Source organism: Ambystoma mexicanum, chromosome 1q (genome assembly GCF_040938575.1).
Source record: "Ambystoma mexicanum isolate Mex_15411 chromosome 1q, UKY_AmexF1_1, whole genome shotgun sequence".
Lineage (NCBI taxonomy): Eukaryota > Metazoa > Chordata > Amphibia > Caudata > Ambystomatidae > Ambystoma > Ambystoma mexicanum.
The window spans coordinates 1,046,734,100-1,046,806,188 of NC_090922.1; positions in this window are offsets into that span (position 1 = coordinate 1,046,734,100).

Genomic DNA, 72,089 nt, shown 5'->3' on the forward strand with positions numbered 1-72,089 from the left:
TAACCAGCTATTAAGTTCTGATAGAATTATATATCAGTAGATCTTGCATTCGATGTGTATAAGAATATTTGGTCCGTATGAAAATACTTCATGTCTTAGTCCTTTCTTATAAAGGAGTATGATGATATAGTGAGACCATGATGTGGAGTACACCCCACTGCTCACAAAGAGTAGAGACACTGCTTTAAGCAGCTAGACCCACCATTCACTTGCAAACTTAAACACTTCAGCTTGGATCATATCCATTCCAGGGGCCTTACCTCTAGCTAGATGATTGATGGCTTTGCGGAGCGTGTATTCTGAGACAAATATTAACCACATTCTTTCTCTATGCATACCAACTGCACATCTGCAGGGCTTAAGACATCCACAGTTGCTGCCCTGAAAATCCATGATAAGTGATTTACCTACTCCTCCTTACAAATGTTAGCATCAACACAGGATTTATAATGTCCAAGGCCCTGTGCCACATCCCTCCAAAAGGATTTTTTAGTAGATATGGCATTCACGGTGTTGATTTTCTTTTAAACTCTGGGACCTTTGTGCCTTTTTTGAGGGGCCAGAGCAGGGCAGAGACGAGGGGAGGATGAAGAGGGAGAGTGATGGTAGCGGTGAGGGTAGGACTGGCTTGAGTTGTTGCATTGAGGATGCAGAGTTCATGTACATGGGCACACATCTGACCATGGTCTTACCATAAGAAAAGCAAAGATGTTTGGGAAAAAGGGCAGGGAGCAGGAGGTCAAAGGCTAGGCTATTCTTCTGGTTGCTCTGAGCGATAACTGCTCAATTTTGGTAGATTAATATTTAGCTTCATGTTCTGGGTGTGGCTAATGAAAATGCCCTTTCTGGTACCTCCATTGAGTCCCTGGTGCTTGAGATTTTGGATAGCATGAATGCTTGCCAGGTAGTCTGGTCATAATTAAACAGCAGAATGCCTGTCATTTAGTCCGTAGCAGTGAACATGATGTAGGTGTCCACAATAGGCAGTCTACAGTTAAATGTTTTCATAACTTTTTCCATTTTTAATGGACTGTTTAGTCATGTAATTTTGGGGGTAAACAATAGTACATCAGTTAATACAGATTGGTGAGACAGAGGAAGCCATGGCAGTCTAAAGTGCAGCATGTAAGGGTGTTTTGGATTCAGAATTACAAATAGGTCAAAACCCCATTTGCAGGAGGGCCACCTCAGGCACACCTAATCAGTGGCCTGGTAGCAGCTTGGTAACATCACAGAGCAAAGAACTACAGAAGATACAAAAGTGTCACACAGAACAGTCTGCTTAGGGACCAGTTATATCTACTATAACAAAATAAAGAGGTACCGGGTTTATCATCTGACGTGAAATGGGTTGTGCCTGGTTGTAACAACAGAGCAGTAGAAGAAACTAAATGTCAACACATGACCACGGGAGGCTAAGGTTGGGGGTGGTTCAGAGAAGTAATAGACAGTTCAGAGCAAATTATCTAATTGGTCATACAGGTCAAAATCCTGGTACAGTGCAAGAGTGTTCCCATGAAAGATATAGACAAGTAGCCTCAAAATGAGTTAGCATGCGCTTGCTTGCAGGTGCTAGTTATTAGTTACAAAATCTGACTTGCCTCATTGTGAACCTAAAGCAGCAGTATAGTAGAAATGCCAACACATGAGACCAGGGGAATAGGCAGAATGGAACACATTCTCGACAGGGTCAGTACAGTCAATACCATGATAAAATGCAAGGAATAGTTTCATTGCATGGTTTCACCTCAAAAGTATTGATAGATCCCTCAAAAGGAATGAACAGGGCCCTGGTAGCTAGCAAAGCCAATAGTGCAGCTGGGCAGGCTACATGGCTCACTGAGGATGTGTGCATAAGGTAGCGAGAAATACGAAGAGCTTGCAATTCCGCAAACAGGCAGCCAAGAGAAAAGGGTATGGTAAATAAAAGAGAGACCTAATAAGTGGTCAAAGTGAGGCACTCAGCAGTGAATCTGGTATATAAATCTTACCTCTAGTTATTTAGAGATGATGCTGTGCACACAGAAACAAAGGAAACAGAGCACGGCAGCCAACGGTCACAGAGTCACAGGCTGTGATAAATATAAATAATATATAAATAGTGTAAAAAATACGCAAGTGCATTAAAGGTCACTCCGCTGGAATTAGCTCCATATCTCATTTATTTGCAGGTGGGCATAATGTAGTTGGATGAATGACAAGTACTGCACCATTCCTCCTGGTGGAGGAAAGGAATTCTGAGAAGAAAAATATTTTAAAAATATCCAAATGGGGCTATCTAGAGTGAAACAGGGCCAGTTAACTGTTGTGTGTGACATCTACCCACTCTTCATTCAGGAGGTGTTTAGTGCCTTTCATTCACAGAACGCAAACTAAGCCACCAGATCTACAGGTCCAGGCAATGTCATAGCAAGTTTGTTGAAACTCCTTTCAGACATGCTTTCCTGATTCGCCACTAGGTGTAAAATATGTTCCTTGCTATGGCAGTTGTTCTCAATTCATGGTAGCAAGCAACTATAGAACCATCATTAAAATTGAATCCAGACAAGACCCCTCATACGACCACCTGATGTTTGTCTTCAAAGTCTGCCACGGGAACCATACAAAGGTCTTGTTGCACTGACTCATTGAGTGGGTGGAGGGGAGTTCAACTGTCATTCAGGGGAACTGTTAGGTCCTTGATGCATGAGCGCCTGCTCAAGCTAATAATGGGGAGATTATACCATACCCAAAAACGTCCCCTTTTTCTCAAGACCCATGTGTAGGCCCACCATCATCAATGTCTGAGTTAAGGGGGATTGGAGGAAAACAATAGGCCTGTGAGAGGAGCAAGTGATATGGCTGATTGCATTTGACTGAAGGGGTTAGGTCGGAACGCCATTTGCTTGTTGGGTGATAGCAACGATAGGGGATGTTCTAGAAAGTCATGGCAGCCATCTTGGTTGTGTTAAAGAACTCCACATAGCTTGCTTTTAGCTGATCCCAATTTATGTCTACTGATGCAGCAATATCCCTGAACCTACTGTTTGTGTGAAATAAATTATTCAAACATGTTTGCTGCTAATGGACATTCTTGCTAATCTTCCCTGTTGTTCTCAATGGGAGATGTTTTTACAGCTACCGGCACAGTTAAAAAATAAAAGTAGATCTTCATTACACAAATCTAAGCCCACTTTCCGCCCATGTGTGAAACATCTTTGTTTTAGTGACACGCATTCGACATCTCTATCTTTGATCCTACCAACAGATAAAACGATTGTGTATTACTGCATTACTCTAGCAAGAGCTCTCATTATGTCTAAGCTAGATTACTGCAATATACTACTACTAGGCACCACCAAGAAAAACCTCACCAAAATGCAACTGCTGCAGAACAAAGCCCTAAGAGCAGCACATCACCAAAAGGGAACACATATCGCAATATACGAGAGAGGCACATTGGCTTCCCATTCAAGCCAGAATTCTCCACAAACACTCACATAAATGTGTCACACTAAATGCCCCCACCTACCTCAATCAATGCCTGAAGCGCAAAATAGCAACCAGAGCCCTCCGATCCAACACACACCTACTCATCCCCCTCCCCAAGCACTCAAGAACGGGTAACTCTAGCCTCCCAGTTGCAGCACCCAGAATCTGGAATTCTCTACTCTTCAACATAAGCAACAAGCCCTCCCACGCACATTTTGAGAAATCATTAAAAACTTGTCTCTTTAATAAATACTAACCCTTCAACAGAGCGTTATTAGGTACCTTGCCTAGCCTCATGACCCTCGGTCTCCAGCCACTGTATTACATTGTCAAGCTATCATAATGTGCATCTTCTAACCATGCATTCTTTGCAACCAGTAAGTCAAAATAGTCTTGCAACCGCTGTCCTGTTCCTCTGCATTATATTGTCATCATGTTCATCTTCCACCCATGTGTTTATTTTCTCTTTGTATCCAGTGAGTCTAAAGTATTCTTGTAACCTACGCCATGATACCCCCGGGTTTGGGTGTATTATCAAATACAATAAAATAAATACATTAATTAATTGATAGCAAAATATGCTTAATAATAGTTGTTTCTTAGTGGCATAACAAAAGTTTGTACATTTTTGAGTAATGAGTTCATATGAGTAGATATTATGTTGTTGTGCGGTAATTGCTGCTGAAAATCCAGAAAGCATAATATTCCCTTTACTATCCATTTTTCGACTTCCTTTTCCTCATTTTTTTATCTACCCCAGTATTTGCAAACATTCAAACCCGTCCCACTAAAACCATCCTGGATCTCTTGCACTCGATAGGCCACTGCAGTCTGGCTCTACATATTTAGGTACCATCAGGAATTGGAAATTCGTGGTCGGATGCTTGTTGCCTCTGTTAGAGGAGGTGGGGTATCGTGATACACTTTTTCCTTCACAGACCAACTGATGGGATTTGATTTGTTTCCATCAACTGAGCAATTTGGGCCCAGCTGGATTTTGCAGTTGTATTATTAAGCTCACCTCATGTGCGCTTCGAGTGCCTTGGATGTCCCTATGGTGAATGTTCAGAATCTCCTCCTGCTGTTTTTTTATTTTTATTTTATTGACTCCTAGCTATTTAAGAGCGAGCAAAGCGTATTATTGTGGACCAGGAGGTTCCTTTGCACACCTGAATACCCTGTAATGTATTCATCAACGTCCAAGTGTATGGTGCTTGGGACAAAGGCCACTGTACAAAGGATCTTCATTCTTAGAAGCTTTAGGCTGTCTGGTGTGCGTATGTATTCAATCTCATTAACATGTTATGGTGAAATCAATGGCGAGAATATTATAGTTATTTCACAAAATTACAGGTAACCGCCTCGGTGGAAAAGCTAATTAAGTTAATTGGTCATGCGAAGGTGTAACACATGTGCAATGTAAACCAGATTATTTAAGAGATCTAAAACGAATAGGAATCATCTCAAAAGAAATATTGGAATTAAGCAAATACAAAATCACTGTACGATTTATCAACCTATTATATTATTTCATAATTTAGCACCTAGGGGACCACTCTTCAAGTTATGACAGAAAAGTAAGAATAACAAATCGGGGAGTCGGGAAGAATGCGAGAAGAGCAGGGAAAATGCAGAGGATGCAGGACTCACGCAAGTGAGGATGGGGGAAGGAGAAGCATTAGGGAAGGATTGAAAGAGAGAGAGAGAGAGAGAGCGAGAGAGAGCCCAGAGCAATAGAGAAGATGAAGAAGAGAAAGATACAGAAGAGGCATGCAGCTTATGTACATTATTTAATTAAAGATAATAGCTCATTGGGTTTCCAACACACGCATACACATGCACACAGGATATGTATACAGGTACTGTTATTCCACAGTAAATGAATTATGCGCCTTGAAACACCTTTTGCTGTATCGGCGCATTATAAATACCCAATAAATAAAAATAAATACAATTATTCTATGCAAAATTTGCTGTTAGTAAATGTTGCCCCGTTCGAAGCATATGAACGCATTTGCTTTGACAATCATGGTTGACCTTGTCTAATGAACATCTTTTCAATTTAGTGGAAATATCTATTTGAGGTGATCTTATGGTTGACTCAGTCGACTTATGCATCCACTACAGCGGTCTGTGTTTGTCCTCATGATCAGGGGTCCGAATACCTGCAGTTCCGCTCAGCCCGTCATCCTTCCGAGGTCAATAAAATGAGTACCATTGAGTTGGGTAACAATAAACATCTGTTATCTGTCAATAGCGCCAAGATACCTTTCTGGGGGTGATCGTAAGCTCTACAATTACACCGGTTATGTAAACATTTTGTTATAAAAACCTCTGAAACTCATTACAAAATTTTAAGTTTAAGTTAAAATTACGATATGGTTGAAATGCACAACCTAACAGCCACTGATATTCGACAGTTATGATCAGCAAAGCAACTATAACTAACCACCTTCAGTGTAATGCTCATGACTCTACACATTACAGATGACATCACAATTGGCATATTTACTTTGAAATCATGTTTTATTCAATTTCATGCAGCCTTGTTGCCAAAGTTATTAGCATCTCATAATGTACTCTTCCCATGGAAAGTCCAACTTATCCATAACTAAAGATTCACTATCACGGAACACCATATTTGGGGCCTGTAAAAGTGTTTTACAATGGCATAATCCCATTGGAAAACGTGTTTATAAATCAACCCCTTTGTCTCTTTGATGTGCTTGGAGCATGGCCAAGGGTTTTACAGTAGTCACTGGGCCTCATTACGAGTCCGCTGGTCCGGACTTAACGTTGCTGGTATATCCATACCGGCACCGTTTACCGGATCGGTGAATTCTAACCACGAACCCAGAAATACCACCACCAGAAACCGCCACTGCAGAGTCAATGCAGCCGAAAACTGCGTCGGCACAGAAACCCCCAGTTACCGGCAATACGTAACACCATGTGCTATACAAGTAGCACAGACATGGAAACTCTGCCATAAAAATGGCAGAAATTCTGTGGACACGGTGGCGGTATCAGCGCCACCGCGGACATGACATTAAACAGTGCCTGGTGAGCTGAATCAGTCCACAGGTGCACCAAATGAGCCCAGCTGGACCCAGCAGGCCACTGGGAGCCTACAAACGGGCCACACCCACACGTAGGCAAACTCCAAACGCAACTATGTAGGCAGCTGCAGTAGCAGCATTGGGACTGGGGCTATTGAACCTACAGGCAGCATTGCACATGTTGGCAGTAATGGTGCAGAGGAGGAGGAGGCGAAGGCGGAAGAGGTGCAGGCGGCGTTAGCAAACTCTGCACCCATGCCAAGCCCAATTGTGCAGGCGGCAATACCCCGCATCAGGGCCTCACCCTGGAACCTGACTCCAGGAGAGATCCACACATTATACCGGCTTGACCGTCCAACAATCATGTACATCACCACCATGATTGAGGACATCAGCAGCCGCATTGGCATTTCGAACGCAATCCCAACCCCTTCTGAAGGTGGTGTCAGTACTGCATTTTCGTGGCACTGGAACGTATCAGCACACTTTTGGTGAGCTGCACATGCTCTCACAACCCTGTTTTTCAAGAATACTGTGCCAGGCACTGGATGCCCTGCTGCACCATGTGCCGGAACACATCGCCCTACCCCGTACCCTTGCCCAGGTCATTGCCACCAAGTTGGCATTCCATGACATTGCCGCCATTCCCAATTGCATTAGTGGAGTAGACTGCACCCACATAGAGCTCACAGTACCACGTGCAATGGAGATGGTGTACCGCAATAGGAAACTGTACCACTCACTGAATGTACAGATGGTATGTGACACTGGACAAGTGATAACAAATTGCTGCGCACGTTTCCCGGGGTCAACACATGACTCAATGGTCCTGCGGAATTCGACATTGACACGGTGCATGGAACGCTATGCTGGACAAAGCACATGGCTATTGGGTGAATACAAGGGGGGGCTGTCCAGGGGGCCTGATACAACTGCAAATGCATCACCCCCTGTTCCATGTACTGGACAGTCACCACAACCCACAAGTCACAAAGCTACACATGACAGGTGGCCACAGTGTGCCAATACACACCCTGGGAAGGAGATGCAGAACCAAGACTAGTACAACCTCATACAACTTGAGCCACTTGATAAAGCCACCCACACTATGCACCACTGCCCCCCCAATGCACATAATGTGTACACTTGAGACATACTGCATCTACCACTTCATCATAGTCTATTGAGTGACTCTTCCATGTGTGTACAGCACTGCACAATGCCATACTCGCCACCCACTACTGGCCGCAAGGGCAACTCCATATGGACAGCAAGTTGTTGGGAAAGTCCAAAAGCCAATGTCAACAATAATGAACCAAGAATGGTAATCACCCACTGGTCAGACCCCTGCCACATGATTGCACTGCATCTGATGAAGACATGTATACTACAAACACTGACATGTCACCTCCATTTACATCCCATGTAGGTGATGCAGGATATGCACTCACGCCATGGCTGATGACGCCTGTACGGAGGCCAAGGAACAGGCATGAGGAGGCGTACAACAGGGCACATGTCCGCACATGCGGCATGATCGAGAGGACATTTGGCCTACTGAAGGCCAGACTCCGCTGCTTGAGCAGATCTGGCAGATCACTGCTGTACAACCCAGTGAAGACAGGTAAAATAGTGCTTGTGTGTGCCATGCTGCACAATCTGTGCATGCGCAGGAACATTCCGCCGTCCCCAGACACAGAGGATGATGATGGACTTGATGATGAAGATGGGGATGTCGATGGAGATGGCGATGGGGATGGGATTGCTGCACTCCCTCGCGGGGGGGGGCACAAGATGGACAACATGCACGGGATACATTCATTCTCATTTACTTTTGAGAGACTGCACATGAACAGCATTGCATGTATATGAAGATGCAAGTAAATAAATGGATTGATTGCAAATGAAATTACGGATGTCCGCTCGTGAAAGAATTTTCAAAGGTGATTTATTTTTAACAAATCAGGAAAGAAGATTTATTGATAGGAAAGCTGCACACCCATGCCCACCCACCACCCAAACACCCCCACCCCTAATCAGGCCCCAAAACACTAACCCTATAATGGACCTCTCCCACCACCCAAACGTACCCACCCCCAACCAAGACCCAAAACACTAACCACATAATGGACCTCCCCCACCACCTAAACGTACCCACCCCCATACACCCATTGTGTCCCTGAATGTCTTCTGGACAGCCATTCCCACATGGCACTATTTCCGGGGGCGCTTGTGCGCATGAGCATCCTTGCCGGAGGGTCCAGTCAGCCGACTAGAACGCCTCCGTGGGCTGGCAGTGGTGGAGCTTGATGGGGTGGTGCTGGTGGATGGCACAGCTTGTGTTACTGTTGGCACACGTCCAAGATTCGCCTGCTGGGTAACCAACATGGACTCTGCAATGGTGGATGTGACACTGTTGCCTTCCCGGACATGGCGTGCCATGGTGACGATGGTGGTGGCAAAACTTCCAATGGCTCTGGAGAGCCGACGCACCAATGTGGCATTGCTCTCCCGCTGCAGCCTGGCCTCCTCCTGCTGCAGCCTCGCCTCCTCCCTCTGCTGCCTGGCCTCCTCCCGCTGCAGCCTGGCCTCCTCCCGCTGCAGCCTGGCCTCCTCCAGCTTCCTTTCCACAAACTGCGTTAGGGTGGCATGCTGATCCTCCATCCCCTGCATGCGGGTATTCAGCTCTGCCATGGAGGGCGTTGGTGACCTCATGGGACTATGCATTGAGGGGGGAGCTGAACAGTAGGTTGTGGAGAGATGACAGGTCATCCATGTTGTCCCCCTCCCCCTGTCCTAGTTTAGCCTGCATGGCTGGGGCACTGTCGTCACCTCCTCGACAGTGCAGATGGTCTCCAGGATGGGATCTGTGGCCATGGTGGGTGTGTGTGCCACTTGTGTGGCAGCTGGCAGCATGGAGATGGTGGCATCAGCTGGTGCATCCGTGCCAGATACAACTGGTGCCTGTGTTCCAGAGCAGCTTGCCTTGTCCTCCTGGGCAGGGGTGCTGCGTTGGCTAGGTGCAGGTGGACGTTGCCTCGCCTGTTGGGCATTGTCGCTGTCACTTGACATGACTGTGGGGATACAGAGGGCATGTTGTTAGTTTTCTGCTGGTACTTGATGGGTCCATCACATGCATCAAACTGGACGATCAGGGAGCACTTGCATGCACACACATATGACTGTTGATGCACTCAGGTGTATGTGTCTCTGCTTGCACTCATTCATGCACTGTGTGCATGTCCAGGGGCCATGTATTGGGGGTGTGCTGCTTCTCATCTGGGTTATCAGTGGGTCCTTTGGGTCACTCGTGCCCTGACCGGGGGCAGGGGGGTTATCAGTGGGTCCATTGGGTCACTCCTGCCCTGACTGGGACTGGGGGGGGTATCAGTGGGTCCTTTGGGTCACTCCTTCCCTGACCTGGGGGGGTTATCAGTGGGTCCATTGGATCACTCCTGGCATCCATTCACACTCATGGCTTTGTACTATGTGCACTTACCGGCATCTACAGGTGGGCTCACTCCTCCCTCTGCGTCGCCAATGCCATGTATGCCCTCAAGGTGGAGGACACTGCTGCAGCGCTGCTCCCACGACTTCAGCTTCAGTGGGGATGCAGGGCCTCCACCAGTGCCAGTGCTGTGGCCAGTGCTGTGCTGCCAATGTGCAGCAATGAGGTTGTGCACTCTGAGCCTGAGGTCATCCCACCTCTTGTGGCAGTCCTTTATGCTGTGTGTTGTCAACCCGACTGCTGTCCACTTTTGTGCTGCTTCAGCCCACACCTCCTTACGGCGTCTCTGGGTGGCACGCCGCTGGTTTGCGCTGAAAAGCATTTCCGCATGCTGCACTATATGGTCCACAAGCACTGTCAGCTCTGCCTCACTGAAGCCCTGCTTTCGCTGTCTTCGTGCTGGGATCCTGGATGCCATGGTGGTGGATGGTTTTTGCTGCTCAGTGAGGTGATCTGGCCTGTGGTGTCTGAGGATGGCAGTGAAGTGTGCTTTAAATAATGGGCGCCTCTCTGTTTCTGGTTTTCGCGGTCATGGTATTTCCGCTTCCAGTGATTCTGTGTCTGTGACGGCGGGGGCGGCCACGGGTTGTGCGCTGCTTTTTGTGGCAGAATGTCCATTTGCGTGGGTGTTTACGTGGCGATGGTGACACCGTTTCTGCGTTGGTGTGGTGTGCGCGACCGACAAGCCGTAATCGGCCGCTCATACCGCAACCTTGCAGACGCGGAAACTGTGTCACCGTCGTCACTGAATCACTGCATTCCGGACCGGCGGACTCGTAATGAGGTCCACTGTGTTCATTGAGGTTGACCCCAGCCTGCAGGCCAAGTACAGTCATTACATTTCTTCTTTTTGACCACAGGCTCTTGAAAGTGCCCTGGGCAAGGATGAGGGTCATGCCATAAGCACAGGGTACACTGGGCATGGCCACAGGCCATGTCTAGTGGTCAATTTCGATCTCATTCAGGAGCCCCAGAAACAGTGCTCAGTGGGTTCATTGAGTGTCTTTGACATGCGCGAAGCAATGCCCCAGGTAGGGTGTCCACAGAAAGGTCTCACTGGTGGCTTTGAGCTTTTAGGCATAGTGTCCATGTCCCAGCCACAATATCCACTAGGCATGGCTTTATGCCATGCACAGTGCACACACTAGATCTCATTGAGGTGCCTGTATGCTATGCCAAAGACTAAGTGTCGACTGTATCTGCCCAGTGAGCACTTTTAGTCTTCATTGTGTGACCGCGGCCTGGCGCCCAAACATGTTGCTGATGCCATGCCTAAAGAGCACTTGTTGCAGGTTCAAGGGCATGCCCCAGGCTTTGTCCACAGGACATAGCTGCAGATCATGCCCAGTCGACATTGCAGGTATGTTAGTGTATATCATAAAAAATCCCCAGAGCAAATTTAAAAAGAAAATGTTGGAACGTATTAATAGTAACAACCATAGAATAAAAGTCTCAAGAATGTGGTGCAAAATGTTTAATTTAAAGGACATTATGGTTGCAGAATAAAACAATAAAAAATACAAAAGCTCAGCAGTTCTGATTTCCACACCAATGCTACCCATTACATCACTGATAACATACAAGTGCCAAGAGTTCCCTCAAGACTTAAGGAACAAAAACTGTTAAGGAAAAGCAGTAGCCCAGAAAACCTTATGCAGAGTTTTACTTTTGTTTGAACATAAAACATAGCCCAATCGGATCAGCGGCTCATAAGATTGGCTAGGTACGGTGGGTCAAGCCCAGGGATGGATTTGAAGATATCGATAAATGAGTGCTGTTGCATGTGTTGCATTTTAGCCAGCCAGTGTGGTGGTGATCAGAACTAAAGGAGCTGTGCAGGATGTGTTGCAGGGTAAGAGTACTCGTTTTAAGGACTTTGTTCATGGAGTGAAAGCCTACAAAGGGAGAGCTAAGGGAGGCTTAAACAACAGCCAACATAACTAAGTACAAAGGTCAAGGTCAGTGATTAATCAGAATGACATGTAAGACGGGAATGGATTTTCCAATATAGCGTATCACACCTAGCAGCAGGCGCAACAGGGAGGAAGCTCTGTTAAAGTACTCCAAGGTTGCTGATAAAAGTACTCCAAGGTTGCGGGCAAGGGGAGTTGGTGTGTGGAGGTGAAGGGGGAAGGAAATGGCTGAGGGAAGCAACAGTGGAACATTTGGAATAGGGAAGAAGATAACATCAGTCTCATAGGAGTTTTGCTTGAGGTACCAAAGGAATCAAGATCTCGGTCCAAGGACCAAGACTTGGGAGACTCCAGTAGGAAGATGGACATGCTCAGATGTGTTCATATTACATGAGTTGGAAAAAGAAAAGAGCTGGTTGGGGGGATGGAATGCAATGTGTAGTGATGTTCAAAGGACGAGTAGATTGATGAGTTGAATTTCACGGTCTTGATCAATGCAGGAGACTAAGGGTGTGGAGGCAGATGGGTAAAAATACCCACACCTGCTAGCTAAAGTGCCATGGTGCTGAATTTACCTCTATATTGCAGGCAGATGGGTTAAGGGAGGGTGGAGAAGTTACAGTCATAGCGAAGTGCATGAAGGGATAAACAGATGGAGAGAGTTCAATAAAGAGAATGTATTTGGTGAGCCTTAGTGGAAGGATAACATCCACTAAGAGGGAGCCGAAGTCGGAAAAGATTAAACATGAATGTCAAGATCCATGAAGAAGGAGTTGTACAGGCTAGGAGACCTGTAGAGAAGAAGCAAAATGAGGTAATTGGGGCAAGGATTAAGCAGAGAGAGATAAAATAATAGGCAGGAAGACACAAGCACAATCAGGTAACGGTGTAAGGTTTAATCAGAGAGAGGTAAGGTGATAGGAAGGAAGACGAATGAGAAGGGTAGAACAGTTGTCAAGTCGGGTAAGAACCAGTGTAGAGGTAAATAATTTGTCACATGGAAAGACAGGCAAGCAGGGCTTTTCATAGGTTATAATTAAGGTTGATAGTGACAGCAACATGCTGTATTGGAGAGATCAGGAGTCAGAGAAGTCAAATTAGATGCCTGTATGGCGAGCAGAGGTGGAGAGGAGGAGGTTGGATGATGGAAAGAAAATTGATGGGGTTATAGTAGAGGAGCGGAAGAAAAGAATCACAGTCTTAGAGGGATTAAGATGCAGGAAATGATCATGCACTCAGGGAAGAGAAAGAAACATAGATTTGTCAATCATGAGAATATAAGTGAGAAGAGGGGCCAGCCTAATGATGAAATGATGGAGGATAGCATAGAGTTGAACATTGAAAATAGTAGAGGGCCTAAGACCTGGGATGCTGTAGAGTAGGGGGAAGGTGGAGTGAAGTATACCTGCTCTGGAGACAGAGAATGAGCAGTCGGCTAGATTGGATTGAAACCATTGTAAAACTGTTCCTGAAATCCCCAGAGACGAAAGACTATGAAGAAGAGTTGGGTGATCAACAATTTCAAAAAGGGCAGAAAGATCCACGACAATGTGAATAGAGGAAGGTTTTGAATGTTAAATGTCAAGAAAACAAGAGTGAACTAGAGACTGAGAGAAGGGGTGTTTTGGCAGAAAGGACGAGATACCTAGTAGATTGGTGCTTGGGGAGTAGGGAGTGATGTTCGAGATATGAAGTAATCGGTGAGTAAACAACACACTCCATCAAAATAAAGGTAGAAGAGAGGTGGGATGCAAGTCCACGTGTCAGTCTAGAAATCTAATTTGAGACCGCAAACGCATTTTGGTGGCCGTGGGCCAACCGTCTCATGCACGATATGACAGAATATAGGTTTTTGAGTTTTCTAATGAACAGCCATTTTGATTTAACAAGAATCGCCATTTTGTTTTCTAACCATTGCTCATTGCTTTCTGTTCCTATTGCTTCGCAGTATATTTTCCGCTTACACTGCTCGACTGTGGAACATTGTTGTCTGTATATGAAAAGGACAAGGCCACAGGGCCGAGAGGATAACAAGAGTTTCGCTGAAACACAAACGTAGGCAGCGCCAGGAAGAATGCCCGGCTCCCTCCTTAATGTAGCCTTGAAGCAGAGCCGCAGGGCATTTAATCATTTCACAGCTGCCAGCCAGTCTCGTTATATGGTAGAATATGTTAGAATAATACTTCTAAAGGCTTGAATTATACTTTTCTAATTGCCCCCCTTTCCGAGCCCGCTAGAGCATGTCGGCTCCCAGGACGCGAATAGCACCTGATAGATAGCAAGGTCCGGAATGCAACACCCTCTGTATGTAGTTCACTTCCAAGAACAGAAGCGCCATGTTCTATTCAATAACCGAAAGATGCCTACGCACTCACAAATTGCAAATTGTTACTAGAATAGATGTTTGAAGGTGTCATAGTGGTCGGAGATGTCCAAGTTCAAAGAAACCCAATGAACAGGGATGTTAACCATGTCATAGCTGATTGTTTGATATGCATTTTGTATATATGTAACTGATGTACGTAATTCGCTCTTTTGCGTCCCTCGAGGTCTAGAGATACACGTCGCGGGGCGTGAGACCGAGTTGGCCAACTGAGACTTTTGCTTTGCAATAAAACCCTAGCTTTGGGAATACAACCTTGTGCCTGGCGTCTCTATCGTGTGTGGTGACCCGCCTTGTTTCCATAGATGTCAGGGTCCCCTAGGGGCCCCTTTCAAGATGGCGCCTGAATAGGGACTCTCCCCCACTTGTTCCTTCGCGTAACGTTGTAATTGAGAAAGGCAGAGAACGGCGAGGACGGGACGATCTAGCCGGGATCAAGAGGTGTTCGGGGCGCCCTGTAAAAGTGAGGAGAGACTCTTTTGCAGATCTGCACACATCTGATCCCTGATCGACGTACTGGCTAGAGAACGAGGAAGCAAAGGTCCCGAAACGAGGCGGAAGCCAAGAAACGCAGACACGACGACCTTTGGTGCGTCAGTATACAGACGACTTGATTTATCAGGTGAGTCATTCCCCGATTCAAAGCATCCTGATATTGGTTGAGAGTTGACTTTGCAAAATCAAACGCCCTAGGTAAGGTTGATTAACCAAGGGGAAGGTTGAAACATGCCTGGGGTATTGTCCACCTTAGCGGGGATTTTCCGCTGCGGTAGACAATCTTTGGAAAATGGCCAAATTGTACCACCTGGGGTAACGCCGGCATATGAGATGTATGTGAGGTATGGAGTTGGTGCGATAATATTCTGTGAGACTTGGCATAGGCAAACCAGAAAGCAACAAGACCATCAGTGGCTGATTAATGGTAGTTTTGAGATGGCGAGGATAGATAACTTGGAAAGGGTGTTGTTAAGAAAGAGCAAAGCATGCTTGCAGGCATAACTCAAAAGGTGAGGTAGCAGAAGAAAAAGAAGAGGAGGAGTGGACTGAGAGTCTAAGAAGGGCAGGTAGGCGTGACTAGTTGAATATAGAAAAGATATACCCACAACGAGAATTACACATGACAGATGAATTGATAGAAAATATATTGACCCATACAAAACAAGGCCCAAGATCAGAAGTAAAACCAAATACGTCAGTAACTATTGCCCAGACCCCGCCCGTAGCTCAAGCTCCCCTCCGGTAGCTCAAGCCCTCCCACAGCCACAAACCGCGCACGTAACACTTCCTACTAGCCAACCAGGCCCACAACAGACACTCGCTGTTCCCATTGTCCCATCCGCACCTCCCGCCTTAGACACAGACTCGGTACCGTCCGTTCCTCACGGGGTTGAAGTTGAAACCACGGGGGCAGGAGGCGGGACTGACCAACGGCAGTGCACGAGGGTAACCCGCAGCACAATCAGCAAGGAAAGGAAGGTGGAATTGCAGCAACAGGCAGAGATGTATATAGACGGGAATTTTGGGACGGCAACATTGGCTTCGATATATGACTTTCGTAGAAGCAACGAAAGACAGGTAGTGTTGGAATGCATGGGTGAATATTTGGTGGAGAGATGAAAACAGCTAATTGGGAAATTACACTGCAGCGATTGTTAGATTTGAATGCATTAGCACGCTGTAGGGAGAGGGATGAAGAAGTAAGAGAACATGTGTATAGACTTTTTGAGTTTATAGATGAATTAGAAATGATTATGTCGAAATGTTTACTGCACCTGCCAAAATGTTTACTACACCTACGTACAGGAGTAGGGATATCGGGAGACCTTGGAAGGGGGACAAGGAGTTGCATAATAAACGACGGCAGTTACCATCGCCGGGGCAGAAGGAGATGGTGAACTAAGTATCGTTGCTAAAACAGGTGGGGGCAGACTTGTAGGAATGTCTAATTAGAACACGGGTATTAATGCAGCAAGTAGTAGGACATAAAAAAGGGCGAGGGAACGTACAAGTAAGGAGTAGTTCGAATATGCATGGGGGAACAGTGGGGCCGAATCAGTGTGCATATTGTAAAGAGGAAGGACATTGGCGAGCGCAATGCCTGCATCTACAGAACAGAAATGGGTCTGGTCAGAGGAGACAGCATAGAGGACACCCCGGAGCGAATGGACCAAATAGGAATAGTATGCAGAAGCATCATAATAATGGAGGTAATAAAAACCGAGCCCAAAACCAAAAATGCCCCAAACCAGAGTCAGGGACAGCAAATCAACAATATGGAAATCAGAGTGGGGGAAATAGAGGGAAGAGTGGAAATGTTTTCGATACACAGCCAAACACGTATTACAGTAATAGTAATGGTTACACATCGGACGATGTGTTATTTCCCCAATAGGACAGCCCAGGACAGGGGTCGGAAGCAGTGTCTATTCCCGTGAATCAGAGAGGACCCTACGTAGAAATGAGAGTCGGGAATGAGGAACACTGCTTTCTTGTAGATACAGGAGCACAGAAGTGTTCAATAGACCATCACTTGGTTCCGAATATACCACTGTCAGGGCAAAAGAATATTTCCGTAGGGTTCGCAGGTACACCAGTCATAAACCCAGTGTCCAAACCAGTCCCAGTTACCATAAAACCATTCACCGAACATTGTCCTTTCCTTCTAACAGGAAATTGTGGAGAAAATGTGTTGGGATTGAATTTGTTGAAAAAAACTAGGTTCTGTTATACATTGCACAGCAGACGGAGTGTTTCTAACGATATGGCCACACGATGCCCCTGTGTCAGAATTCATGTCCAAAGCGTTACCAGGGGAACTAAGTAAAGTACCAACCTGTATATGGACAATGCATGACAACGATGTGGGATGTTTAAAGATAGAGCCAGTAAAGATTATTTTAAAAGAAGGTGTTACCCTACCGCAAATACCCCAATACAAAATTTCGGTTGAAGATGAGAAAGGATTGAAGAGTATTGTTACCGATTTGGTGAAATTAGGGGTAATAGAGGAAATCACAGGCAGTACATGTAACAGCCAGATCCTTCTGGTTTATAAAAAAAGTAGGTAATGAGGTACCATACCGTTTCATAATTGATCTACGCGCATTAAATAAGGTAGTACATCCGCAATTTCCTTTAATGCCAGACGTCACTACAATATTGACAATGATACCTGTTTCAGCAGAATATTTTAGTGTAATAGATTTGAAGAACGCATTCTTAGTATTCCAGTCGACAAGGACAGTAGATACTTGTTCGCGTTCACATTAGGAGGACGATCATTTACATTTACACGGATTCTGCAAGGTTACACGGAAAGTCCAAGTATTTAAAGTAGAGCATTAAAAGAGCAGCTAGACATACTGGAATTACCCTTGGGTTGTGTACTTTTGCACTACATAGACGATTTATTGCTAGCTGCAGACACAGAGGAGATTTGTAAAGAAAGAACTGTATTACTACTGTCACACCTAGCGGCACATGGCCATAAAGCTAGTTTGAAGAAATGTCAGTATAATCGAAAGGAGGTAGTTTACTTGGGCTACCTACTTTCGAAAGGAGGGAGAAGACTAACGCCAGAATGCATAGAAAGTATTTCTTGTATGCCTATTCCAAAGACACAAAAAGGAGTCAGAGCCATAATAGTCATGGCTTCATATTGCCGATAATGGATTGGTAATTTTGCGTTGATTGTGAAACCATTAGTGAATTTGACTAGAAAAGATGCGGTTATGCCTTTGCAGTGGGATGATGTCAAGGATTTTGATCCCTGTTGAATTATTAGGCGACAACAAAAACTAAATCAATAGACTGGGTAGATGTGGGGGTGAGCTGTCGCCGCCCATCATTCTATCCCAGAACAAAACTAAATCAATAGACTGGGTAGATGTGGGGATTGAGCTGTCGCCGCCCATCATTCTATCCCAGAACCAGGATAACTGCGCAGTTTTGCGCACACCAAAATGGTCGCCTAACCTGCCACCCACCAGTGCAAGCGTGATGGACCGGAAGCGCCAGGGTTGAAAGGTGGTGCCAAAGGAAAAATAGCAGTGCCTGTTAGATCAAAAGCACCTTGAAATCACTGCTGTTTCTCTGAAGTGCATGCTCAAAATGTCCATTTCAATGTGTTCAAAATCTGTTTTTAATTGATATCAACAAGTTGCTAAAATCAGGGGCACAAGACCACTCTAAAGATTCAACCTTCTTGTGGGGGGTTCCACATCACCACTCTACTGTAAGGATGCCATCAAAACAATGGCAGCAAGGATTAGAGCTGTGAAGCAAAATCCTCCTGTCAAATTCAGGACAACTCCTAAAAAAATAGGTGCAGTACCAGCTTTGGACACAAGCCGGTGCTAGCGGTCTAAACTCTGACAGTAGAACTGTACTTCAGGAGTTGCCAGCCTCCTGAGACAGCTGGAAACTTCAAAGCCTTTTTGGTTAATTAGAAATTTAAACACCGGCTGTTCCCTGAAGACAGGCTGATTCAATTAAAATTGCAAGAGGCTGGGAAACCTTCTCACCTCAGAACTACACACAAGAAGCCAGGAGATCACATGGACATGCTAACCAAATGCAGAGTGGCCCCCTGGCCTGCTGACCTCAGCCGTGTTTACAACAAAGCAAAGTCCTGGTGTATCTAAGGTTGGCCCGTATGGGGTGTGAATAAATTAAAGTTATTCATCCGGTCCCAAAACCTTTATATCTAGTATAATTCATAGATATTGCATGCAGTCAGAAATTAAAGTCATTCCTTCAAAATGAGACATAAACATTATGGAAATTGCAAATTAAAAGCTTTATATCAAAGAAACAGAAAATGATATACAAAAGTAAGGTCTAACATGTAACAGCATGTAAAAACAATGGTTTAAATGGTACATACACGAATTAGGTGTAGAATCATTAAAAAAATTGAGAATACGTAATGAAAAAAACTTTTTTAACATAAGTTAGTTAACAGTCACAGTTGGTTGACAAATGAACTCTTAACAAGTGAAAGTATGAAATTGAAGAAAATGAAATAAAGAAACAGTAATATTCATCGTAAGCTGTAACCTTATTGAGGAAAACACGTGCCCCTTGTTGTGGGGCAATTGTGAAGAAACAAATAAGTTAATTATTTTTCGTATCCCAAAATCGAAAATTATTATGTATTGGGATTGGGTCTGCCTACGCATCAGGGGGACAAAGTAAAGGAGACAATGCAAAAAAAGGGGAGAAAGCTAATTGGTAAGGTGTCCTTGTCCTTTGATTAATTGTTTCAGAAAGGAAGGGATCCTAAATGTTGCACTGTGAGGTGATGAACCTTGTGTCCCCTCTGGTTAGCACTGCGTTTCGGCGGTACAGACTCCAAAGAATAATGATCTTCGTATCTGAAAAGAATACTCCGCCTTCATCAGGGCAATAAGTAGCAGGACCCTGTAATTGTGAAAAAAAGGGGGAGAACCAGTTAGGTGGAAAAAGAGAAATAAACTCTAGTAGTGTTATGCAAAGTTCTAAGGGTAAATGAAGGGTGACAATTATATATCAAAAATCTGCATGCAAACTAGAGTGTCATGCTAGGATATGGGCAGATCAGAGGACATTAGTCTTGTCTGCCTGGGGTCTCATATTACCAAGTCTACATGTTTGTAGGGGTGAGGAGCCTTCAGATCGTGCTGATAGTACACACCCTCCCCGGAAACATAAAAAAGATAGTGGTATTGGGTCCCCTTCGGAAGCGCAAATACAAGGGTCTCTGTCTGCCCTGTCGGTCCGGCGGTCCACATGTGGGGGGAAGAGAAGGAAGACAGAGAAACGAAAATAAACAGTTCGAAACTCACCACACGAGGCTGCCATCGAGTGAGAGTGAAGCCAAGGTGGCTATTTAGTATGATGCAGTATCTTTGTAGAGTCCGTGAAGATAGTTATATGTTTTGAATCACGAGGAAAGGTGTTATTGGAGAAATTCGCGATGTTCGTAGGTTCTCGTCATCGGACCGGTGAACCGGCTGAGACCTAGAATGAAAGTATGCCTGGATTAGAAACCGGGGCCCAGGGGGTGTGGAAAAACGGGAAAACCGGAAGGCATCAGATGTCATAAGTATTTTCCTACATATAGGAGCATAGAAGGCACATAACCGGTTACCTATGTAAGTATCTAGTCTCGCAAAAAAGATTTTGTAAAGAAAAGTGGCCATAGAGGAGCCATGTGGTGAAACCCACGTAGTTACCTGTATAGGGTAAACAGGAAAGGTCAAATCCAGATGGCATTCATGCTGAGTGAGGGCGAGCGAAGTCGTCCCTGAATGTCTGTCCTCACTGACATCGGCAACACAAATGCGGGCTGAAGCTATAAATTAGAGGCAAGTAATTGGTTGTCAAAGCAACCGAACTGAGCGTCAAGCCTCGACGTGGAGGGAAAAGTTCCCACAGGAAGTAGGATGTCCAATAGAGAGCGCCGATCACAGTGAGTGACGGCTGCGTCCGGCCAATGGTATGGTTAGAGGCCGGGGGAGTATCAAAGGGCGGAGCCACAGTGGGTTGTCAAATATGCTCTTATGCCAAGAAACAAGTGATTGTTGGTGTGTTCCAGTTGTCTGCAGTCCCCGCGGGTGCCCAGAAATGATTCTGTCCCGTGTTCGAGGACCAAAAATGGGGCCGGCTATTGGACGCGTGAGTGTTCATGGGTAACACCGTGTGTCCCTGTAAAATACATGGAAAATGGATGTCTGTGCCTGTAAGCCCGATTTCTGGGAAATGAAGGGAGAATGTGGGGGTGGGGGGTGGTGGGGCGGGAAGGAAGGGGAGTGCAACCAGTGCATCTCAGAAAGTGATGTGAAAGTGAAGCGGAGTTATAGTGTGGCCCACGGTGTGTGGTAGTAGGAAGAAAGAATAGAGGGGGGGAGGGGGGGTTAGTTTGTTGTATTTAGAATGGAGATTGTTCATTCAATCCGTGTTCCAAAGAATCCAATCTATAGATCCATCTTTTTTCAAGTTCCAACAGTCTGGTCTGTATGTTCTGACCTGTATTGATCCGGTCCAAAACCCACCAAAGGATGTCATCCGGTGTATGGTGGTTGGCCAGAAAGTGAGAGACTAGTGGGGGATTCTCGATCGATGTTCAGAGATGCGGGTACCCACGCTACGTGTGGTTTGTCCCACATATCGAAGCAACACAATAGACTCTTGCCATTGAATGGGGTATGTTAATTTGGGTGTGGACTATAAACAGAGCTCTGCCTGGCAGAAGAGACATGTGATCCCTGACTCCCAAGTTTCTGGGGGCGGACCCAAACACTGAAGTGAATTGAATTGAAGGCAAATATATGTTTTATAAAAATACTGATAACTAATTGTAACCAGATGACAGGAATGTACAATTTCGAGATCCTTAAAATGGACTTTGTACCTACAATTTGGAGTCCAAACTCAATTCCGTACGATGTTCTGAGGCAAAACTCCATGAATTATGGAGATTGCAGACACGGGGTGCACGCTAGAAAAATGAAAATGTACTGGAATATGGGTAGAAAGGCGGTGTACATGTGTGCCATTTTAGGTAAACGTCCGATATTGGTAAATCAACTAAAAACGAAAATAAGTTGTCATTTTTTAATGCAAGCCCCCAGGAAGATCAGAGTTGGGCCAGAATGTACCTTAAGTAATCTGTAATATGTACATGTAATGTCAAACAACTGTGTATCTGGGAAATATGTGTAGTTATGAAAAATGATTTCTAAGGTAAAAGCAAAGGGGCGTTTCTTCAATAGATCGCAAATGGCTGACATCACTCTGACACACTATCCGTTCTCAAATCAGGGACCAAAGAATCCTTTGGCCTATCAAATCTTGAGAGGGTTGGGCATGCAGAATTAGCCGACCCACCCATTTTCAAAACACATAAAAAGAGCCACTGGAAGCCAGACAGGGACATGCAATTTCCATTTCCTTGCGGAGCACGCTGACAGACGACTTCACATCCAGAGATCCAGACTTCAAAATCATCAATCTCCAGAGACCGGTGCCTGACAGACCCAGAGAGCAGAGCTGACCCAGATCGCTGTGACTTCAGAACCACCCGCCAGAAGTCCAGTCCAACCTGTTGACCAGATCCGTAACGAGGCCCAGTCCTTCCCAAAATTAGTGAGTATCCTGAGGCCTGAGGCCTGTGCAAAACCAATCTCTTAGTTTAAAATAATCTAATTCAAACTATTTTAACCTATTAGAACTGCATCATCAGAAATCGTGTCCATCCTTTTGATTCAAAACCTTCCAAAGCGCATCTGTCATTCTGAAACTGTAATTTCAATTCTGAAAATCTACCTCGACTAAATCGTCCGTATCTCCGTTGGTGCTAGGAGCGGGTTTTAACTGTCATTTTAAAGCTAAGATTCTAAGCTTTCCAACGAACCTCAAACCGACTTGCTACTCCTTATAGTTTTTCCGTAATCGCGCTCGACGCACTCGGAAAAATTGCCGCGATTTGCGATTTGGCTCAATTTCTTTACTTGTCAAAATAGCAGCGTCTTGCTTTCCTTTGCTGAAATTCGTTTGCCACCTGATAATCATTCATAGAGCATTGCTAAAGTGATCCTGAACTAATACAAAGTAGCTGTAACCCACCCTGAACCTCTAGAGGGAATTAAAATCATTTTAGCATATTTTTCACTTCATTGCATACCACATTTAAAAGGATTTTGCCTGTGTTTAAAATCATACCTGTTTTCCTCTAAGCTCGCTGGGGGAACTGGAACTTTGTATTGCATTAGTGTGTATTCCTGAGAATTGTGCGTGCTACTTCCATCTCCTTACATTGCATAGGGTGGGAGTGAATTGTCAAAGAAAAAGTGATCACGTTGGGCCTCATTACACGGTAGGCAGAGAACCATGGCGCAATTAGCGCCATGGTTCATGCCGGTAAAATACTGGCACCGCCTTGGTGGAAAGGGGAATTACCGCCCCATTCCAAAGTTGGCGGGGCGGTAATTCCCCCGTCCACCATTGCCCTTCCCCATTCCCATTTTTGCCCCATAGGGCATAAATGGGAATGGGGAAGGCGCTAATTACGGCACCGCAAATTGCGGTACCGTAATTAGCTCCCTGGGTCCTTTTGCGGGTTGGTTTTTAACGCCTGCAAAAAGCAGGCGTTAAAATCCCCAACCCGCAAAGGGACCTCGTAGTAAGGTGGTAAGGATTTACCGGGAACCGGTAAAATACCGGTACCGGTAAACCCTTACCGCCTACCGTGTAATGAGGCCCATTATCTTTTGCTGAAATCATATCAAGTTTATTTCTGTACTGCCTTTTATTCATCTTTGCATCTCCTTGAAACCATAAAGCATTCTCTGATACCTTATTCCCCTGTTCCTAGTCATAAGTCAACAGAACTGTGCTATTGTAGGATTACCTATTGCTGATTACTGCTCATATTCACAAGTGCGATATCAATTATGAATTTATTATAAAAGTGCGATATATATATATATTGTTTAATTCTCAAATAAACCTTTTAAATTTGCAAAACAAACTTACTTTTTGGCTCAGTGGGGTCAGGGGGATTCTCAGAGAGGGGTGTTATATAAGGGTTGTCATCCAGAGTACACGAACTGGACATAAAAATATATAAATAAGGGCTTCCCTTGGGCATCCCAGACCAGGCACTGACTTAGTGGGATTGCTTGATTGGAGTCTTTAACAATGAGGAATGTCAGAGAGCATTTGATGGATTGAAAACTGCATTATGCTCGGCTCCAGTTTTGGGTACCCCGAACTATAAGAACATTTTCAGACTATTTGTGTGTGAAAGTGAAGGCTGGCGGTTTTGACACAGGAACAAGGTGGAAGAAATAGGCCGTGCGGCTATTTTTCATCTGCGCTGGACCCTGTAGCACGCGCACTACCACGATGTTTGCGATCTGTCTCGGCGGCTGCTGCCTCAGTGAAACAAACGGAAGGGATGGTATTGGGGCACACTTTACTTCTGATGGTGCCACATGCCATAGACGTTCTATTAAATAGGACACAGACGCAACACCTCACCTCTGCTAGATTGACAAGATATGAGATTATCTTGTTCGCGCCCCATATCCAAATTATGAGGTGTAACGCTTTGAATCCTGCAGAATTAATGCCATTAACTATAAAAGAAATTGGGAAGAATGAATCACCCCCCCCCCACGATTGCTTAATTGTCATTGAGGAAGAAACCAAGGGGAGAGTTGATTTAAGTGATATTCCACAGAAAGAGCCGGATGGAGAGTTATTTTGTGACGGCTCATGTTTTAAATTACCAGATGGCACGACAACTGCTGCATATGCTATCACTACCCTAGAGAGTGTTGTCGAAAGTAAAAGAATCCCCTATAATTCAGCACAAGCCGCGGAAATAATAGCAGTAACCAGAGCCTGCAAGATTTCTGAAAATTTGAATGTGAATATATATACTGATAGTCAGTACACTTTTGGAGTGGTTCATAACTTTGGACGACTCTGGGCTGAGAGAGGGTTTCTGACATCACATGGTGCCAGAATTCAACAAGGCCCTTTGACTGTACGATTGCTGTCTGCACTCACGTTTCCAAAGCGCCAAGCAATAGTGAAATGCGAGGCACATAAAAATGTAACATGCAAAATAGGAGAGGGAAACGTGTTTGCAGACAGGATTGCGAAACAAACTGCCACTGGTTTGAATACCAAGATGATGACGGTTCAGACAGAGGAAGTACCCTGTATGATAGAAGATGGATTTTGCGACTGTCAAAGAAATGCAGGCCGAGGCTACGGCCAATGAAATACAGGGATGGGCAGAGGGATCTGCTGAGTTGGGTTTGGAGGGTTGTTGGGTGGACAAGGGAACTAGAAACTGGATGTTGCCAAATTCATATGTGACTGCAATGGTCACAATGGCCCAAATCCCTACGCACATCTGTGCCAAGAAAATAATACTGCACCTTTCTACAGTATGGCAGAATGCAAACATAAAAAATAATGCAGAAAGGTTGGTGCAGAACTGTATCACGTGTTTACAACACAATGTAGGAAAGGGAACAGTGACACCAACAGGAAGTTTTGGCCCGCCATCCATGCCGTTTGAGGTAGTTCATTTTGATTTCATAGAGATGGAAAGGTGCCAAAACTTAAAATACGTCTTGGTGGTAATCTGTGCATTCAGTAAGTGGGTGGTGGCATATCCTTTAAAAGACTGCACAGCGATGACTACGGCAAAAGTAATGTTGAAGGAGTATTTTTCCAGATTTGGCTTGCCCCGTGTCCTATGGTCCGATATTGGACCACATTTTGTGGGTGCAGTGGTGTTACAGATATGTGCAGGTCTCCAGATTGATAAGAGATTCCACAGTTCAAGGCACCCGAGTTCTGCCGGTCTTGTGGAGAGGCACAACGGGATACTTAAATCAAAGATTAGCAAGATTTGTGCGGGAAGCAAGTTTAGTTGGGTGGAAAAAAGGCATCATAAACAATCAGGCTTCACGGCACATTACAGCATGGAGAAGGCCCTGTTAGACCTACAGACAAACATGTTAGAACTAGCAGATGAGGAGAAGAATGGACTATTGGTCCTTCTCGACCTATCTTCATCATTTGATCTGCTAGATCACTAACCTCCTCACAGATAGACTTCGAAAAGTAGAGAAATGTGAGTCCCTTGCCAGAAATTGGTTCAGATGCTTCTTATCCAATAGGCAATACTCCATCTCTTGGGATGGTGTCTCCTCTCAGTTGGCCTCCATTTGGGGTGGAGTCCCGCAGGGGGTGTCTGTCTCGCCAACCCTATTTAATCTGTACATCAGACCACTGTGTGACTTGCTTGAGTCACTCAGTGTTACGTTTACCAACTACACTGACGGCAGACATCTGATTTTGGAAATTGTTGGCAACTATGAGAAGGATAGCAAGAACTTGACTACCATTCTTGAAGTAATAGAGAATTGGATGACAGAGCATTGGCTTTGCCTTAGTGAAACTAAAACCGAATTGCTACTGTTGGGGAGTACTGGGGCAAGAGCTCAGCTTGGTCATGAATAGTGACAGTTTAGCATTAAAGATTCTGCAGACATTAATGCAGAGGCAACAACCTCTTACACTGTGAAAAATTGCAACTACTATTTGAAATTGGAATATTAAACCACTCATCTTGTGCGTCTATTGGCAGAGCCATCATTTTATCATGTATTGACTACTGAAATTCCCTGCTGATAGGGGCTAAGAAGAAATGTACCCAGCGGTTGCAAGCTCTCCAAAACGATGCAGTTAGAATCGTTAAGGGCAACCCCAGAAGAGAACAAATCTCCACAGGGAGAGAATCACTACACTGGCTGCCTATTGTGGCCCGCATCCACTTCAAAACAGCCAATATCGTCAATACGTGTCTTTGTGGTCAAGCCCCAAAGTATCTAAAGACTTTCATGTTCCCTTACGTCCACAACTAGGTGCTAAGAATGGCCAATTTGGGAATAATTAAATCGCTCAGATACAGAAAGGCCGGAGAAACTGGTTGAGCTTTCCCCACTAGGGCAACACAGATCTGGAGTAGGCTTCCAAGCAAACCCTAGCTGGAAAGAAATATCAACAGCTTCCGCGCCAAATTGAAAATGTTACTGTTTAAAAGGGTTAACTAGCACCACTGAGCAATCCCCGGAGACTACCACATAAATATTCAGTCCTGTCTAATTAATGTCCATCGTGTTTATGTGCGCCCTGATGCCCAAGGGAGAAGTGGATGAGGTCTGAGAAAAGAAAGAATAGTAGGAGATGGTCAGAGGAGAAAAAGAGAATGTCAGTGACCTTAGACTTAGGAGGGAAGAAAGAAAAGGTGGGATCTGGGTAGGGTAGAAGGGTGGGAGGGGGAGAAGGGCATTAAACAAAATGGTAGGGGTCAAGCAGTGGGAAAAGGGAGAGGAAGCATGCAGAGTAAGAAGGTGGAGATTGTAATCAGCAATAACAAAGAAGATGGAAGGATATGGAAGTATGAAAGCAAGAAGGGGCTCAAGGTTTTCATCATTCATGAAAAGAAGAGAGTGGTCCAGGTGGGAGATATTGTAGGAGAGACTCAAAGAGAAATGGAAACTGACTAGATAGTGAGAAATTACAGAATAGTTAGTGTCTTTCTCTTTCAATGATCACCATAAAAATCTTTGCCTGTAAAATGTTGATACCTATGTTCTTGCCCAAGAAACAAACCCCAACAAATGATGCTAAATTCCACATGAAGTTTGAATCAATATTGAAACTGCTTATGTGAAAATGCGAGGAGGCCCAAGGACTGGGTCTTGACTATATTTAAACTGACATCAAGAATGCTGAAGTGTACCTTCCCAAGATAACCTTCTACTACTTCTAAAAATATATCCTTACATCACTGAAACAAGGTACTATACAGACCTCTACACATAAGAAATATGGGGTTTGTGCAATTCACTGAAGTACTTCGAATAGAACAATATGTATGAAACCATCCTCTGCAAACAACGAAGCACGAAAGTGGAAGAAAGTTCTTAGATTTCCAGGAAAGGTGCAATTTCTTAGATTTCCAGAAAAAAACACTGGCAAGCTTTTGAAGAGAGCTTAATGGATTCACCCGCAACTTTATAAAGCAAACATGTAATTTATTTTTTAATGAAACATCATATTGTACAACGCAAGCTAATTTGCATTACATTTTATTCAGAATATGTGAAACAAAGTTAAATATAAAAGCAATGCATTTATAAATGCAATTAGAAACATACTGTACATTTATTAAGGGCCTGATTCATGGAAATTGTTTGCACGGTTCAAAGTGACTTTGTACTGCTGAAAAGTGACCTTTTCACTGCTGAAAAGCGACTTTACACTGCAGACACAAATCCTGATTCAGGATTTATGTTGGGAGTGCAAAGACACTTTTCAGCAGTGCAAAGTCACTTTGAACGATGCAAATAATTCCATGAATTAGGCCCCAAGTGTTATAGTTATATATGAGGCTTTATACAGGGAATACATTACTTTTTAAATCTGAAAGGCCAGATTTGTGTTCTAATGTTGCTTTGTCAATGCTAGTTTTTCATATTCATCCAAGGAACCTGAAAACAAAATAATTCATCTTTAGCCCTGCATATGTTTTTGATGAGGGAAGAGGGGCCTTACAGTTCCAGGGGATGAGCTTGTCCATATGGAGACAAACAGATGTGTTTATCTTGCATCAAACAAACACAGTTTGTCTTGCACTACAACATTCCCAAACTCCAGGCTTCTTGGTAATGGGATGCATCACCCCTACATGGGCTCACCTCAAGATAAATCAATCAAACCTTCATTTTCGACCCTTGTGGATCATCAGTCACATACAAAGACAATATCATCGGCACAGCACAGGTAACATTTGTTCATGCACAAATAGTAAAATTCAATCTAAAAGGTAGAAACATTAAAATGTAAATATAAATATAAATGTAAAAGGTCCTGTTAGTCTCTAGATGGTCTCTTGCTGGTAAAGCTAAGAATCCAGATCTCCTTTTCCAAGCCAGCAACAAAAAAGTCCCAATAAAATACAAAGACATTTCACTTTCTCCCGTCATTCAAAGTCATTGGGCCATTTTTACTGTTCTCACATGCAATTGCCTAAATAGTGGTAACAGCTATTTTCTCCTGATGCTGGCATAGGCTGGGCAGAACAGGATAAAGTGCACAGTGCTCTCTTCTTCGTTATGACAAAAGGGACAAATTGCTGGATCACTTGCGATCCAGGCGTGCTTTAGACTAGCCTTGGGCAATATACCAATACACAATTTCATATAGAGTGCCTTCATTAACTTCCCCTGCATGCTATTCAGATAGCCTTCGGGCCCCAGGGTAATTTTCCTTAATGGATAGGGGGCCAAACTAGCTGAGTGTGTCAGCTTTGCTCTTGACTGTTTCTCCCATCAAGCTGCATTAACCTTTTTAAATAACGCTTTGTAATTTGCCGGAATAGATTCAGGGTGCAGCCAGTATCCTTCCAACCCCATTTCAACCAGCTCCTTTCTTATGGTGCAAGCCCAGTATAGATCATGCCCTGCCGGGTGAGTCAAAACATCCCAAATGGCCCTTATATAGTAATCCAAATTACCATTTGACCATTCTCTGGGCCATACGGATACCAGCTTAAAGCCAATGCCCTGTAAGCCCAGTTCCCACAAAACCGGGATGTTTGGTGCATTTGTAGGCTGCCCTATTATGGACTTGAAAAATGTCAACTCTGCCACCTGTTACATGCCTAAGTTGCTCAGGTCCCAGAGCTCGGCCCCATAGAAGGCTGCCTGCCATACCTGGCTCATATAGATCTGTAAGATCACACTAATCAGGCCTGCTCCATGGGCCTGCATGAGTCTAATTACAACCCCACCACTCTTGGTCAGTTTTAGGCACGATCGTTTTACCTGGTTAGTCCAGGCACAGTTGGCCATTTCTCTGACCCCTATGCAGTCATAGACTGTTACCTGCTCTATGGTACCACCACTCAGACAAACTTTGAGCCTGGGGACTTTCCCGGCCCTTTCCTTTTGCTGAATGCCATTGACTGTATTGTTTACATATTTATTGAGAGCCCATTTTCCTCAGAAAAACTTTTGAAGGTTGTCAATTGTCTTTGGAGACCCCGACGGGGTACATGAGAAGAGAACCCGATGGGGTCCATGAGAGGAGAACCCGCATCATCCGCAAATAAGAGCATGGGTATTGGCTTGCATGTAAGGGATGGGGCATCGTTCTGCTTACCCACTAGGTGGTCAATTACCCCATTAATGAATAAAGAAAACAGGATGGGCACAAGGGCACAACCCTGTCTAAAACCCACCTCAATATCAATTCTTGCAGATGTTTTGGCATCTGGTGAGTACCTAATTGTCGCTCCATTATTGCTATAGAGTGACTGTATACCTGTTATATGTTCATTGATTTTAGTGCCACATACTTATCCAAGATCAACTAGACCCTCAGTACTTGATCTACTTTGCTAATACCATGCTGGAAGCAGGTCTTCAGATGATGAAAGGCCCCCATCTCTGCACTCCCTGCCATTAAGTGCCCAAGGACCGCATTGGCAAACACTTTGCACCCTGCATCCAGAAGGGAGATGGGTCTGTAATTGGATGGACAGGCCCCATCCCCCTACTTAAAGATGGGGACCAAGATTGCTTGAGTCCACGGACAAGGGACCCTATTAGCTACGAGTAAGGCATTGTAGAACTTGTGCAAGTATGGGATCCATATGGCCACCTCCTGCCTGTACCACTCTGCCGGGGACATATGGCCTGGTGCTTTCCCTCGTTTCTGTGATAATAGGGCAGCCTCGATATCACATACGGTCAGCACGAAGGGGGCAGTATTCCCCTCCCTTGACCCTCTAGATGTGGCACCATAATCAAGACAAGAGGCCTGGCTTGCTATCTTGTAAAGGCTGCCAAAATACTTCAGAGAGAGAAATGTTTTAGAACCATATTAGAATACATTCCAGTGGGCCCAAATAAATGGTCTTCAGAAGAGATACAATTTGAACTGACTATTTAACATAGGTCTCTGTTTTACAGGTCCAATGCTTCAAACACAGCCAAGTGCCTGCCCCTTTGCCATCATTTCCCATACAAATTCTCTGAACATGAAATAAGTGCACTCAGGACCCAGTCCCAATATCACCAGCTTCATGGGTAAGAACAGGGCAAACGTGCAATAACAATGGGAGTATTGGTGCTGGCCATTTTAGTGCTGGACATTGGATGGTAACACATTGTCTGATCAATTTCTCAGACCATTGCTTTGCAGCAAATGGTGTCCTGAATAGAGCTCAGGAGGACAGAATTTGTAATGTGGGTATGCTTGGAGGCAGTAGCAGAGCAGTTACTGGGTGCAGTCTGACAGGGCTGAATTCACTGGCAAGATGTTTTAATTAAGTATAATTATAGCCAATAAGGATTTTTTATACATATATTCCAGATTGGCCAAAGGAAGGGATCCAAAAAACAATAACATCAGTTAAAATAAGGCAAAAACATGGTTATGTAGTTGAGAGACCGTGTAGTTAAGAGAGGTTGTCCAAAGTTTACTTAAATGATAAATTAGGCTGAATCCATTGCTATGGAAGAGTAGCTCCCATGTCTGTTCACTGTAACTGGTGAGGAATTTGAGATTATCATATGCTAATGGTGTGTTTGTGTGTGTGCTAGGCTCTCACAGTCCAGCACTAGATGTTTAAGTGTTTAAACCACAGCAAACCCACATAGTCTGCATTTGCAGTTCTTTCTGGGGACATTCCGCCTTGCCGCCAGCTCCTTGTATGTTTCTACGGCATTGAAGTTCATTTGTTGAGGTATTAATGTAGGACCCAGTTGTCTGTGAAGGCATTTATATAGAGTGGTACGGTTTTGCGTGTGCTTGGGGATAGCAAATATTCTCAGCTCAAGGATTGACAACGTATTTATCTGCCACTGATTGTTCATGCTAGAGATTGCGTCAGTTTTTTAAGGGGTTTTTGAAAGTGGGTCTGCTGACAACAAGGGGTTCAAGATTGTGTTGTTCACGCCATCTTTCAGATCGAAGATTTAGCACATTGAGAGACAATGATTGGGCTCCAATAAACAAAGTGAGGTTACAGGTTTTAATCATATTTATAAGAGTATTAGGAGTGGAGTTTGTTAGTGACCAGTGTAGAATTAGTGAACTGTTTTAGTGTTTCTATTGACCACTTAATTGAAAGGAGTTCCTTCTCAATGGTCATATAATTAGCTTCAGCACCCTTGAGAAGCTGCGAGGCACATGCTATGATGTATTCTTTGTCTACTTCCACTTGCACCATAACAACTCCTAAACCTGTGTTGCTGGCATCTGTTGATATGTCTGGTCTAGAGCAGCCTTGATTGTTTCAAACTCTGTGGTGCTTTCTGCATTCCATTCAGATTTGGATCGATCCTTCAGCAGAGATCTCATGTTTACTGTTTTGTCTGCAAAGTTTGATATGAATTTTGAATAGTCTCCAGCTATTCCTAAAAAGGAACATAGTTTTTCTTTATCCCTTAGTTCAGGTGTTCCCTTAATCTTATTCACCAATCCTTGTTTCACATGAATGTCTGCGGCTGATATTGTGTGCCCAAAATATTAAATGTCCTTTCAATTGAATTTACATTTTCTCATTGTTTAATGTGAGGCCCTTCTTTAAAAACGCTTTTATTACCCTGCTCAACTTTCCTCTCCATCAAACACTAGTACATCATCCTCAAAGCATATAACACATTGTTACTTTCTGAATACTTCATACATACTTCTTTGGAACACTGAAGCTGCCAACACAAGGCCAAATGGCATACACATGAATTGGAAGAGGCCTTTTTGGGTGTGCTGAATGCATTCAGTTCCTTAGATCGTGGCTGAAGTCTTATCTGGTGACACACTGAGGTGATATGTAATGATGAAAATACACATGCATCCCCTAATGTTAACAGCATTTCTGTTATGTTTGGCAGAAGATGCTGATACGGTATTACACATTTGTAGAGGGATCTGAGGTCCACACAGTCTCAACATCCTGTTTGGTTTAGCTACAGCAACCAAAGGTGAGACCTATTCAGATGTTTCTATTCTCACAATGATCCCATGACTTTTTAGTTTGAGCAACTCTTCCTTTACCTTTTCTCTTTGGGTCATCGGAACATTCCTATATTTGTGCACAACAGGCTTAGAACCTTGAATCTGATCTGATTTGGTGGCTGGAGCCGGCTTAGCAATGTCATGGGTCTTCTCTCCATAATTTACACTTTACCTGTGGCTACTCTTCCTTTAAACTCAAAACATCCCATTAGCCAACCTTTCATGCTTATCTCTGCACCACTGTAAGGTACTAGCCTAATGTCCACAGCCCAAAAATTATTTTCCCGAAAATAGTCGACAGAAAATTGTTTTCGGGAGCAGGGTGTACTTTTCACCTTATCAATCATCATTTCACCAAGTTGTCCATTGATATTGACCATGTCTCTGGGCCCATCCATCTCTTCTTCCTGATAATCTAATGCAAATACTGCCTCTTCAGCTAATTCAAACATTTCTTCAATGAGGTTGATTGTTGGTGACTTGCAACATTTTGCCAAATGCCTTTTGTCAAATTCCTGCCACATTTGTCTAACAGAGCTGGGCCTGTTGAGAAATGACCCAAAAAGTCACATCTAAAACAACTTTTTTGCAAGGGCATTGTAGTACACACCGGAATATGTTTACTAGCTTGGTTTCCAGGTCTCTGCTTGGCAGCACATGTAGTTTTGCTGCTGGTAGAAATGGCCATTTCAGTTGTCTTGCCTCCCTTTTCTTTTGATAATTTATGTTGTAAGACTTTCCTTTCCCATGTTTTGACACATGTGTTAGTATGTTCAACATCTTTCACTATTTGCTGGATTTCATCTAAAAGAGAGTCACCTTTAGACCACAGTTGCTCTCTAATTTTACTGTCTCTGCACTGGAGCATGAATTGGTCTCTCAGTCTTTCATCTGTTTGCTGCCCAAAGTTGCACGTTTTTGACAGGCCCCTAAAAGTGGTGATGAATTGTTCCATAGACTCATCTTCTCTTTGAATTATTTTTCCAAATGTGTCTCTTTCTAATATGACACTCCTTTTAGTCTGATAGTGCTTATCCATTTTGGCAATGCACTTTTCATATTCATTTAGATTCACTGATTCTTCGATCAGGGAGATCGTCAAATTTCTCTTGGTCAGGAATTCCAAGACAGTGCATAAAAAGGCATTTCTTCCTCTACATCCCGTAGTTAGTGCCACACTTGGCCGCACCATAATGTTCAAAGGATGTATTGCAGCATTTCCATGGCACAGGGGCTCTACTGGATTTGGAAGAAAAATAATAGGAGGAGATATGGTTTGTAGCATCATTATCCTATGTTATCTTATTGGGACCTATGCCTGCACCACTACTTTTGTGGTCTCTTGGCTCCCTGGCGGATCTGAAAAGGAAAGAGGGCTAGGAGGGCTTGTTAGTGGGATTGCGAGGGAAAAGCGCAAGAGAGCTTTGATGTGCTGTTGGTAGCTTCAGTTTGGAAAAACCAGTCACTGTCTGCTGGTTTGTTTTGATTGGTAGTTGCTATGTGGTGCTTGGTGTGTGAGTGTGTGTGCAGAGATTTGCGTGTGACTGGCTTAGTTTGTTTTTTGGTGTTGTGTGGTGTGTACAGTTTGTTGTAGTTTGTGGTGTTTTTATGTTCTTCTGTGGAAGAGGTATGGTGCGTTTTGTTCTGTGTTTTAGGGTGAGTAAGCACAAAATATGACAATTACTAGTGGGTTTGCGGACAGTTGCATCACATTCCACTAAGTTTAATTTGTTGGCTACACTAAAAATTCATTTGTACTCAGTACACTGGCTACTCTTAAAATTAATTGAGATTGAATACATTGGCTACTCTCAAGATTCATCTGAATTCAATACATTGGCTACCCTCAAAACTCATCTAGTTTCAATACATTGGCAGACTTAAACATCTAAATTCAATACACTGGCTGCCCCGAAAATGCATCTAAATTCAATACATTGGCTACCCTTAAAATTCATCTAGATTCAATACATTAGTTTCCCTCAAAGGATCATCTAAAATCAATACGTTGACTACCCTCAATATTTATCTAAATTGAGTAGATTGGCTACAAATGCATGGAAATGAGCTCTATCGTAATGAAATGCATATATGACATATACACGAGGTTTTATGCGTTTTGTTCATGGTAGTGCAAGGTCAAAATAAACACCAATGTACTTTACCTACGGAGCAACATTTCAGATAAATCATAATAACATAATTTCCTGTATATAGTGTGAAGCAAAATGCAAGAAAGCCAAAGAATGGGTGCTTTTTTTCATCTCGAAAAATGCTTCCAAGTATATAAAGAGAGTCTAGTTTGTAAATCAAAGAAGACACTCCATGTATTCTAAAATGAAACACAACATTGTACATGACTTGACTTTAATTCTGCAATTAATGTCTTTTTTCTTTATTTTGTTTTAAAGCACATTTCATTAAAATACATAATACAACACTCAAGACATATTAAACATATTAGACGTATTATACATAGAGATATTCAATGAGTCACAGATCAATCAAAACATTTCATAATATTTCATAGTAAGTATTAATAATACATACCTATGCAAATAAAATAGAGTTCATATTTAAAATGTGAGTTAAACTCATAGATTATTTCCATAACAATTATTTAGCAAAATAAAACAATATTCAATTCATCCATTTAAAAGAACTGGTAAGAGAAAGTGTAAACACATTTGTGAGCAGTTCCCACCATAACCTTCAACATCACCTGCCAGATATTGAACGCTGCACAGGCAATCACTAATGAAGTGCCGCCATGCAGGGTACTCCAGAATTAACCTTTTTGGATGTCCAAAATATGGGAGACAAATCTCTGGTAACCCTTTAGATATTGCAAATCTAGATGAGGGCACTACGTCAATACATGTCACAGTGTCTCAATATTAGTTCTGCATATTCTGCAAGTCCTCTCTGCATACAGTACATTTATCCATCGCTAGTGTATTCATACGTAGGCAATATATTAAAATGCATGCAGCAGACAAACCTCCTCAGATCATTTGTGCATATTTTTATTATGTAGGAACAGGGTTTGCTATGGCAAAAGCTTTGTTTACTATATTCATTATATCTCTACTTTCCATTCACATGGGCAATCGAAATAGATCTGTCCCAGAAGTTTTAGCCTTCAATTTTTTCCAGATGTTAGGATCTGTCAGATCTATAGCTATGATGGCGCTAGTGTCTACATTAAGGTCGATATTGGAAAAATGTTTGTAAGCCATTTTCTTTAAACCAACTAGAAAAGGATTGAGGCAAGAACTTTGATAACTGCTAGACAGAAGTGCAGCAAAAGTCTTTCCGTTCATTAGAGAAGTAATCAAGGAAAGATATAATTTGCTGTGTTTTATACACCAGCTGCCCAATAATGATTGGAGGCCCAACTTACAACACAAGGCCTCCACATGGCAGCTTTGGGTGTCCCCAAAATGGATCTTAAGATTTTCCCTTTGAATTTCTCAAGCCAGCCAATGTGTTTTTCTGAAAAGCAGTTCTAATCCATAGGTTATTCCAGGAACTATGCTGGAATATAGATGGCTAGTAAACCTTCTATGTTATCTTCTCCTCCTCTCTTAGTCCTAAAACACTTGATTACTGACCATTTCTTCAGGACTTTAGTTGTTATGTAGTCCTCATACAGGGATGAGGTTGGAACTGCTCAGATCAAGAAGCCTATACATATATATTTACTATTTCCAGTAGTGTGTTTATTTTCCATTTACTGTAGGTTTTTCTTCTAGTTTTCCCATCCAATATCATTATCTTAGTCTTGCTTATATTAATAGCATGTTTATTCTCAATGGCATATGCTTGCAGTGTGTCTATAGATCGCTGCAATCCAACTGGTGTGCAGTCTACCAGGATGGTGTCGTCTGCATACATTATCCACAGAACTGGCTCTGCTCCTATCTGGGGAGGCAGTGGGATTTCGAATTGTAACCATTGTCTTGTTCACATCGGAGACATACACATTGTATAACAGGGCGGCCAGTATGCACCCCTGTTTAAGTCTGATGTTAGTAATCAGTTTGAATGAAACTTCACCCTATTGATTTAGTCTTATCGCTACTCAAGTGTTTTGATAAAGTGCATTATAAAATAAAGAAGCAAGGGATCCAGTCCCCATATCTGTAGGTTTGCCCAGACTAGTGGTCGGGAGACAGTATCAAAAGCCTTTGTATAAACGACACAGCATGCGTATAGGCTGCGCTTAGAGGTAGACATCTCTGTGACCATATATTCTAATGTGCAAGCACTAGACACAGTGCTATGCTATTTTCTAAATACCATTTGGAATTTCTTAAATCTCCCACTAATCCCAGCCCACTTACTTAATCTCTTCAATTAGAGTGAGGCAAATATCTCTGCACTGGTATCTTGCATTGCCAAAAGCCTGTAATTGGCTGGTTCGGTTACATCTCCTCTCTTGTGAATGGGTATTAATATAGACTCCTGCCAACTAAGGCAATAAGACTCTCTGTTATTATTTTTTTGTACCAGTGCTCCAATATCTTAGCCCAGAATGCAGGATTGGACCTATAGACTATGTTAGGTATAGCATCAGGCCCCGGAGCTCTCTAACTGCATAATTTCATTATTATTCCATGGAGATCATCACGGTCAAAATCCATGGCCAAGAGGACTTCATGTCTAGGGGCTTGTGCAATATTAGGCACATGTTTATCATAATACAGTATTGCTATATAATTGAGTTAAACTGACTCCATAATGGGGTTTAATTCCTTAGTTGTGCCATCAGTCAGATTGCACATGTGAAATGACTCCATTCAAAGCATGTGAAATAATGTCAAATGTAAAAAGAGTGTATTTTTCCAACCGTAATAAGATGTTCCCAGAGTACTATCATTTTGAGAATATATGTCAAAGAGGTGGTTGTGATGCAACTATTAATGAAGAGAGGCATATTTTAAATATATCAAATTCCATAATTGCATGTTAGATGCACAGAATGTTTAGGGAATGGTTTACGGTTTAATCTGTATTGCCAGGTAGCAGTTCTAATTTTGATTTTGCCAACACTTGTTTTGCTGGTTCTTGAATGATCTGATACAAGTTGAACTTATATTCAACCGACAAGAGAACACATTACTGAAAGGGGGAAGACTATGACCCCAGGAGATTAGCTCAGCCATCTGGAGAAAACAAATCCATTATCTTTCATGAAAGGAACACATTCAATGACATACAACTGAAACATAATGTGTTTAGGGCTTAGAAAAATAGCTTATATATACAACTTTTCATATCAAAAGAGCCAAATCCATGATCCTCTAGCTGATAAAGATCTGAGTTGGTCACATAATGAACAGGCCTGCGGATTCAAAGGAAATGTATCACCCTTAAGAATTTCAACTATGATCTCAGCCTCCCCATAAAATTCACTATCTGGTGTTAAGGGAATGATTCACGAAGTGACCTGTCCACCATATGAATTGTTAGCTTTACAAAATGCCTCTGAGAGCTGCTCACATGATTCATTAGCCTGACACAAGCCTAAACCTACAAGTTCAATAGGAATACATTTAACTCTTTAAATTTCAGCTATATATTTGCAACACAGAAGTTTGGAATCAAAGAAACAAGTGTTCTGAAACCATGGGGGCATCTCCTGCAAATCGAGGCTAAGCATGGTCAATTATATAAAATATTAACAATTCAGTCAAACCTCATCTTAGAAATGAAAGTCACATATACCTGCATTAAGCTTGAACATGGAAATCTAAAAATCTAAAAATCAATTTACATTAATCAGAATATCCCTACCAGAAAATATGATTATGAGTCCAAATTGCCCGGCTCCACCCTTGTAATGTATGCAAAAATATGATAAACCTATACAATTAATGGGTGTATTTTCTGGGAGTGTCGACCTGTTAGGCCAGTCAATGCTAAGATTTCCCCAGTCAGCAATTCTAAGGTAATTATAACATAGTGTGGGAAAATGATAGAATATTTAACTTGTAAACCACATGAAGTGGGAAAGAGCTATGGGATGTTGAATATTCCAGAAAGAGGTACGTCTTGCCAACTGGAGGAGTGCTGAGCTAGGCTAATATGTGGAGATAAGAGTGACCATGGACCTTATCAAAGAATCAGACTTTATCTGAGGCAGACCTAATTCTCAGAGGTAGATACAGTGGAGAGCAGAGGGGTGTGGCTGACTGGAGTGATTACCTGAAATATATGAGGGTCCTTGCTGGCTCTGTACTTTAAAATAATAATTAAAAGTTAGCATAAAAAAGTCCATTGCAATTATATAAATGCTCTCCAGAAACATTTCTCAGCTACATCCCTGGTGTAAATGGAACGGGGGAGGAATGCAACTAGAGGGAACTGATTGTATATGGAATGCTTTAGTATTGTATTGTGAAATGCATTCAAACCCATGTCAGATCTGATTTAGTATAGATCTTCCGTGTTTTATTCATTGCTCCCTATTCTTTTTAGGAGATTGTACACACCTACGCTCAAAAGCCAAGTCATCCATGAGTAAAGGGTGTAGATGGTTATCATAAAACCATACCCTTACATAAACTACAAAGGTGTTAGTCACGGGGTAGGGATGGTGACTTAAATCTCTATCAAGGGTCATATCCGCTAATGGGGAGTCACCTCCAGAGAAAACCAACTTTCCCTGCCCCTACGAGGTGTTAAGTAGAGTAGGCTAGTCCCAAAGGGGGTGGCTTCCTCTTGGGGCGAGGTAACGATCTTCCTGGATTTGTCACTGTGTGTTTTAGAATGATTGACAACTTTACAGGCAGGTTGATTTTCTTCTGCACACAATCTGTTTATATTTGTAAATTATATAGCTGTGACTTCCGCAGCATAAAGTTAGTGGATCACCATTGACTTTCAAATTGTATCTTACTAAAGGAAATTAGAGTATAAATAATTTTTCTTGTCCCAGAATGTTTTAATGGGATTGTACAATAGTGGGTGTTGCATCAGGGAATGTTCCTTAATAAATTGAGTGTTTAAATCCACATAAATACTCAACAGATAGCATACATGATGTAATGTCATTGTCCGTGGGGGAATTTACATAATGTGTTGCTGCTTATATGGTCACACACAATAAATGATGTGATCAATGGCATGGCTGCTGATATTGTATACACTGTCATAATGTACAATATGCATAGTGTCAGTTGCAGGTCCTTTTCTAAATTGTTTATTCTTCATGTTATTGAAGATGCCATTAGAGTTCTTATATGCAACATCATGTGTGATATAATTATCAGCACTTGCTTGAGGAGGAATTAATAGGACCAACAGACTCTGTGACCACTGAAATCTAGGTTCAAAACCAGGAACTGCAGGGCATAGTCACTCGCACATGTTTACACATTTCTCCAAATCCAAACAGTTCATGGATTTCATACTCCTAGATCTCTCTACTTCATGTGGCATTGTTGGCCCTTCTCTCCTACTTATCCCCCCTAACGTTGGAATCCAGGATCATCCCTTGACAGGATTTCCTCATTTTTATGTTGTAGAAGAACACTGGCACCTACACCACAACTGTTCTCGCATAGACGGTTTCCCAGGAGTATGTTTTGGCCCAAGCCTACTTATATTTGGGCCACTCCTCCTCGCAGTCTTTACCACCTCTACAGGAAAACAAATCACTTCATTTGGTTTCTCCTATTTATTTGCTTATGCCAATCAAATCTCCTCCTTCCCATCCTTCACCACTGATCCATTCTCTGGTATATTTGTCTTTCTGCCATCTATCACTGTATCCATCACTGGATAGCGCATTGATGCAAATACAGCTCTTCTAAGATCAGAATCAACTACCTCCTGGCACTTCCAGGTACTCTTCCTACCTAGCAGGTGACCTCTCTCCTGACTACATCACCTACCCACCACCATGACTTGAAACCTTGGTGTTCACTTGTATGTTGTACACATTTATTTTTTGTATTTATGGAATTAATAAAATGCAAACCTAGCAATGAAAAAATAGAGTGCTATAGAAAGGTTGTACACCCAGGGGGTTAAAAGTAGAGTGCGGGGGCAGTAGAGTACACAGATAGCTGGGGAATCAGGAGTGGACAACCCTCCAGAGAGGGATATATTGGTTACAGTGGCATGATTGATTATATGTTTTTGAAGAATAGGATCTTCAGTTCCTTCCTGAAGTATAGGACAGAATATAACTGGGTCTCTAGCATACTAACACCTATTGATTCACACACAGTTGTGACTTACTGCCTACATTAGGAAGGCAATGCAACACATTATTGTGTATCACAAATAAGACCCAACCCAGCTTCCTACCACATACTCCTACATGGCAAGTCTTATGAATAAAGTCACCCAAGTCAAGGGTTCCGTCACAGATTACTACATTCTAAGTCTTACCACAGCCACGACTCTAATAGAGCAGTCAAGACCTCAATGCCTTAAGGTTAGTTTGGGACCCAAATGCAACATGTCAGCATGAAGGGGGTCACCATTCCAGGGTTTTCAATCTGAGAGCCAAACACGAAACCCCACCCTGAATTAATTTACTGCTACACAAGATGATTGCTTGCAACATATTAGGACCAATTGGAGCAAATCAACATTACAAACTGTCCAAACTATTTTGCTTTCACGCCACCCCTTCAATACACACTCTAGAGTTTCTTACTTCTATTAAGAGCCTATCACATCATAGAAAAATGCACTAACTGAAAGAAAAAAATCACAAAATGGTTGAGGTTAAACGAACACAAACATCAGAAGTAATAACTTTAAGGTAACAGCATAATAAACGTTATCGAAATCATTTAAAAATAAATAATATTAAAATCAAATATCATGCATCTGAAAGCAAACTTTAATGAGGTCATGCAAAGACGAGCATTCCCTATACTCCATGTTTTTGAGTGTCAAAGAAGAAGGTATAATACCTCCAGCCCCTTGCAGATCCAGTCCCAAACTTGTAGGGAGAAACAAGAGCCCTCTAATGGCCGTTACAGACTACAGAGTACCCTCCACCGTCCCCAGCAGTCCCTGTACTTAAGTCCTAAACCACAATATTTTGTCAAAGAAGTAGGACATTGCCTCTACTGTAGAAATAGCCCCGCTTTGCTTTTCAAAGAACTGTCTGTGTACGATACGGAAAGATAGCAGCATTTGAATTACTGACACATGTATAATGAGGGATTGTGTGAAATTCACGAAAACGTTCTCGGTTAAGACAAAACAGTGAGTGCAGTATTGTTTAACTTTGTGCATGACACAGATCTGACATTACACTATGAACATCTGAATTTACCAGTTAAATGAACATTCTGTATTTTTCTAAAATATTAAGTTACTAGATATATAACAATCTTCAGCATACTCAAACCAAAAACTATGTAAATATGATTATAAATAAATAATGTTTAAAGTACAGTCAAATCGTAATTACTCAAAAATGGCTTAGTGTTTGGCAGTAATAATAATATAATTGTACCATTTCAGATTCCTTCCGTTTCTAAGTAGTGCCGTAAAAGGTGTTACTTTGCAGTAAAATTGAACGGTACTCTATTTATCAGCATTGGAATTATGCAAAGCTATCCTGCAGGGATTGTAAAGCATGACTGCGTGCTGCACACCAATATCAGAGGTGACCGCTTAAAATCCCGCCAGTTCTGTACTAACACCTATTAGTACCCCAGGGAGTTATGTGGCACTGTGGGCCTCATTACCAGTTGGGTGTTATTCTGGCAGTAAATCCGCCATAATACCGCTCAACTGCATTACCTTTACCGCCATTTGGTCAGTGGAATTACCGCCATATTACAAGTGGTGGTGTAAATCCCATTTTTTTTGTATGAGTCCATAGGACTCTATGGGCCTTTTTGAGCGGAATTACTGCAATGGTAAATTTGTAGCAGTAATTCTGCCGATTTTGCAGATTTGTCGGCAGATAGTTGGAGGTTTCACCTCCAGCGCTATGCTTGGTCAGTGGAATTACCACTATAGGAATCTCTTCACATTAAGCTGTCTTTTTCCCTGTAGTGGTTTTAAAAGTGTCTTAGTTCATGGCCACCCATGCTTGGAGGTCTGACGTGTGCTTTTCCCTTTACTGCTCCTCCTCCCCTCCCGGCTCTTCCTCTCCGCTCTCCTCCCTATTTTCGAATAAGCTCTGCATCAGTGAGTTCCATGCCGTTATTTTTTGTCCTGTTTCCCCTTCACCTTTCTGTACCGCCCTCATCCACACCGCCATTTCAGTCATCGCCCATTTCTGAAAATCTGCCCACCATGAATCTATCCTCGGGCCCTCTCTCGATTTCCATGCCATTGCTATCCGCCGTTTGGCTAGTATGCATATCAAGTCTTTCATTTTTGCGATGTGCGACCTTTTCTTGCCTCCTCTTGGGAAGAGGCCCAGCAGGTACATTTCAGGATTTCTTGTTTGTATTTGGAGTCCACTTCCCGCCACTTTGCTTCTGATTCCATCCCAAAAGACCTGTATCACTGGGCAGGTCCAGAACATGTGTATCATGTCCGCTTCCTCTTCCGGGCAGCGGGGGCATGTGCGGGATCTCCCAGCTTCATCCTATTCATTCTCTTAGGTGTGAGGTACGCCCTATGTGTAGTATATAATTGTGCTTGCTTGAACCTTGCGTTCCTTAATACTTTTTTGGGGTATCTTAGCGCCCTAGTCCATTCATGATCACTGAGGGGTCTTCCGAGTTCTTCCTCCCATCTCCTTCTTGTTTGCAGGACTTGTGAATTCTTGGATTTTAGCACCTGTTCGTATAGCCTGGAGGTTGTGTGTCCCCCTTCCGATATGTCGTACCATGCATCCAGTTCTCCTCCTGTGTCCTCTTGTTCTGGCCACTCCGGCCGCCTCTTCTTGATTGTCAGCATCATTCTATTATGTAGGAGGAATTGGGCTTCGTGCATGTCATATTCTTCCACCATATCTCGGAACTCCGCCCATTGTTCTTCCCTCCTCAAATCTCCTATTTGCGCTACTCCTTTGGCTTCCCAGTGGTATCTATACATTGCAAGTATATTTGTGTCCTTGCCTATTATTGCCGCTAGTGGAATCTGCGGCAAGCAAGGGTCTTTGGTCCCCTGGAGTCTCCATGCCCTCGACCAGAGCTCTGTTGCTAACCTAAGCATGTTGGGCAGGGTCTTGAGCAGAGGTTTGTCTATCCATGACATTTCTCGTAGGTAAAAGGATCTCAGTGCTGGTTGGAAGAGTATTTTGTCTATTGATTCATCTTCTCCCAGCCATTTAACTACGTATTGCAGTTGCCCTGCCAGGTAATATCTTTCGATGTCCGGTACTCTAATGCCCCCCTCCTCGTGGTCCCTCTGCAATGTTGTCATGGCAATTTTACACCTCCTCCCACCCCAAAAAGAAGGATGTCATCCGCGTACAGCGAGATCTGATGGACCACCCCGTCTATGTCTATCCCTGTGTCCCCATACTCTGCCCAGAGGAAGACCGCCCACGGCTCCAAAGCCAGTATGTACAACATCGGTGACAGCGGGCAGCCTTGTTTGGTTCCTTTGTATATCCTCCAAGCTTTTGAAATATGCCTTCCCGTTTTTACTCTCGCTCTAGGGTCTCTGTACAGCAGTCTAATCCATCTGAGGAATCCCTCCCCCAAACCAAAGTGGGCGAGGACGCTCAGCAACCACTTCCAGCTCACAGAATCAAAGGCCTTACCAGCGTCTCATGACACTACTGCACATTCCCCCGTCTCTGATTCGTCTGCTCTATAACATAATGTAATCTGCTGAGGTTCCATGACGTGTTTCTCCCTGGGACCTAGCCCGTTTGGTCTGAGTGGATCAACGTGGATATGACCGATTTCAGACGGTTCGCTAGAACCGTTGTAAGTATTTTGGTGTCCTGATTGATGAGGGAGATCGGCCTATATGACGTGCATTCTACTGGGGATTTCCCTGGCTTAAGGATCTGGACTATTATCGTTTCTAACATGCTATTTGGCAATTGTGCTTCCTCGTATGCCTCCTGATATGTTTCTAGCAGTTTTGGGCAATGATACTTTTATATGTCTTATAGAACTCCCCTGGGAGCCCATCCGGGCCCGGGGTTTTACCCGAGGGGAGCTCAGAGATCACCATTTCAATTTCCTCTATGGTAATCGGGATGTCCAATAGTTGGGCCTGGTCTGCTGTTAGCTTTGGTAACCTAATCTCTGCTAGGGCGTCTGGGATGTCTTCCGGCTCCACTTCCGGATTAGGAGCATAAAGCCGCTCATAGAAGCCGGAGAATAGGTTATTTATATCTTCCTGATTCCTAACCTCTGTTCCTGTATCATCATTTAATACTGCTATGGGGTCCCTCTTGTTTTCCTGTTTAGTAAGCCACGCTAGTAGTCTACTGGGTTTATCCCCTTCTGCGTGCAATCTCTGTAAGTATTTCCCATAATTCAGCTTCCCCAGTTTCTCCCAGAGTACTATGCATCTCGTTCTTAGCTCCAGTAGTTCCATGGGTTCCCGGCCCACCCTTTCCGCCCTTCGTTCCTCTGTTTTAACCTCCCTTTCTATTTTGTCAAGTTCAGCCACAATTGCACCCTTCAACCCTGCCGTTTTCCCAATGGCCGCCCCTCTTATCACTACTTTGAAAGCATCCCAGAGCGTGGCATTGCTCTCCACGCTCCCCTCATTTTGTTCAAAATAATCTTCTATCACCTCCTGTAGATATACCTCAAATTCGCCATCTCCTAGTGCTTCTGCTCAGAAAGGCCATGTTGGTATTGGGGTTTTCCTGTAGGTGTGCGCCCATGTTGCTAGTATCGGGGCGTGATCTGAAAGTGTACGTGCATTAATGTCGAATCCCGTGAATTCTATCAGAGAGTCACTGCCCGTGAATAGGTAATCTATTCGTGTAAATACCCCGTGGGGTGCGCTATAATGTGTGTACCCTCTTCCGTCTCCATGTACCTGCCTCCAGACATCCACCAACTGCAATCGTGTGAGGGTCTTTTGGAGCTCCCTGGCAGGGGGTGCTGGCTTCCTGTGCTTGTCATCCGACCTGTCGAGAAGCGGGTTCAAGGTGCAGTTAAAGTCTCTGGCCCAGATGAACGTGGCTCCCCTGTACTGAGCCAGTTTGGGTGCTAGATTCCTGAAGAAAACAGTGGCGCCGTGGTTTGGGGCGTAGGTGTTGATCAAACATATTTCCCTGCTTTCAAGCATCCCGTCCACCAGCACCATTCTCCCCTCCTGGTCAATTTGCTGCTTTACTAGCTGGAACGGTACTCCCGGTGCAATCCATATTAATGCTCCCCTTGCATAGTTCGAGTATGTTGTGCTGTATACTTGTCCTCCCCATTTCTTGTTCACCCTGGCCTGTTTATCTGCTGTCAGTTGGGTCTCTTGTAGCATTGCTATCTTGACTTTCATTCTCTTCAGCCAGGCGTACACCCTGAGTCTTTTGACATAAGCATTGAGTCCTCGCACATTCCAGGTTGCTATAGTTATCTCGTCAGGGCCGATATTTGTATTGTTTACTCTGGCTCCATTGTCCCATAGCCTTCCATTCGTGTTTTTCCGTGTCTTCTCTTTCCGTCCGGTCCTCGGTTTGTGCCTCTTTCCCCCCATGTCCTTTTTGCCTCTGTGCTTGGGGTGATTTCCTTCGTTGCGTTGCGGCCTGTCGACCTGATACCCGCTCACTCGAGCTGTTCCATGTACATATACATTGTTCCTTCCACCCTTGATGCCGTGGGCCAGCCGGCCCTGCCTACAGCCAACCAACAAATAAACCATAACTTTCAAACTAACGCCCAGCCACCCTCCCCCTGCTCGGGCATCGCCGCTTCTCTTGCTCTGTCCCTGGAAGAGGGACTGGCTCGCTGCAGCGTGATGCCTCCAAACTGGCATCCGAACTTGTAGAACTTTCTTTATTGGGGGGTGGTTTTCCTGTGCCATCCCAGCTGGGTTAGAGCGAGTCACTCCTTCGTGCTATACATCTGGCCTGGTCAAATCACCTTGACGTCTTGTTCCTGGGGGTCGGTGCTCCTTTTCACTGGGGCCGATTCTCATTATTGTTCAAGTTTCTCCGTCCCTGCTGGGGGAGGCCCTGCTGGTCCATCCATATGTGGGCTTCTTCAGTTGAGTCAAAGAACCATGATTTCCCTTGGTGTAGTACCTTAAGTTTGGCAGGATATAAGAGCATGTATCGCACTCCTGCTGTCCTGAGACGCTCTTTGGTTGGACCAAATCTTTCTCTTTGTTTCTGGACCTTGACCGTATAGTCGGGGTAGATAGTGATCTTAGAGGAGTTCCTTATAATCTCTCCCCCTTCTCTTGAGAATGTTAGTATCTTCTCCCTATCCCTAAAGTTCATGATCTTGGTGATCATCGCTCTTGGGGGGGCACCCGGCCGTGGTCTTTTGGTCAATGCCCTGTGTGCCCTCTCGACCGCAAAGCCCTGGGACAATTATCCGGCACCGATCTCTTGGAGCAGCATAGTTTCGACATATTCTGTGGGATCTCTGCCTTCTTCGCCCTCCGGAAGCCCGATTATGCGAATATTATTCCTTCGTGCCCTTCCTTCCGCGTCCTCGGCCCTCTGTTCCAGGATCTTGATCTTCCGTACTGCCTCCGACATTTGTGTTTGTGTGGCCGCAACGTCTGTGGTGTTTTGCTGCACTTGCTGTTCTGTCATTGTTACTCTTTCTGTCAAGTTTCTGGCGCCCTGCCGAAGAAGGCCCACGTCTACCATGACAGTGTCCAGTTTGTTCTCTAAGGATGCCTTGAGGGCCCCTATCGCCACGTCCATTTTGGCTTCAAGGGATGTTTGCAGAGCGGCTATAGCCTCCAAGATTGGTCCTTCCGTAGTGTTTCCTGCTTGTTGTCCAGTAGCTGAGGAGGCCATTGCCGTAGTAGGCTAGGCAGGTGGTTTATTTCCAGGTGGTGTAGTGAACGTTTCTATGCTGGTTTGCTTTGCCTTCGCCTCCGTCTTTCGACTTGGCATTATATCGTCAGGGCTCACTTTGGTGCAGTTCGGCCTTCAGTTGGTCCGGATCCGACAGTGCCCGGGGTCGTCGATTCCTGGATGTCCCAACTATCGGTGAGTGTCCCTCTCTGTGTGCACGGTTTCCCTTCCTGGGTCTCCAGTTGCTGCTCCGGCTGGTCCTTCGCTCCTCCGGATGTTGCCTGTTTTTTTGGCTTGCCGCTCCCCTCCTTCCCAGGCTCCGAGCGCCGATTTGTTCCGGGGAACTCCTCGCTTGTTGTGTGGATGTTCCGGTGTCTTGTCTGCTGAGTTAGAGTCCTCTCTCCCAGCCGTATGTGCGCCTGCTGTCTGCCGCAGATTACTGGTCTATGCGAGTCCCCTTCCTACTGCCGCCTCTTCCCACCTTGCGGCTGTGATGCTTGCGGGAGGGTGATACAGTCCGTGCGCTGCCACGCTGTATCAGGGTTGGGGCCCCCTGCATGCTCTCTACGCTCTCACCGCTGTAGTGTCTTTATGAGCGGCCGGGCTCGTTGCTGGGTCGCCTGTGCCGATCGTCGATCCCCTCTCCGGCAGACCCCGGATCAAGCTGGATGTTATTTTTCTCCAGCCCGCAGCTTCGCGCCTGTGGTTTCCTCGCTCACAAGGCTCTGGCGTTCTCCCCGGCTGTTCAGCTACTCGCGCCCGCCATTTTGTTTCACACAGGTAGCTTCTTCTTTTGCCTTTTCTCTGCGATCCAACCTCCAATTTCCTTTGGGAGACTCAGCAAATGTTCTGCAGATATTCCGACGTCTATTCTGTCACTTTCAGATAAATCACCAATGTTTTGGTACCAGTTTGATCGGATCTTCTTCAGGATCTCGAAGGAGCTTCTCAGTCGTGCCTCCTTCTGCATGGCCGCCAAGCCACGCCCCCTCATAGTCAAGTATACTATTGTGGCAATTAAAGCAGTGCCTGGAAAAAGCCTGTCTAGTGACTACTCAAAATCCCAAACTGTTGGCTTTGCCAATGCTTATTTGCATTTTATTACATGCAGCCTCAAAGGTCTTGCTGCAGTGGAATTTAGTTTGTATTTGTACGAGTGCTGCACATGTCATTGAGGGTAACATATGCCGTAAAGCAGGAGGGTTGCAACATGTGGGGATGTTTTGTCCATCAGGGTGCATTGTGATGTGGGAATGTGCGGATCTGTCTTTATTCCTTCAGCCAATTGTGTAGTGATTCCCTCACTGCATACCATATGTTGCCTCCTGATTGAAACTTGATACCATTGCATATCATATGGGATACTCTGCATCTAAGTACTTCACACATTCCAAGTGTTTGTATCTGTGCGCGTATGTAATTGTGCGTGTGTATTTGTATTCCTCCATGAAAACATTGCCCCTTTCTTCTCCTATTTACACATGGAATCCTTATATATCTATTCCACCTTTCGTTTGTCTGCTTTATGGATACCACTTTTACACACGCTCCATATATTTCATTGATTTTCCTAAAGTAGCACAATTTTGCACACAATCGTCTGTGTATGAGGCTCTTTAATGCATTATACATTAACCTCTCCCACTCCGACCACTCTCTGTTACACTTTATCATCTCTTTTCCTCCCCCACTCTCCCATCCTCTACCCTCATCAATCACCAAATGTAAATTCATGCCTGACTCCATGGTGCCCGACCAAGTGCAAGTCAACGACTTGGTTCAAGTTCTGTCTCCTCCACTTGCTCACACCACTGAACTTGCCTTTAATGAGTTCAACTCTGCTCTGTTTACCCCATCAATAATTACTCCTCTACCCTCTCCTTTATCCCTTCCTGTCCACGTCTTCACCAATGGATCTCCACAACCATCCAGTGGCTGAGGACAACAATGCCTTGCTACTTAAAATGCTTGCAAAACGTCTGATCCCTCACTGTTCTCACGGTCTACAAGAACACTGAACTGGCACTAGCCACAGCTCTCGACAAAGCCAAATGCTCCTATTACACTTGTCTTGTTTCTTGTCTTCTCTTGCACCCTTGCAAAATATCCAGAACCCTCCAGGATTTGCTTCCTCCATAGGAACCCCTAAATTCCTTTCCGTCTCTCTTCCAATCACTTTGTGTAGTGCTTCTCGACTAAAATTACCAACATACGGGACAACTTGTCCACTCTTCTATCACTCCATCCCCTTCCTACATTCACCGCACCTGAGCCTTTTGCACACTTTCCTCTCTATCTCGCTTCTCCCTCAGCTCCTCCAATGAACTTTTACACATTCTTCGCTCTGCCATACCCATCCTTCACTTGTTAACCCTGTTGAATCAAAAATTGTTAAGCAATTTACACCTGTCACCTTATTCGACCTATCTCTCTCAACTAATATCTTCCCAGCTTGCTACAAAACAGCCATAGTCATTCCTCTACTAAAGAAATTATGTGCTGACCCCAACAACCACTCATTCTACGGACCAGTCTCTCCTTCACCAAAGCTCGACAATTCTCAAGAGGATTGTCATCAACCACAGCAACACCTATTTTGAGGTACACTTGCTGATCCCCTCCAATCTGGATTTTGGTGCACACACTTCACTAAGACTACACTCACCCACATTGGAAGGAGCCACCCAACCCCTTCAGGCTCCTATCCAAACTCACCATTCAACCCATCTCTCCTGCATTCTACCATCAGACTACTCTACGAATTTGCAAATATGTAAACACTTGCCTCAGAACCCCCAATGTTAAAAAATGTGTAATATCCTTCAGTCCATGTGCCTGGTTTATGCTCCTATTCTTACCACTAAACCACCCAGCATACGTCATTCAATACAATCATGCTCTTATTTATGCACCTTATCCTCTGATGGCCTCTTCTCTTTATTTTTGCTTACTTTGTAAATTCATTCTGTTCCATATGACATCATTAAATCGATACAAATGTAACTATATACACATGTACTATATTCTTTCTGCAGTACCTGCTTCCAATAAAATTATTTATCATCATGGACACTTCAGTACATTATTCTTATTGGTCCCCTCACTGCTCATCTTTTTAACCCAGTCTAAGCCGATGTGAGGAGCTTTTCTCAAATCAATGTGGATTGTGAATTTTTACATTTTTAGGAAAAATACATTGTAGTTTTGATTGGCAACTGCCTGTTTACCTTCAAACGTGTTTGTACTTTTGGGGCACGAGGTAAATGATTTCTCTTAGTCCTGTAACGGCAATGGTTGCTGGAGTCTAGGAATCATTGACAGATCACCTGAGAGGCTTACACCACAATACTATTACTAGGCCTGCAAATTCACCTACGAGGTGTCTGTCGGTGATAACTGCCATTTATTGTTCAGCCAGGTGTGTAGGTTTTAAAGACAATCAAAATATCTTCTCAATTGGCACATTAACATAAGCATTACCAACCGTCATTTTAAGTAACATGTAGAATGTCTCCAACATAGCACGTCTACTTCTGTCTATGCTTTTGAGCAGAATGCTGTAATTTTACATCCAATGAGGACTTTGTGTACTGACCAAAGAAACTGCACCCAAAAGCTGTCGCACATAACCGACACACATCCTTTACTTGGGAATAAAGCTAGAGTGGGAGGGGAGTGTAGGGCAGAGTGTAGGTATACAGGTGGAGGGGTGGAGGAGGAGGGGAAAGGAGGGCCCATGGGGCTAGGCAAGTGCTAAGGGGTGGACAGAAGGGCAAGTTCAAGGGGATGTAGAGAGTGCAGGGGGTGAGGACCACATGCGAAGTGCGATGATGGCGGTGGACCAGGATCGATAGGTATGCACACCCCACCAGGCTAGTCAGTGGAAGGGGGGTCCGGAAGGGCGAGTTGTGTCATTGATACAGGAGTGCTGAGGTAGACTGGGCGTCTAGGGCCTGGTAACATTGTAGGACTTAGAAGGGACCAGGAATCCGTCAAAGGGGAAGAGGGGGGCATTAGCAGGGGAGGCAGGGAGGGAAGGAAGAAGATAAAAGGAGGGTCTTGAGGAGCTTCTGGAACTTAAGGTTTCCAGCTCTAGCCTGAGAGGGACAGGGAGACCATTCCAGAGGGAGACTCCTGCGGAGGAGAGAGATCTACTCCCCACTCTCTGCATAGAGAAGCATATGATCTGCAGAGAGTTGGAGCCAGAGCACCGAGGGCTCTAGCAGCAAGGTATTTAGGGAGGGAGAGTTGGATATAGCAGAGTCCTAGCCACCAGAAAGCCTTGTGGATGATGCAGAAGGTCTTGAACTTGATCCTAGCAGTAACCAGGAGCTAATGTAGAGATTTTAGGGGGGGAGAAATGCGGTCCCTTGGCTTGAGGCCAAGGATAAGTAAGTCTTGCAGTCCTATTCTGGATTAGTTGAAGTGGTTGAAGGGAGGATAGACGAAGATTGAGGAAGAGGCTGTTGCAGTAGTCCAGCCTAGAGAGGACCATAACTCTGGAGACATTGAGTTTCTGGGAGAATGCGAGGAAAGGGTGGATGCCTCTAAGGAGGTGAATATGATACTGCGCCTTCTTGGCAAGGTCAGCGATGTGAGGAGATAAGGAGAGAGGAGTCAAAATGACACCAAGGTTTTTTGCCTCACAGGAGGGTGACGGGAGGGGACCAATAGAGGGTGGCCAGGGGGTAGGAGGGAAAGAGGGAGGCCTTGTCTGGTGCTATGGGCGTGAAAGAGGAGAGTAGGAGGGAAGGTTAGAGGGGGGCAAGGGCAGGTCTGAAAGCTGTGGAGGCAGGAGGGAAGGGTGTAGAGGAGAGTGGGGACAGGATGTCCTGAGTTTTGGTTAGGAAGTGGGAGGCCAGTGAAGTACAGAGAGTCAGGGATGGCAGGGGAAAAGTGGACTCTGCAGTAGGATTGGTGAGTTACTTGCCAATTTTAAACAGTTTGCCCGTGTTGTTAGTGGCCTCAGAGATGTGGACTTGGATATGGGCCCTCTTCTTCTAGCAGATGTAGAGTCTGTATTGCCTTTGTAACCGGCGGCAGGCCAGTGTGTCAGAGGATGTTTCGAAGCCCGCCACTTCAGCTCAGCAACTCTGCACTTGCGTTTCAGAGAGGCTAGTTCATAGTCATAAAAGGTGTTTTGCTTGGAGGCAGGCTTCATGCAGATCCTCATGACAAGGTCAAGGATGTCCAAGGTGTTGGTGACAGAGTGAAGAAGCTTGGGGGTGGAGGCAAATAGAGAAGAGGGGAGTTCAGACCACACCGAGAGGAAGAGGGAGATCGGACCAGGGGTCCTGTAGAAGGTGGCGAGAGCCAAAGAGAGGGTTGGAGAGACACCAAGCCGGCAGACGAGACATTCGAAGGAAGAGTGAGTCTGAGTGGGAATGATAGCAGCAGGGACCCATTCAGGGAGGACTAAGGCCACTCCACTTCCAGACCAGTTAGGCCTGGGTTTAGAGATGATCGTGTAGCCCTCAGGGACGAGTGTGTCAAATGCAAAGACAGAGCTTGCAGTGAACCACATCTTGTGAGAGTAAGAACGTCAAGGTCAAAGTCTTCAAGAAAGAGACAGATATCAGAGGAGTGTTTAACAGCAGATCCAGAGTGGAGGGTAGCTGGGTGAAGCTGGTTGCCATCTTTAAAGGCCTTCCAAGGAGGGGTACAGGTGGTATTTGATACTCTGTCGCTGGTGGAGAAAGGGCAAGATGGGTGACAAGTAGAAGAGTGGCAGGAGAGGGGAGGAAGTCAATGAGAGACAGAAGATTCCTATCAAGAAGGGGGAGATTGGACTGAGAGCCCCGGGCCATGACAGTGCCATTCTGATAGATATTAATGATGCACCTAGAGGATTGAAAGCATGCCAAGAGTATTTCACATCTGGTTCCACCATTAATGGGTGACGAAGAGAAAGGGAAGATGACTGAAACCATGTGGAGAGTCGATAGGTCCAGGGAGGAAATGACAAAGAGGATGTCAGTGACAGTCTGCCTGGAAGAAGCATTGAAGTAGGTGTCAGAGATGGGCATACCTGGATTGGAGACCAGGAGATTTTTTTTTAACCTTTTCCTTCCAGGCTTCGGAAGAGAGGTAGGATAGGTGATAAAGTAGCAGTTTGAGTACATTGGGGAGATGGAGAGCACCATGGAAGGAGAGAGCATTGAAATGGAAAGGGGGAGAGATAGAGACAGGTGAAACTGCACAATGCGCAATGATATCACCAGGAGGCATAGCAGCAAGACAGGCACAGACGAGACAGGTGCACAAGATGTCCTAGGTCGCAATTAAAAAAAGGTGTTGCGCTGGGGGGAAGCCCTAGAGCACAAGGGTGGAAGGATCCGCAGCGACTCTTTATGGTGAGGGAGATGCAAGGTGTCCAGAGTCAGAGGCTGCAGGGACAGATCCGGGCAGTCTTCAAGGTCAAGCCTCGGGCTGCCTTCAGAATCGTGGGTCAATCAATAAGATCTGCAGTGGACACTGTTTTCAGGAGTGTCATATAAACATTGCTATGTCAGCAGCCTGTGCAGTAGGGCCAGCTAATCTTCTTCCATTGCTGAAGCTTCATATGGGGATATTCTGCACCGATGTGACCCCCTTATATTGCACACATGGCGGAATCCAGTTCGAAAAGGCATCCTTTCATTGGGCACAGGGCACAGAGACACCAGTGTAGCAATCAGTGCAATGCGTGCCTCCCAATAAGCACAGCCCACAACCGTGGCACACTTCCAAGGAAAAAGACACCTCTGCAACCATGATACTCCAAGCCTGATCCATGTGAATACTGCTCCTCAGTGCACTCTGGTATACAATGAAGAACACACAGTTTCCACCACTTGTCAGGACCAGGTTTGCAGGGACATCCACAGCCATCTTCTAATGCTGACTACACATGGGGAGAGGGAGTCCAGCGCACAAAGCATGCCCTCAGCAGTGTGTTGCCTCCCCATGCAGCATTACCCCCACTGCAGGCACTCCTGCCATGAGGCATCCAGCGTGGCTCCCTTCACCAATCCTCCTCCTTCAGAGTGTCCCAGGAGGCACTCCAGGCTGTTACTGCCAATGCGCTCCAGCCCTAATGTAGGGTGCACCCGGCCTCACTCGACCTCTCCTGCGGCTCACTGCGCTGCAGCCTCTGAGCCTTTATCTTGCTTATATGAGCCGAGCCACCACACTGATGCTCCCAGGGCCACTGAGCTGCATTCAAAGTAACTGACTCAGTCCACCACAGTGGTTGTCTCCGCCTACAAGGCCAGTGTGGAAATGTTGCTATCTCCGCTCCCCACAAATACCAGGGCAATGATCTGCAATCTCCAATGGATCTCAGGAGAGGAAGGTGTCAGGTCTCCAAAGTGCACAGGGAAGAAGCACAGTGCCGTTTTGCTGTGGTAGGGGCACTCAGTTCATTAGCAGCCCCTATGTAAATGAGAGATACACTTTGGGGGTAATTCTGAGTTGGGCGGTAAGGGTTACCGGGCACTGGTAAGGAGACCAGTGCAGGTAAACCCTTACCGCCCAATTCCGAGGTCCCTTAGCGGGAACCGCAAAGAACGTGTGGTCTGACCACACGTCCTTTACGGGTCCCGCTAAGGGACCAGGGCGCTGATTACGGGACTGCTATTGGCGGGCCTCCTGTAATTAGCACCTTCCCCATTCCCATTGAGCTCTATGGGGGCTCAAATGGGAATGGTTGGTTGAATGGGGACTTACCGGGTCCGCACAGGTCGGAATGTCCCGGTAAGTCCCCATTACACCAGACCGGTGCTGGACCGGGTTTTGGAGGCAGCCATGGTGCAAATAGCGTCATGGCTACCTCCAAACTCAGAATGAGGCCCTTTGTCAGTCTCCTTGGCATAGCTTCTGGGCAGAAGTTGTAGGTAGAGCCCAAGCAACCTGATGATTCAACTTCCACCATCCTTACAAACTTTGAAATGCTATTTAAAAAAGTACAACTATGCACTCCACGCTGATCACTCTGAGAATTGTAGTTTGATCACCTCACCAGAATGCAGTCACTCAATCCTGAATAGCATGGATTAGTTCCAAGCTTGCCTAGAGATCCTACTTTATGAATGGGAATGGGTTATAACTTCCTCATTCCAAGATGGCCACCATGCTATGCACTCTGGAAAGGGCATGGGCACAGAGATTGGACCGAAATAGTACCTTGTTACTCTCCCTGCATCAAGCCTCTGGATGCTATCAGTTCAACATGATGTTTCTGGACATAGACTCCATGTCAATTTGCTGGTTAGAAGTCAGGAGCAGAAGACCTATCTACCGGGATGATGCGCTTCCCTCACCTGTAGTTGCAGACACTCCAGCAGCTGTCCGCCATGCATGGTGCCTCCAACTTCCCTTGCAGCCTCACTGCCGGTGCCCAGAACAGCTCCGGGGCAGCCACTGCTATGCTTGTCCTGGTTCCTGACAGCATCCACTGTACCCATGAGATACGCCAAGGTAATCAGTCTTTTGATGCTGCTATAATGTGAGTAACCGTGCTGAGGTGCTTTGGAGTCTTAAGGAAGAGTGGCCATTTTGCCATCTGTTTTTGTTGTTTTTCTTCCGTATCCCTCTTCCCCTTTTTTGTCTTGTGGTGCCCTGAAACACGATTTGTTGTATAGGCGCTTTACAAATAACCAATAAATACATCAATAATCTGTATTTGAGCTCCGTAAAAGCTTGACTAATGGCATATCATTTTCTGATGTTCGCTGCCTTGGGTGGTCAGGCTGCCATAGTAGTGTTTGTCTAGTGTTTGGAAAGAATGCACCACTTATGTGTTAATAAAGACACTGGCCATGCCATGCCAATTGTGACTCTGTTAAAATCCATAGGTGTTCTTTAAAGAACAGTGATAATCAGTGAGTTCTCTTTTCTGCTCCATTGGCTTTCTGAGATGATATGATTAGTAAAATACAGCTTTTTAATCATATGGACATATGCGATTTTATTGAACGTGTCAGATGTGCAGGATGTGTCCCCTCACATTTGTATGCTGTCTCCAAGATGTGTTGAAGAAGTTATATGCTGCAGGGTTCAATTCTTTATAGGCCTGTGATGACATGCATTTCTGTCAAAGTGTTTTACTATGTACAAACCCAGCAGGCATATCCATCATTATGGAAGGCACTTCATGATGCCATCCTTACAGGATGTGGTCATTTTGGACTTTTTATTCTGTCCACATAGTATCATTTTGGCATGTTTTTGGATGAATGGTGCTACAGCTGCTTATCAAGATATTTTTGGGACGGTCCTCATTTTGTATGGGGCACTACATGACTAAATGAACTCGAACATAGCTAACATGCACAGACAAAGGGCCTCATTACGACCCAGACGGTAAGGGGTTAACGGCGCCGTAAAAGGTGTCGGCGCCGTTAAAACCTTACCGCCTAATTACGAGGTCCCTTTGCGGGTGCCGACCTTAACGGCTGGTTTTACTTCACAGGTTATTCTGGCGACCCTATTTCCCTTATTTCTTCTTCCTGATCAGCAATCTCCAAAGCTTCCTCTTCTTCGTCCACCGCTTTCATAATTTCTTGTTCCTTAAGAAGCCAACTAGTTAGTTGACCCTTAGCTGGTAAATTCTTGTTCCTAGATATGGCTGCTCTTTTTCTTGCTTTTTTAGAACGCAGCTCCGAAATAGGTGAATCTTCTACCAATACAGGTTGAGTGTTCAATTTAATAAGCTTTTGGGCTTTCTTTGCCAGTCTCCGCTGCTTCCGCGAAAAGAAGACATGTGGACTGTGATTATGGTGTGTCTCCCTCTCTTTGTCTAGATGTTCCTCCTGTTCTTCAGGAATTATTATCTCCATCTCTTTATCTAATTGCTCCTCATATTCTTTGGAAATCTGTATTGCTTCCGCAAGGTTGGTTTCAGTCTCTTCTCTTTCTTTTACATTAAGCTCTTGTGTCGCAGTCAGAGTATTAGTGTTAGCCAAAATGCATCCAGACATTTGTAAAAGAATTTTGAGTGCAAATTGTAATGCCGCTACTGAGGACTGAAGCTCGGCGATCTCATTTGTCATATTTATATGACAGCCTAGATCTTCTGTTTCTTTATCTGGCGCGTCCTCCATGGAGGTCATCACAAGATTCGGGGAAGCAGATAATATGCCAGTACTCTCTGTAAGTATAGGTAGACCCGGCGACATGCACGTGGAACTTGCTGTCTGATGCAGTCCTCCATTTTTCTGCTGTCAGTCGAGTTTGTGAGGACATCTCCTTTTGTATACTTAGACACAGCTCCAACAAGGAGTTGTTGTCAATATCCTCATAATTAGATGAACTCATCAGAACGCTGCTTCTTGAGTCAGGCACCTCACCTTCCTCAATTATTGGTTAAGTTGATATCCGCTGGAGGATTAGGTGGAAAAAAACCTGTTATTGTGCCTTGGCCTGCTACCACAGGTTTCCTATTTTTGTTTTTAGTCTTGGGTTTATTCACCATGATTATCTCTTCAACGCTCTCCTTATCGAGCTGTGTTCTTGACTTGCGGAGGCAATATCGGTTATTAAAAGCCCCTCTTCCTGGTGGCATTTCAATCCCAGCCGCCACCAAAGAGGCTGGGTAATGTTTAGAATGATACTTTCGACCGATACTTATTGTAGCAACCGCCGCTCTCCACTACTCCAGTTGCTATATCAAGCTGAATGGTGATAGGGTAATAGAGTGTAGAGCAGCAACAGCCACCCGCAATGGTTATCCCCAATTAGGTGGTAAGGAAAACAGTGGGTCGCAGGTATGGGATCAAAGGCATTCAGCCCACAGTCTCCCAAGTAATTTCCTTAGCTCCACCAATGAAAATCCACCTGGATGGTGCTTAATACACCAATGAAAGCTTGGTTCAACTAAATAGCTCTAATATAACCAAAAAGGTCATTGAAGGCCAGTACCCATTCACCAGCTCTTTTCTGAGCAATAAGGAGGCTCACCCCAGTGCTTCCATGGTAGAACGTAACTGAGCTGCTAAAGAGGTGGAGGAGGGGAGGCAGTCAGCTAATTCCCAGCTGACACTGGTGAGTGAGATTACACCTATTCTTTACCCCAAACCCCCACTCATACCTTCCGCCCACGAGATGATCTCGCTCCTCAGGCATGATCGTTCCACCCGTTCGCCCAGGGCACATTGTGGCGCAGAGGCGTCCCTACCCGCCCCTACCTGCCTCGCCACCAGCTCTCGGGGGTCAGGGAGCCACCGGGCTCAGAAGCCACACAGCCCGGCCTGCAAACCACCCGCAGCGACTCAGCCACGCAACGGCTCCTCCAGGCGCACCCTCGCACCACACGGCTCGAAGGCCAAAGCGAGCACACTCTCCGGCGTACCGAAGCTCCGAGGCTCCACAGCTTCCGAGGAAAGGACCCAGCAAACATCTGGTCATCAAGCCGCACCAGCTCTGAGTTGCATAGGGACACGCACCAATACTCAGCTCTGCACTGGCCGCCTCCGACAACTGATACAGCATAGACGTTGTTTGCCACATCATCTCTGTGTTCTCATAGGTCTCCTTATCCATCCATTTTATCAGATTTCCAACATTGTGAGATATCCATAATATACGCGCTTAATGCATCACAGTTCAGCAGTTTGAGTTGGCATGTTGGACCATTGCTCCTGATTCCTTTGACTTAATAGAGGCAATGTGATATTTATGCATGCCCTGTAACACCAGAAAAAAAACATTAATTTCCTTATGCTGATTCTAGCAATGATGTCTTCATGTGCCCAAACCTATGATGTAGAGGGATTTACAACTCTTTGTAAATTGTTCAACATCTATATGCGCTCCTTGTGTAGCCTATTGGTGAAAGCCGGAGTGTCGTTTACAAACTACGCAGATGACACCCAACTCATACTTGAGCTAGGGGGTAGGAACCACACCACAGACAGCGAAGTGATCACCAGGGTTTATAAAATCATTGACGACTGGATGCAGGCAAACTGGATGTGCTTGAATGACTCCAAAACTGAACTGATGTTGTTTGGCTCCAGTCGTCAGCTGGAAAAACTGGGGGTAGAGTATAACACATTCCAAATCAAGAACGCCACAATACAAGTGGTCCCTAAGGTAAAGACACTAGGGATGATGGTCGATGCTGCGGTCGACTCGCATGCCCAGACCAGCTTCCTCCAGAAAAACACAGCCTACTATCTCAGGCTGATGAAAGCCATCAAACCATTGCTGAATGAGGGAAATAGGGCAACGATAGCCAGAGCCATCATCCTCTCTAGACTCGACTACGGGAATGCCCTGCTGTTGGGGGCCTCTTCCAAGGATCTCTCCAGCTGTCAGCTGATCCAAAACAAGGCGGTCAGGTTAGTAAAAAATTTGAAGAGGAAAGATCATGTTACGGAAGAGAGGCTCTCTTTACACTGGCTGAGAGTAGAAGAACGGATAAAGTTCAAGGCTCTCTGCCTGGTTCATAAGTGCCTCTATGGCACAGCGCCCGCCTACCTGAAAACGAGTGTAGTACCCTACAATCCCAGGAGAAATCTACGATCAGGTGGCAAATGCCTATTGATCGTGCCCAAGTTTAAGCTGAAAACCGGGCTGGGCAGATCTTTTCATGTACTGGCTCCCAAATTGTGGAACAGCATCCCTGAGCCCCTGAGGTTGGAAACTAATCACTCCACCTTTAGGAAGGTGCTCAAGACTCACCTTTTCAGATGAGAAATCGGATGACGATGCCTCTTAGAGGCTTTCCGGTGGTTAGCAGACCCTTTAAATGTCGTATGTCACATAGTATCTGTTGCGTATGTTTAAGCGCCCTGATGCCCGCGGGCTACCGGCGCTCTACAAAAATTAAATACATACATACGTACATACATTTAGATTTGCTGATATTCTGTAGCCTATCATTCAAACCTATTTGCTCATTCACCATATTTATTCTCCTAGTTTGTTTATGAGGTTATCCCCCCAGAATATTGTATTAGGTTGATTTCATATGCCATTTTTTTAATGAGCTCAGTTTCCTGACTTACACATTACTTGTGCATTTTTCCCCGAAGTCGTTTTTGTCAATTTTCTTTTGGTTTATATATGTTGTTTGTTTTGGGGTAGGGGTTGGGGGTTTTGGGGGTAGGTTAGTTGGAATTGCAGAGGAACCTTCCCATTTAAAAAATAACATAAAATCTATCAAAATGACTGGCGAGAAAATTGCACGAGTAATGTGCAAACAAGGAAAGTGACCTTTATAAAAAAAAAAAAAACACCTACAACCGTTGATGTTATTTGCACAGAACACCTCTGAATGGTTACCCATTGAATGATTTGCATCTGTTTATTGTTGGCAAGTAACATTCTCAGCTTTACATTCCATGTGTACTGCCCGTATGCCACTTATCACACGGACAGACTAAATTATAAGCCACACATAGCTCATGCAGGTTATTCTTTTCTTGTTCCACTATTTCCTCTGCATGTTTCTATTTCTAACAAAACATGTGTGACAGCTGATTGTACACGACTTGCACTTTTGCCATTTGAAAAAGCCCATATTATCCTCGCCCAGCTATGTCGATCTTTGATTCTGCACAGACCTCGGTATAATAGAGCTTTCATAGTACTTGTTCTTGAGAAAATGATTGCAGAACTTGTAAGTATATTTTGTCCACCATGAGTAACTTCCGATTTTGAATAAGATTTTTTCTCTTCTTGTCAGCTTGAAATGAAACTAATCTTGGATTTCCCATGCAACATTTTCTCTATGCTCTTTTTAGTTCTGATTATTTTACATGTTAGGATGGAAGTTGTTTGACATTAGGCTACCCTTTGATATGCATGTTTGATGTCCTGGTTTGCACATCTCCTTCCTTTGCAATGTGGTACACTTTTGACCGCCATAGGGCAATTTATGCACATCCGCCACAGGCATTGCTAGGGGGGGGCTGAGGTGGCCCTAGCCCCGGGTCTTTTGGTTGTAGCCCGGATAGAAGCTCAGGGACAATAACCAAAAGGCTATAGATAATGGAATTTTTTATGTTTTGTAAAATTGTAAAGGTTCAATAATGAATCAAACACAAAAAGAAAATTTTAAAAAATTAAAAAAGGCTATAGCTAGCCCCGAATCCCGCCAGTCCCGACATTATCTTAGCCCCTAATCTTTTCCAGACCTAGCAATACCCTTGACACCCGCACAAATTATCTTTTGTGGATACAACATTTCAAGCATCCAGGATGTTGACACTTGGTGTCAAGAATCCAATGTATTCATGTTGATTTGTTGTACAGACCTGTTTTGCTTTTTAGATTTTCTTTTTAGACATGTTGCTCTTAATTTTATATATGTAAACGTGACTACTGTCCTGTTGTATTGATGTGTAAACTTTAGATTTAACATTTTTGATTCAATAAAACAATAAATAAAACAAGCAGTTTTTCATCTCCATCCCAGTATGAAAATGTCATCAATTATACATGCCCATATTACTTCAGTTATTTGTTATGATCTTCCAGCCATGTCTTCATTGGCCATCATCAATGTAATGTGTGATGCAATGATCAGTGCTTGGTGGCAGAAATTATTGTTGCATTAGTAACCATGACTGTCAAATCAAATTGTTTATTGGATTTTTCTGTGTAACCATAATATTCCTTAAACTAACGTTTTTTCTTTCTTTCTCTATAAATATAGAAAGGTTTTTCTAATGTAGATTGTCTTCTTACCATGCCAGAGAAACATAAGATAATGATTTGGGGGAGGGGGAGTGTTGTGAGGATAGATTTTTACCATTCATGATCGCCAAAGAAAAGCCCTTCACCCCATCACGTAAGAAAACAACAGCAAAATGGTTCACCCCACCACTCGGCGCCGTGAAAAGAAAAAAATGAAAACTAGAATCTGAATGGAGGACCAACAATACCACTGCAAACAAATTGAAATTCCTGCAACAGATCTGCTCATACAAAAAGGAAATACAAAAAGCGAAGAGGAAGCACTACGACAACCGAATCTTCAAAGCACCAAACACCCAAAAAGAACTCTTCAAAATCATAAACGAAATAAAAAAAACCACCGGGTTGCAACAACACGCCAATTCCATCGATTAAACTATGCAATGACCTAGGAGACCACTTCAAAAACAAAATAACTTCCATCCAACACACCATACAAAACAGACCAAGTGATCACTCCTCAAACCCCACCGAACCCACGAGGAACATCCAAACAAACTGCAAAGCTTCCCAGAAATATCAGTGGAGACTTTCGTCAAACTGGTAAACCAAAGAAACAAATCAGACTCTCCTGAAGACCCCTGCCCCCGGACATATACAAAACAATTGTCAAACAAGGAACCCCAATGGAATACCACAGAAATCTCCTCAACTTCTCAATCTTAACAGGTAAAGTACCTTCAAATCGGCTTACATCAAGCCACTACTCAAAGACACAAGAGGAAATGTAGAGGACTTATCCAACTAAAGACCCATTTCCAACATACCTTACATAGCCAAACTGCTAGAAATGTATGTCTACAAAATAACCCAAGAATTCATAGAAGAGCACTGCCTACTAGCACAAGTTGGATTCAGACCAATGAGAGGAACAGAATCAGCTCTCCTCTCAATATGGGATGACCTAAAAACAAACGCAGACTCGGACAACAGTACCACCCTGATTCTCCTTGATCTATCCGCAGCTTTCGAAACGGTCAACCACGACATCCTCATAAAGAGATTACAAGGACTAGGAATAACAGACACTGCCCTACTAGGGATCAAATCCTTCATAACAAACAGAACCAAAACCATATGGATGAAACCTTTTAAGTCCAAACCTAGAGATTCCACGTGCGGAGTACCACAAGGATCATCTTTCTCCCCGCTTCTATTCAACATCTACATGTACCTATTAATCAAACTCATCAAAAGACACAGCCTCACATTCTACAACTACACCGACGATACTCAAATACTCTTCAACATACAAGACAACCGAGAAGAAAACACCACACTAGAGAATTGCCTTCATGATATATTCAACTGGATGAACCTCAACCACCTCAAAATCAACCCAGGCAAAACAGAGATAATGATTATTGCAAAAAAAGGAGGAGACATCAGCTACATCCCCTGGCCAAGAGAGCTCGGCACCACACCAGCACCATCATCAATTGTAAAAAACCTAGGGGTCCTGATGGATAACAACCTCACTCTAGAGCCACAAGTAAATGCTCTACTCAAGAAATGTTTCTTCCTCCTGCGAGCGCCAAAAAGGATCCTACCGTTCCTGTCATTCGTCAACAAAACAATTACCATCATCGCTCTGATCATGTCCAGAGTAGATTACGCCAATAGCCTATACCTGGGCATGCCCGAACGACTTCTTAAACAACTACAACGCATACAAAATGCGGCAGCCAGACTCCTCCTCAAGATACCCAGAAGAGAACACATCACACCCACGCTAAAAATACTACATTGGCTACCATTAAAACAGCTAATGAAGCTCAAATCCATGTGTATCAGGCACAGAGCAATACACAAACAAGGCACAGATTTCCTAAGCGATAAACTACGCCTACATCAACCGACAAGAACCCTGAGATCAAGCACCGACATCTGCCTGGAACCAAAACCATATAACAGAAGAAAACTCGGAGGATCCTCTTTCTCTCACCAGGCACTGAAAACCTGGAATGACTTACCTAAGAATATACGGAACACAAAAAACCACCTAGCATTCAGGAAACTCCTCAAATCATGGCTCTTCACAGCGTAACTACAACAGTGACGCACTAGAATGCCCACCCTGCTAAATAACGATGAATAAAGACACCAACCTCGGTCCCTCCCAAAATGGACATACACAGAACCCAAAGAACTGACCCCACGACAGACCATAAGATATTATGATTAATAGCCACAAAAGGAGGACAATATAGACTGATCATATACTCAGACCTAGATGAAAGCCCTTAAATGACTCATCCACTGCCTGCCGGCCGTACCATATCCAAAGTCCCAGCAGACACATTTAGATAGAAAGTTTGTAAGACGAGACCACAACACCTGCTCCAACACCCAAGGAGGAGAATAGACACCCAACCCACATTAATTAATCCAACCGGATTAGAACACTTACAGAGCTCAAAAGAATAGAATGGCGAGCGCGTCACACCAACCTAAAACCCAACCCACAACACTTACTACATCAGAATTAGAACACTTACAGAGAGCGTTAGAATAGTACAAGGAGCGCGTCACATAAACCCAAAACCCTGCCAGGCGTAACCCCTTTGCCCATACTGACGAGATTGGCAGGATTAGTGAGCGCCACACTCGGATAGAGCTCTGAATGTTAGCATGTTAAACTTCATATAACCGAATAACAAAAAAACTCAGCATTTCTGCAGACTTGTCTCACTCAAAAATCTCACACAACCATCTCTCGCACAACAACCCGCACGCACTTCACAACACCGCAACAACACATAAGCCGCACCAACAGCACACGAGGACTGACATCGAACCGATACTCGCACCAAGGCTCAGCACCCGGTGTATACCGAGTTGAAGCTGCCAACAGAACACCATTCCTCTCACTATCCTACTTCCGCTTCACCTACTAACCCATCCCACCTTCTCGTTTGCAGATCCGCTAGAGCGCCTGGGGATCAACTCCGTTGGTGACGGTGCGCGGTACAAATACCTTTAACATTTAACATGATCCCTTTCTGCAGTACCCACAAGACAAGCGGTCATGCGTAGTGCAATGGAAATAGACATGTGCCCCTAGGTGACATCATCAAGTTAAGGTTTGGTGCCACTCCATAGTGGGGCATTTGTGTTACATTTTGCAGGAAAATCGCTGAGAGTTTCAAGTGGAAATTTTTTTTGGTGCTACTTCTTATAAGTGTCCCTCTCCTACGAGGAGCTTCATGAAACTTTCCAAAACAAATCACTTGACTGTATATTTCATGGACCTACTCCATGGTGGCCAAAGTTGAATGAGAAATATGTTTTGTTGGCCATCCCGTATGTTTCCCCGCCACCCGATGCGGCTTCAAAAAACATTTGAAAGTTTTTCAAAGTTGGCTGTTTATTTTTTTTAAGTTTTAAGCCTAAATTATAATCCTGCAATAATTGCCTTTTGCTCTGGTCAAAATTTACTGTTTGGCACGGGATGTAAAAAATACATAGTCCTGCCACTAAATCCACAATCCCACTTTTTAGCTTCTTAACTCAGTGACTAAATGTAGTTATTTTTCTAACAAGGGCATAGTGCATCCCTCTGGAACATGCCCCTGGTATCCTTAGAGCAGGGCGTGTCCAAAGGGCTGCCACATGCCGCTTCAAACTTCCATAGGCATTTAAGCATGGAATTCCCAATTCCTAGAGGGTAAACCCAAGATGGCTGCCAGACTCAACGTGTTCGTCTGCAATTAACCAATGGCAACCCTGGATTCTGATTTGAAGTTGTGTCCACAAACTGTTCACATACCAACCCGAAATATCTCTCTACTTTTTTTAGCCTACTTTCTGGCGTTTTATAAAAATAAAAAAAACACACCAGACTGATTCCTTCCAAGCTAAGTTGTGATCACTAGATGACCGAGATGTGTTTGAAAGGGATTTGACACTTTTGGTTTCCCCATCATAACCCCGGAAGCAATTTCAGGAAACATTAAAACAAATTCCGTGTGTTGTTTCTTTTTTCGGAAAGTTTAATGCAATTTCGTCTTTGTGTGCCAAAATTATACACCTCACGAAAGACAACGTGTTATATCGTGAAATGCTTGATGGTAAGGACAGGAGGTGCCTAGTCCATGGTAGGTGACTTCATTCATGTGTAGGAGGTAACAGGTAATCGGTTGGTGGAAGACCAGAGCAGGACAGAGAAAGCGGGCACCCTTCACCTCCAGATGTCAGGTGTAACTCTCACTAACTGTCACTCTTGGAACATGGGGAAGGCACACTCAGACCAAGACTCTGACTCGCGCGGGGTTCCACACATTCTGGGAGACAGAAGTACAGGATATGACACAAGACAAGCGGTCATGCGTAGTGCAATGGAAATAGACATGTGCCCCTAGGTGACATCATCAAGTTAAGGTTTGGTGCCACTCCATACTGGGGCATTTGTGTTACATTTTGCAGGAAAATCGCTGAGAGTTTCAAGTGGAAATTTTTTTTGGTGCTACTTCTTATAAGTGTCCCTCTCCTACGAGGAGCTTCATGAAACTTTCCAAAACAAATCACTTGACTGTATATTTCATGGACCTACTCCATGGTGGCCAAAGTTGAATGAGAAATATGTTTTGCTGGCCATCCCGTATGTTCCCCCGCCACCCGATGCGGCTTCAAAAAACATTTGAAAGTTTTTCAAAGTTGGCTGTTTATTTTTTTTAAGTTTTAAGCCTAATTTATAATCCTGCAATAATTGCCTTTTGCTCTGGTCAAAATTTACTGTTTGGCACGGGATGTAAAAAATACATAGTCCTGCCACTAAATCCACAATCCCACTTTTTAGCTTCTTAACTCAGTGACTAAATGTAGTTATTTTTCTAACAAGAGCATAGTGCATCCCTCTGGAACATGCCCCTGGTATCCTTAGAGCAGGGCGTGTCCAAAGGGCTGCCACATGCCGCTTCAAACTTCCATAGGCATTTAAGCATGGAATTCCCAATTCCTAGAGGGTAAACCCAAGATGGCTGCCAGACTCAACGTGTTCGTCTGCAATTAACCAATGGCAACCCTGGATTCTGATTTGAAGTTGTGTCCACAAACTGTTCACATACCAACCCGAAATATCTCTCTACTTTTTTTAGCCTACTTTCTGGCGTTTTATAAAAATAAAAAAAAACACACCAGACTGATTCCTTACAAGCTAAGTTGTGATCACTAGATGACCGAGATGTGTTTGAAAGGGATTTGACACTTTTGGTTTCCCCATCATAACCCCGGAAGCAATTTCAGGAAACATTAAAACAAATTCCGTGTGTTGTTTCTTTTTTCGGAAAGTTTAATGCAATTTCGTCTTTGGGTGCCAAAATTATACACCTCACGAAAGTCAACGTGTTATATCGTGAAATGCTTGATGGTAAGGACAGGAGATGCCTAGTCCAGGGTAGGTGACTTCATTCATGTGTAGGAGGTAACAGGTAATCGGTTGGTGGAAGACCAGAGCAGGACAGAGAAAGCAGGCACCCTTCACCTCCAGATGTCAGGTGTAACTCTCACTAACTGTCACTCTTGGAACATGGGGAAGGCACACTCAGACCAAGACTCTGACTCGCGCGGGGTTCCACGCATTCTGGGAGACAGAAGTACAGGATATGACACAAGACAAGCGGTCATGCGTAGTGCAATGGAAATAGACATGTGCCCCTAGGTGACATCATCAAGTTAAGGTTTGGTGCCACTCCATACTGGGGCATTTGTGTTACATTTTGCAGGAAAATCGCTGAGAGTTTCAAGTGGAAATTTTTTTTGGTGCTACTTCTTATAAGTGTCCCTCTCCTACGAGGAGCTTCATGAAACTTTCCAAAACAAATCACTTGACTGTATATTTCATGGACCTACTCCATGGTGGCCAAAGTTGAATGAGAAATATGTTTTGTTGGCCATCCTGTATGTTCCCCCGCCACCCGATGCGGCTTCAAAAAACATTTGAAAGTTTTTCAAAGTTGGCTGTTTATTTTTTTTAAATTTTAAGCCTAAATTATAATCCTGCAATAATTGCCTTTTGCTCTGGTCAAAATGTACTGTTTGGCACGGGATGTAAAAAATACATAGTCCTGCCACTAAATCCACAATCCCACTTTTTAGCTTCTTAACTCAGTGACTAAATGTAGTTATTTTTCTAACAAGGGCAGAGTGCATCCCTCTGGAACATGCCCCTGGTATCCTTAGAGCAGGGCGTGTCCAAAGGGCTGCCACATGCCGCTTCAAACTTCCATAGGCATTTAAGCATGGAATTCCCAATTCCTAGAGGGTAAACCCAAGATGGCTGCCAGACTCAACGTGTTCGTCTGCAATTAACCAATGGCAACCCTGGATTCTGATTTGAAGTTGTGTCCACAAACTGTTCACATACCAACCCGAAATATCTCTCTACTTTTTTTAGCCTACTTTCTGGCGTTTTATAAAAATAAAAAAAAACACACCAGACTGATTCCTTACAAGCTAAGTTGTGATCACTAGATGACCGAGATGTGTTTGAAAGGGATTTGACACTTTTGGTTTCCCCATCATAACCCCGGAAGCAATTTCAGGAAACATTAAAACAAATTCCGTGTGTTGTTTCTTTTTTCGGAAAGTTTAATGCAATTTCGTCTTTGGGTGCCAAAATTATACACCTCACGAAAGTCAACGTGTTATATCGTGAAATGCTTGATGGTAAGGACAGGAGATGCCTAGTCCAGGGTAGGTGACTTCATTCATGTGTAGGAGGTAACAGGTAATCGGTTGGTGGAAGACCAGAGCAGGACAGAGAAAGCGGGCACCCTTCACCTCCAGATGTCAGGTGTAACTCTCACTAACTGTCACTCTTGGAACATGGGGAAGGCACACTCAGACCAAGATTCTGACTCGCGCAGGGTTCCACACATTCTGGGAGACAGAAGTACAGGATATGACACAACGTCAACCAAACCATAACTACAGTAGGTTAGAAAGATAAAGAGATGTGACGCAATTCATATCCGCTCTATTCACTACTTGGTTAGGATCATTGCACCCAAAACAGTGGTTTGATAACATACGTATGTGACAACATTTTCAATATATCGAATCGTTTTTTTCAGATATCGAATCGTTTTTTTTCAGGAAATGAGACTTTTACAAACAAGGTTAAAAATAAACAAAGAATGCGTAACACATTAGTAATGTTCCCATAAGGGCATCTCGAATTTTTGGTGTTTTTACATTAAACCACAAGGCCTTTGACTTGACGTTTAAATAACGTAAAACACAAACTTGCCTTCATTTAAATATGTAGATCAATGAGCCATTCAACTGCGGCTCCTCTGCAAATCATTAGCATCTACCCCTATGTTAACGGGTATACATGCGCGCGCGCACACACACACAACGCGCGCGCACCCACACAGAAACAGACCCACACACACACACATCTGCTGCAGAATGATGAGTTTGCTTCATAAACCTTTCAATGATTAAACATGTTGTTTGTCCACAATATTAAAAATTCACTTTCAATTAACATTGCATTTTGGCAGTTGGACGTTTTCCCAGAAGTCCATTCTTCTGCCTCTATTTATTCGGAGCGCTTTGTGTAATGCTAATACCCATTGCCGCTGGAAGCACGGTGCCACATACAAGCATGGCGATCGTGCTGTTGGTGTAAAGGGCGTGCTTTGCTCTAATGCATTTCGCTCCTTCGTCCAGTTTGTGAGAATGAATGATACATGCCTATTTCACTGCAGCACGGAAATACATATTTCCCCCAGCAGTTTGTCCACTCTGCCATGCTTCCTCTTATCAGTGCCAATATGTTTCTGGATTTCGTCTGCTGTGCAGAAGAGGCCACTGCCCTGATATACTTGGTATTAGAAATCCTGACGTTTGCATGGCCCCCAACACTGAAAGTAGACGTTCATTGGGACTCTCCCGTTATGCTGTCGGTCAGGCTCTCTCAGGGATGTCATTTCACCAAAAGACCAGGGGTAAAGGAAGTGACATCACACTACCCTTACACTCTGATGACATCCCATGACAGGAAGTGATCTCATTTGACCCCACCCTGAAGTGCTATCACGGGAAGCGATGGAACACGACCTTTTACCCCTTGACAAAACAGCAAGTGGCATCACATAGCATTGTTCCTATCCACACTACTTAAAATATTGTTAACATATCACTATAATGTGATATACATTTCATACAAGAATGGATCGCTGTATCTATCGTTAAGATCAGGGTGAATAGGCCCATTTCACCTAATTACTGTGAATGCAAGCAGACGTCCATGAGCAAATGGTAATGATGTGTTATTATATAGCACTTATGCTTAAGCGCTTTATATACAACAAATACACATACAATATCACCCAATCTGTGTTAGTACTCATTTATCAACCTCAGAAGGATGAAACGCTGAGTTGAGGTGTTTAAGAACTGCCTAAATCAGTGACTCACCCCCTGAAGTGTGCATGAAATAAACCTTTAATGAGTCTAGCAATTATTGTATAGAATTCCAGAAAGACACATTATGTGGTATTCCCAGTCTTTCTCATTTAGTGTCACTGCTGAATGTGTTAAACTTGTGGAACCCCCGTTCTTTTTTAAAAAAATGTTTGGTTTTTAAGAGGCCTGAACAAGAAAGCCAGCCTCTACAGAAGCAAAATGCCACATGGAACTGGCCACAGCCCAGAACCTTGCATTAAAAAGAAAAAGGTGTGTTTTTTTTGTATGGGTGGCAAGGTAGACCACAGGTGTAGCAGGGGAGACCTCGGGGGTCGCAGTTGCGACCCCTGGCGACCCCTAAATGACGCCCCTACCCTCACTTCTTTGGCATATGATAGATTCTTCTCGTGAGAAATCGGGCGGTGAGTGGGAGGGTTAGATTGCAGTTTAAAACCCACACGCACTCGGCTTTGAGTATCTCACGCCCCCTTCACTAATGCATATCCACACTATTGCTGCTAAATACGTGTGACTTTAAGGTTACCCAAAGTGCTTAATCTGTAAAAACAAGTTCCATGGCCCAAATATTATCTGGCACTCCTGTGACACTGCGGGTGGGCACCACAGCTGCCAACACCCATAGCTTCTCCCCAAAGTAAGCATATTTGGCGTTGCTCTGCAGCTGGGGCCTGGCCTGCTCATTGTGGTTGATGGATGCACTGATCACAAGTGAGTCTGAGACAATACACATCCCTTACACGTTAAGCACCGGTTACACAATACCATTGTTGGGCATGCTGTACGAATCCCCTACCACATTACACTATTGAAGGAACACCGCATCAAAACGATTGAAGTCCTGAGCGTTTGCTGACGCTGATATGCCGATTTATCAAGTGGCATTATTTCGTGTGTCTCTTCGCAGAAATGTCGCCTATCGACCAACCGTACGTGTGTGTCTGTGTGAAATATTAGGTTAACCCCGATTTAAAAATAAATAAATAAATAAATAAATAAAAGAAACCATTGCATGTTCCCATGGCATTTACCCCGCCATTTGGCTTCGCAGATGTCCGACATGAAATAATCCGAGCTTTTGCAGTCGTGAGGGCGTCCATCTGCCGCACAGGAACGTGTCCGGCGTCAGATCCACTCAGGCTTTAGCCCACTTTTTCCATGGTTT